At 34.7% G+C, this 72,089-nt stretch overlaps 2 protein-coding genes across 2 annotated transcripts; both read left to right on the top strand.

The window, feature by feature from the left end:
* Positions 1–24,323: 24,323 nt before the first annotated feature.
* Positions 24,324–25,259, top strand: LOC103261864 (olfactory receptor 12-like). Its single transcript, XM_008059456.1, has one exon. The coding sequence runs from the start codon at positions 24,324–24,326 to the stop codon at positions 25,257–25,259; it is 936 nt and encodes a 311-aa protein (XP_008057647.1).
* Positions 25,260–40,702: 15,443 nt separating this feature from the next.
* LOC103261869 (olfactory receptor 12-like) lies at positions 40,703–41,650 on the top strand. Its single transcript, XM_008059464.1, has one exon. The coding sequence runs from the start codon at positions 40,703–40,705 to the stop codon at positions 41,648–41,650; it is 948 nt and encodes a 315-aa protein (XP_008057655.1).
* The last annotated feature ends 30,439 nt before the right edge of the window (positions 41,651–72,089 follow it).

Raw genomic sequence — 72,089 nt, 5'->3', positions numbered from 1 at the left:
ACACCATCTGTAGTATTTTTTATGATATCCCCAGCAAATTCATACAAAAGATGCATGGGAAAGAAGAAATAAAATTGGTTTTAGTTGCAGATAACATGATTGTCTATGCAGAAAATCTAAAAGAATCAACAAAAAACCCTACTGAAACTAGGATTTATAGCAAGTCTCCTAATAAAAGGTTAATATACAACAGCCAAGTTCTTTTCTACATACCAGAAGTGAACGTTTGGATTTTAAAATTAAAAATACAGGGTACCTGCATAATCAATGTTTGTATACCTAACACTGAATTGTACCCCACTACTTTATAATTAAAAATAAATACAATTTTGGAGGTGACAAAAGCAAGATGGTAGTATAGAATGTTCTAGCCCTGGTTATCTCACAGAAACATCAATTTAACAATGCTACACTTACCAAAATACCTTTATGAGAATTCCAGAATCCACTTAAGAAGCTGTACCCTCAGGAAACAACAAAGCCAAGAACAGTTTCCATAAAATGGGTAAGAAAAGCAATTTCACTTTACCCATATCAGCTACTTCTCCAAATTGGCACAGCTCAGTACTAAAACAGCACTCTGGCTCTGACTTTTCCCTTGCAAAGAAAGATAACAGTGGAGTGTGAATTCAGCAGTATGACTTTTCAGAGGGCTACCTGAAAGGCTTTCTTTTTTATTTAAATTTTTTATTTTAAATATGTGGGGTACAATTCAGAGTTAGGTATACTTTCTTTCTCAGTCCACTTAGAGTGCTAATGAAACCAGCATAGTTTGGATGCCTGGGGGCTTCTGAAAACAAAGAAGAGAAAGAGTGTGTATTTGGGTGTGTGGCATGGTTTGCTGTGGTTAGCATGGTTAGGCAGCACCAGGAAGAGAATACAGCTTGAGCCTTCCACCTCTGGAGGGAGGAAGAGAAGTAGAATGTGCATCTGGTCATAGATTTTTTTTTGGAATGCTGCCTTAGGGATTGGTATCAGTTTTTCTTGATTTAGGATGTTGATGAAGAATAGCATAATTTGGATACCTGGTGATTACTGAGGCAAAGGCAGAACATTAATCCTTGTTTTTGTAGAGCTAGAGAACTAGCAGTACTGTAGAATGACACTAGAAGGAGCAAGAGATTATAAACTTCTGAGAAAGAAACTGGCAAGTATCTCTGAAATTGCATGGAGGCTTGAAGACATTATCTCCACCCCCAAAATGCTTCATATGCCCCAGAATCTTTAGAAGGGCTGATTTTAGAGGGTTTTTCTCTGTATAAAGCTATCTGTAAAGACTGGTGGAGATAACTATTTATTCAAATCTGTGGGTTCTAACATAAAATTAAAAGACACACAAAAAAGGTAAACAAAGAAGCAAGACCCCAAAAAGGAAAAAAAAAAAACCCCCAAAACACTTCAGTAACCAATTTTAAAAAAGAAGATATATACATTACCTGAAAAGTAATCCAAAATAACTATCATAAAGATGTTCTGTGCATGAACTATACATTAACCATACATAGTTGTGCATTTAACTATGCATATGCATGAACACAATGAGAATATCAGCAAAGAGATAGAAAATTTAAAAAAGAACCAAACAAGCATTTTAGAACTGAAGAATACAACAAGTGAACTAAAAATTTGTTAGAGGAAATTCACCAATAGACTTCATCAAGCAGAAGAAAATAAAAAGACAGATCATTTGAAATTATTCAGTCAAATGAACAGAAAATGAAAAAAAGAGTGAAAAATACCTAAAAGGCACCATAGGGTAAAACAATATACAAATTATTGAGTCACTAGAAAAAAAAGAGAAAGAAACATGAAGCTTATTTAAAGAAAGAATTGCTGAAAGCCTCCCAATTCTTGGGAGGAAAAAAAATCTAGATGTGAGAACCCCAATAGACTCTAAATAGAGTGAACCCAAAGAAATCCACACTGAGAAACTTTATACAAATTTCAAAAGTCAAAGACAAAAAGAATCTTCAAAACAGCAAAAGAAAAGCAACTTATCACATACTAGGAAACTTGCATAAAACTATCAGCAGATTTCTTAGCAGAAATCTTGCAAGCTAGAAGAGAGTGAGATAATATATTTAAAGTGCTGGAAGAAGAAAAATGCCAATCAAGAACAGTTTATCTGGCAAAACTCTCCTTCAAAAATAAAGAAGAAATTAAAAAATTTTTAGACTAGCAAGCTGAAATTGCTCATCACCACTAGATCTTCCTCATACAAATTGTTAAAGAAAATTATTAAGTTGAAATAAAAGGACACTAGACTGTGCACAGTGACTCATGCTTGTTATCCCAGAACTTTGAGAGACTAAGGTGGGATGTTCCCTTGAGGCCAGGAGTTCAAAATCAGCTTGAGCAACATAGCAAGATTCCATCTCTACAAAAATTTAACAAATTAGCTGGGCATGTTGTTTCTCTCAGAAAGCTGAGGTGGGAGAATTACATAAGCCTAAGAGTTTGAAGTTGAAGTGAACTATAATCACTTTCCAGCCCAAGTGATAAAGTGAGACCTTATCTCTTAAAAAAAAAAGAAGATGAAGAAAGGACACCAAAGAGCAATATGAAAGTATAAAGTTTGCTGGTAAAGGTAAGTATATAGAAAATATATAATACTGTAATACTGCAATGGTGATGCACCATAACTTTTATTACAGTATAGAAGTTAAAAGACAAAAGTATAAAAAAATTTGTTAATGGATACACAATACAAAACAATGTAAGTTGCGACATCAGTAACATAAAGTGTTTGTTAGAGAAAAGACTAAAAGTTTAGAGTATTTATAGACAACTTATGCTATTATATAAAAAGAGATTATTATAATTGTATTATATTTTATGTAAACTCATTGCCAACCACAAAGAAAGTAGCCAAAATACAAAAAATTAAAACAAAAAAGAAAATAGAAAAGGAACTCAAGCATGTCAATACAAAATATCAGCAAAACAAAAAGGAAGACAGCAAAGGAGGAAAAGAGGGACAGAGTAACAATACAGGAAGAAAATAATAACATGGCAATGGTTAACTCTTTCCCTATCTATAATTACTTTAAATTTAAATGAATTAAACACCCAGTAAAAAAATATAGAGTGACTGAAGGGATTAAAACAAAGAAAAACATTAGCAAAATAAATTCCTAACAATATTAAACTTTATGATGTCTACAAGAGACACATTTAAGAATACATGCAGGTTGAAAGGGAAAGAATGAAAAAAGGTAATCCATTGCTAATGGTAACCAAAAGAGAATAGGAGTGGCTATACTTATATCAGACAAAATAGACTTTAACTCAAAAACTGTCAGAGGAAAAAAAGAAGGGCATTATATAATAATAAAGAGGTCAACTCAAAAACAATTATAAATATATAAGCACCCACTCTCAAAGCACCTAAATAAATAAAGCAAATATTGACTAAACTAGTTCAAGAAATAGAAATACAATAATAGTAGGAGATTTCAATGTTATACTTTTAATAGTGGATAGAATGTCCAGAAACAAGATTAATAATAGAGCAGTGTACTTGACCAACATAACAGATCAGGTGAAACTAACAGACATTTAGAGAACATTCTATTGAATAGTAGTATAATATACATTCTTCTCAAGTACACAAAAAATATTCTCTAGGGTAGATTAAATGTTAGATCACAAACCAGTCTTCATAAATTTAAGAAGATTAAAATCATACCAAGCATATCTTCTTATCACAGTGGACTAAAACTAGAAACTAAGGGCAAAATAAAAGCTGGAAAATACACAAAAACATGAAAACTAAACAACATACACATGAACAACCAATGGATCAAGTAGAAATGAAAAGAAAAATTAAAAAATATCTTGAGACAAACAAAAATGAGAAATGCAAACTCAACATACCAAAACTTAGGGGATGTAGAAAAAGAAGTACTAAAAAAGAAGTTTACAGTTAAAACTTATATAAAAATTTGTAAGTAAAAGCCTATATTATAAAAAGAAAATTATCAAATAGATAACTTGAAGTAATATAAAAAAAGAAAAATCTAAGCCCCAATTTAGCAGAAAGAATAATATAATAAGATTAGAGCAGAAATAAACAAAATAGAGAACAGAGAAACAATATCAAAAAACTATAGCTGGTTTTTAAAAAAGATCAGTCAAAAGAGAGAAGACTCAAATTAATAAAAATCAGAACTGAAAGAGGAAATAGTACTATTGATGTCACAGAAACATAAAGGTTTATGAGACTACAATAAATAATTGTATGCTAACAAATTGGATAATCTAAAAGAAATGGATAAATTCCTAGACATTTACAACCTATTATGACTGAATCATTTAAAAAAAGAAAATCTTAAAAGATCTGTAAGGAGATTGAATGAATAGGAAAAGACCTTTCAACAGGGAAAATCTTGAGACCAGATGGCATCATTGGTGAAGTCTACCAAACATTTAAAGAAGAATGAACAACAGTTCTTATCAAGATCTTCCAAAAAAATAATGGGGATATAACACTTCCAAACTTATATGATGCCAGCATTATCATGATACAAATGCTAGAAAAATACAGGAAAAAAATGCATCACAGTATCTCTGATGAATATAGATGCAAAAAAATCCCCCAAAATACTAACAAGCTGAATTCAACAGTACATTAAAAGGATTATACACCATGACCAAGTGGGATTTATGATCAGGTTGCAAGGATATAAAATTCATTCCATGAGATATACTACATTAAACTAAATTAAGTATACAAATCACATAATTATGTCTCTTGACAAAATTCATTAGCCTTTCATTATAAAAACACTCAACACACTAGAAATAGAAGAAAATTACTTCATGTAATAAAGGTCATATATAAAAATCACACAGCTAACACTATACTCAATGGTTAAAAAAATTGAAAATTTTTAATCTTAGATATGAAATAAGAAAAGGATGCCCATTCATACAATTTCTATTTAGCATTGCACTAGAAGTACTAGCATGAACAACTAAGCAAGAAAAAGAAATAAAAAGCATCAAATTTGGGAGGGAAGTAAAATAATCTCTGTTCACAGATGATAGAATTTATATGTAGAAAACTCTAAAGATTCCACAAAAAATACTAAAACTTTTAGAACCGATACACAAATTCAACACAGATGCAGGATAAAAAGGAACACAAAACAACTTGGGTTTTTACACATTAACCAATGGACAATACAAAAAAGGAAATTAAATAGATGATATCATTTATGGTAGCATCAAAAAGAATAAAATACTTAGAAAAAACTGAACTAAAGAAGAAAACTATTTGTACAGTGAAACTGCAAAAACAATTCTGAAGGAAACTATAGAATGCAGAAAAATGAAGACATCTATATTCATAAAATGGGAGGTTTGATATTGTTAAATGTCCATACTACGCAAGATAATCTACATATTTAAAGCAATTTCTAGAATTTTATAGAACTGGTTGGAATGTGTGAGACTCTGTATAAGTGAGTGTGTGTAAGGACAAATTTGCTTGCTTGTGTGTGTGCAAGTGTGTGAGTGTTTGACTGAGTGGAGATGCAGGGACAAGCAGCTCGGGCTCTCCTGCTAAAGTGGCTACTGCCCACTGCTGCTCTGAATCCAGTGCTTTCCATGGTGCAGGAGTAAGTGCCATTTTTGGGGGTCTTCTTGGGAGGAAGCCACAAGGATCATCCTGCTGTGGCATCTGGCATCTGGCCTACCACCACCACCTTTGGCACCAGGTTGGACACTGACAGAGGGGACAGTAGACAAAGTGCTATGAGGGAATCAGTGGTTGAGTTCTATCAGAAGAGAAAACACAGCTCAGGGGCACAGGACTGGCATAGAGTTCCAGTCACTCCATCTCCCACTCTGGACCATTGTGGGACAACAGATGCAATCAGAGGAGGAGGATCTAGCCACAGATGAGTAGAGGTGAGAGTGTGACTGATCCAATCCCCAACCCCTGGAAATCTGTGAGGCATCTCACCCATGCAAAAAGTGGTCTTGTTGGTGTGCACCCAGAGACAGTTGAATACAGATGAAGCTGGTAGGGGTGGTGGAGCAACCAGAGTAAGCCCTCCTCACCACATGGAGAGCAAGGGAGTGGGTCTAGAGTCCAGAGGCCCCTCCCTTCCTCCATGAGCCCAGAGTGGTGGTGACTGAGACACACCTCCAAAAAAGGAACCTGAAGTTTCAGTAACTGCTGCAAGAAGGAGCTGAAGGTTCACAAAGGATTTTTTTGGCTTGCTTTCTCTATATATTTGTGTGTGTGTTGTGTTTCTTTTCCTTTGTTTTTCACATGTAGATATATATGAGGGTGTGTCTTCTTTTTTCTTCTACTTAGTAGTTGCTTTAATTTGCTTGTTTGCTTTTCCTTTTCTTCTTCTTTCTCTTCCTCTTCTTTATTCTTCCTTCTATCTTTCTCTGTTCTTTTCCTTTCCCTTATGCAATTTCAGACTCGGGGTTATACATATGTTCCCATTTTGTGGCCATATCATGAGGTAGTGGGTCCCAGGGAGTCCACATCCCAGTTAGTGAACATTTTGACCTTCAGGTAGCTTCTGAATCTTAGCTACTCCATTGCACCTTATTAAAATCTTAAAACTACAAAAAGATTGCACAGCCTCCCCACTCCTAGCCCTGTTTCAAAATAGAACAAATTCACAGGCCTTGTTCAGAGAAAGATAGGTGGCTGAGCCAACAACAGAGGTGAAATCTTCTTCCTCTATCACTGAATAATGAAATTAAAGAAAAAAGAAAGGTGATCTGTCACAAATGAGGAAAAAAAATCAATGGAAGATTACAAGTAATCCCCAGAGTCTCAAAGAAACAGTGCCTGAAAAGCAGACCTCTGGGCTCAAACAATGGAGACCACCTACAATTGGCACAAGAAAACAAGAGAGATCAGGGAATGAATGGAAAGAGTGAACAAGACACAAGAAAAATAAACAACATTGAAGGAACTTGTAACAGAGATTTTGGCCATAAATAACTCTGTCCGAGAAATAAACAAGTTGACAAGCATGGAAAGCAGAATAAATTAAGCAGAGGATAGAATCTCAGAACTTGAAGACCAAAATATGGTATTAACTCAATTGTTAAAAACATAGAAAAAGAATTCAAAAGAAAGAAACAAATCTTCCAAGAGATATGTGATTACATCAATAGGCAAAACTTATGCCTGATAGATATCCCTGAAGCAAAAAGGGAAATGGAGAATGCCTTGGAATAAGCATTTCATGAAGTTATCCAAGAAAACTTCGCTCATATCACTAGAGATATGAACATCCAAATGCAAGAGATTTAGAAAACCCCTACAAGGCATCAAATGAGAAGAACAACCCCTAGAAACATAGTAATTAGCTTACTCAAAGCAGGTATAAAAGAAAAAATCCTAAAGGCAGCAAGAGACAAAGGTCAGACTACCTACTTGTGAAGACCAATCAGAATAGTACCAGACTTGCCTGCAGAGACACTACAACTAGAAGAACCTGGAGTCCAATTTTCAAAATTCTCAAAGATAAACAATTTCAACCAAGAATTCCCTACCCAGCTAAACTAAGCTTCATCAGTGATGGAGAATTAAAATTCTTCTTAGACATCTAATCCCTAAGAGTTTATGCTGCTTCCAGACTTGCTTTACTGGAAATGCTTAAGAAGTTATTAAGTGCAAAAGAAACAAAAGAGGGAGGTCGGGAAGATGGTGGGTTGAGCCAGTCGGACAATGTAAGTTCCTGTGTGAGTGAGTGTATGGAAAATTTTGTGTATGTACTGGTGAGTGAGTGGGCATGTGAGTGGCTGACTGACTGAGGGCTAGGGAGCTAGTGGCCATGGCTCTCCTGGTGCAGCAGGTGATACCACAGCTGCTGGACTTGGACCCTAGTGACTCCTGGGATGCAGAAGTCAAGCACCATTTTCTTTTTCTTTTTCTTTTTAATCAACAAATCCTCCCTGGGAAGAAAATGCCAGGAGAGGCTGTCTAAGTGGAGCTCGTGAGCAAGTGACTGGGCCCCTAGTGCAACAGCTGGGGCTGCAGCTTCTCTGGTTCATCCCTGCCTCTTCCCAGGTCACAGAAGCTGAGCACCATTATTTAAAAAATAAAAACAGACAAAAGCAGCAGGGAGAAAATATCTCCCCAGGCTCTCCCTCACCAGTGCATCAGGAGAGAGACTGTTGGCTCCTGGCTTTGCCTCACCACTTCAGTGCCTGGCAGGGCACTGGCAGCAGGGGCTGCAGAGGCAAAGTCCCATGGAAGAGGACAAGAGAGGCACCCTGCCACCATCAGTGGGGCAGGAATGTGCTCCGACTTGTTCACCATGGAGCAAAGTCCTGAACTTTGTGACTGGCAGATCAACTACTCAGGGATTGATCATGACCCAGAGGGAATATCCTGAAAGCACAACCTTTGGAGGGACCTGATGAGTGTTGAGTTCCAGGCGCCCCACCCCCTACACTGATCCAGCTGTGGGGCAAAGGGTATGACCAGTAAAGGACGGGGAAGAATTCCGAAGAGATCAGTGGTGAGTCTGGGGCTGACCCAAACCCCCTCCTCCTCAGCAATCCTCTGAACTTCAGACCCACACAACTGGGCCACGATTGAGAGGGACAAGCCCAGCTGGAGCCTGGATGTCAGTCACAATAGGAGAACTCCATTCCAGGATAGGCCTGGCTGGGGCACCCCCCTCGTGAGTATATACCTAGGGAAAAGACAATCCTGTACATCCCCACTAGAAGAGAGCTCCCAACCATACAAGAGTGGAAGGGGAGAACTGCTGCCCCACCCACCTGCACTGCCCCTCCTCCTTACCTGCTTTGGACACTGAGGAGAGAGTGAAAGAGGTGGCCCTGCAGCAGAGACCTGATTAGAGGAACAATTACAGAGCCTGTCACAAGAGGTCAGGTTTTTTTTTTTTAATTTTCAATTAAAAAAAACTTTTTTGACTGTTTGTTTGCTAGTTCATCTATTTTTAAAAATATTTTTCCTTTATGCAAGAATGTGTATGTGAGGGGTTGATCTGTTCCCTATTTTTTCTCTTCTTTTTATGTTTCTTTCTTCTTTTATTTGCTATTTTCTATTTACGTGTGTATGTGAATGACTGAGTTTTCATCTTTCAATTTTGTTGTTGTTGGTTTGTTTTTGCTCTTTTGTTCTTCTGGGTTTTTCAATTTTCATTTTTTATAGTTTAAGATGTGTGTCAATATATATGTGAGTGTTCAACCTGAATTCCATTTCTTTCTTTTTTCCCCCCTCTGGTCTTTCTATTTTTCTTCTCAATTCACTTTATGCTAGGCATGTATGTGTGTGTGTTCAGTTTTCTCATTTTGTTGTTGTTGTTGTTTGTGTTGTTTCACTTTGTTGTCATTCCAGTTTGTTTTGGGGTGTGTGTGTATGTCTGTATGTGTGTGTTCAATTGTTTACTGCATTGGTTTCTGCTTGTATCAACATATAGAGTGGTGGTGGGGAGTGGGTCTCAGGGAACATACACCACAATAAATGAACATTGTAATTTGCAAGTAGTTTCTGAATCCTAGTATCCCATCCCCTCCTTTATTCAAATTTCAAAAACTGCAAAGTACAGCAAAGCTTCTCATCCACAGTCTTATTTAGAAATAGAAAAAATCCAGAGCCTGGATCAAGGAAGAATAGAGGACTAAACAAACATTAGAAGGGAAAGACTCTCCCACTGACACTGAATGACAGAACTAAAGAGAAAAATAAGAGATCTGTCACAAGTGAGGAAAAACCAAAGGAAGGCCTCAGGCAATTCCAAGTGTACCAAAGACAAAACTCCTGAAACATCAGACCTAGGTGCCCAAACAATGGAATTCACCAATGACTGGCCCCAGAATATGACAGGGATAAGGGAACAAATGGAAAGAGTGAATAAGACTCAAGAAAGACAAGATGCAACACTGAAAGAACTTGTAACAGAGATTTTGGCAACAAAAAATTTCATCCAGGAAATAAACAACAAGATGACAAGCATGGAAAGCAGAATTAATTGAGCTGTAGAAAGAATATTAGAACTTGAAGACCAGAACATGGAATTAACCCAATCTGTAAAAACATATAAAAGACTCAGAAAGAAAAAACAAAGCCTATAAGAGATGTGTGATTATATCAAGAGGCCGAACCTAAGCCTGATTGGTATCACAGAAGAAGAAAGGGAAATGGAGAACAACTTGGAGCAAGTATTCCAGGAGGGAATCCAAGAACACTTTCCTCATCTCACAAGAGATGTGACCAGCCAAGCACAAGAGATACAGAGAACCCTCACAAGACATCAAATTAGAAGGCCAATCCCTAAAAACATAGTAATCCACCTACACAAATTAGGCACAAAAGAAAAACTCCTGAAGGCAGCAAGAAAGAAGGGTCAGACTGTCTACCAGGGAAAACGAATCAGAATAGCAGCAGACCTATCTGCAGAAACACTACAAGCAAGAAGGGAGTGGAGCCCTATGTTCAAAGTCCTCAAAGATAAACAATTTCAACCAAGAATTTCCTATCCAGCCAAGCTCAGCTTCATCAGTGATGGAGAATTAAAATCCTTTCCAGACATTCAACCTTTAAGAGATTATGCAGTTTCCAGACCAGTTCTATAGGAGACACTTTAAAAGTTATTAAGCACAGAATAATAAAAAAAAAAGATGACCACACACTTCCCAAAAGAACAGAATCAACAGAGAATACTGCACAAAAAGAACTTGAACACACACACAAATATTAACCACAGAGTCAAAAGAAAACAAGCAAACAAAGAAAAACTTTATAAAGACCTCATGACAGCAATAAACAATCACATTTCAATAATCAGCCTGAATGTGAATGGACCAAATGCACCACTGAGAGGATAAAGAATGGAAAACTGGATAAGAAACTATGACCCAATTATTTGCTGCATCCAGGAGACTCATCTCATGAAAAGAGATGCACAGAGACTCAAAGTTAAAGGATAGAAAACAAATTCTAGGCAAATGTATTACAAAAGAAGGCAAGAGTTGCTATCTTAATATCAGACAAAACAACCTGTAAGCTATCCAAAAATTTAAAAGATACAAAAGGACACTACATAATGATAAAAGGTTCACTTCATCAGCAAGAAATATCCATCCTAAACATATATGCACCCAACACAGGAGCACCAACATTTATAAAGCAACTACTCAGTAAACTAAAAAAGACATTGACTCTAACACTATTATAGCAGGGACTTGAATACCCCACTAACAGCCCTAGATAGATCGTTGAGGCAAAAAATCAAAAAGAGATCCAGAACCTAAACTTGACACTCGACCACACAGACTTAATAGATACCTACAGATTATTCAACAAAACAACCACAGAATATGCATGCTACTCATCACCACATAGAATGTACTTCAAGATCTATCACATCCTTGGCCAAAAATCAAGCATAAACAAACTCCAAAAGGTTGAAATCTTGCTATGCACACTCTTAGACCACAGTGGAATAAACATAAATATCAACATGAACAATATTTCCCCAAAGCCCACAAAGACATGGACACTAAACAGCATGATGCCGAACAACTCCTGGGTGAACACTGAAATCAAAGCAAAAATTAAAAGATTCTTGGAAACAAGTGAAAATGAAAAAACATCTTACCAAAGCCTCTTGGATGACCTGAAAGCAGTTCTCAGAAGGGAATTTATATTTCTATGAGCACACATCAAGAAAATGGAAAGATCACAATTGGAGAGCCTAACATATCACCTAAGGAAGCTGGAAAGAGAAGACTACCAAAATCCCAACTTTAACTGAAGAATCTAAATCACCAAAATAATAGCCCAAATACAGGACATAGAAGACAAAAATATCATAGAAAACATCAGCAAAATAAAAAAACTGGCTCTTTGAAAGAATTAACAAGATTGATGAACCTCTGGCCAGAAGGACCAGGAAAAAAAGAGAAAAAGTCCCAAAAAAAAAAAAAAAAACCACAATCAGAAATACAAAAAATCCAATTACAAATGACCTTGAAGAAATACAAAAGATTATCAGAGATTACTATGTACACCTATATGGAAACAAACTTGAGAACCTAAATGAAATGGAGGTTCACACAACCTCTCCAGGTTGAAACAAGAAGACATTGAGACACTAAATAGACAAAAAACAACCCAGGAAATTGACTTTGTCATACAAAAACTACCTACAAAAAAAAAAACAAAAAACCCTGGACCAGATGACTTTCCAGCAGAATTCAACAAACCATACAAGGAGGAACTGGTACCAATCCTTTTGAAAGTATTCCAAGCAATTGATAAAGATGGAATTCTCCCCAAATCATTTTATGAAACTAATATCACACTGATACCCAAACCAGGTAAAGATCCAACAAAAAAAGAGAACTACAGGCCAGTATCCCTAATAGACATAAAATTCCTCACAAGATTCTAGCAAATTGGATCCAAAAACACATCTCAAAAATCATCCACCATGACCAAGTAGACTTCATCCCCAGGATGCAAGGCTGGTTCAACATTTGAAAGACCATAAATGTAATTAAATACATCAACAGATGTAAAAACAAGAACCACATGATTATATCATTAGATGTAAAAAAAGCTTTTGATAAAATCCAGCATCTGTTCTTGATAAAAACCCTTAAACACCTAGGTATAGATTAAGAATACCTCAAAATAGTAAATGCCATCTATGATAAACTCACCACTAACATATTGATAAATGGACAGAAACTGGAACAAGACAAAGCTGCCCACTCTCACCCCTCTTGTTCAACATTGTGTTGGAAGTCCTAGGTAGGGCAATTATACAAGAGAAGGAAATCAAGGGTATCCAAATAGGAAAAGAGGAAGTTAAGTTATCCCTCTTTGCTGATGATATGATCTTATACCTTGAAAATACAAAAGAATCTGTCAAAAACCTGCTTGCACTGATAAAGGACTTTGGCAAAGTCTCAGGGTACAAAATAAATGTACAAAAGACAGTTGCATTCTTATACACCAACAACAAGCAGGCAGAGACCCAAATAAAAATCAAATCCCATTCACAATAGCCACACAAAAAAAGAAATACCTCGGCATCTTCCTAACCAGAGACGTGAAAGAGCTTTACAATGAGAACTATAAAATGCTGCTCAAAGAAATCCAAGAAGACACAAGCAAATGGAAGAATATTCCATGCTTATGGGTAGGAAGAATTAACATTGTTAAGATCTCCATCCTACCAAAGGCCAGCTACAGATTCAATGCAATACCCATTAAGTACCTACATCAGTCTTCTCAGACCTGGAGATGACAATACAGAAATTCATATGGAAACATGAAAAACCACAAATAGCCAAAATAATCCTTAGTAAAAGAAACAAAGCAGGAGGTATCACACCTCCAGACTTCAAACTTTACTACAAGTCTACAGTAATCAAAACAGCCTGGTATTGGTACAAGAACAGGCACATAGACCAATGGAACAGGATAGTGATTCCAGAAGCAAAGCCTTAATTTCTCAACCAACTCATCTTTGACAAAGCCTCCAACAATAACCACTGGGGAGAGGAGAACCTATTCTGTAAATGGTGCTGGGAAAACTGACTGATCACATGAAGAAGATTGAAACAGGACCCCTACCTATCACCACACACAAAAATTAACTCTAAATGGATCAAAGACCTGAATGTGAAACCTCAAACTATAAGAATCTTAGAAAACCCAGGAGAAAATTGGAACTGGGAACCAATTTCTATTCAGAACCCTAAAGGCCAATACCTTAAGAAATAAAATAGACAAGTGGGACCTCATCAAATTAATGAGCTTCTGTAAAGCAAAAGAAACCATCAAAAGAGCAGGGAGACAGCCCACAGAATGGGAAAATGTATTTGCCAACTGTTTATCTGACAAAAGCCTAACATCTAGGATCTACAAGGAACTCAAACATGCCAAAAGGAAAAAAACAAACAGCCCCTTTAAAAAGTGGGCAAAAGACGTGAATAGACACTTCTCAAAAGAAGATATATGGGCAGCCAACAGACACATGAAAAAGTGCTCAGCCTCACTCATCATCAGATAAATGCAAAACAAAACCACATTGAGATACCACCTAATCCCAGTAAGAATGGACATCATTAATAAAACAAACAACAACAGATGCTGGTGAGGATGTGGAGAAAAAGGAATGCTTCTGCACTGCTGGTGGAAATGCAAACTAGTGTAACCTCTTTGGAAGACAGTGTAGTGTTTTCTGAAAGAAGTAGAAATTGGCCTTCCATATGACCAGAAGAATTCAATTTTTTCTACAAAAAACATACCTACACACGTACATTTATTGCAGCTCTATTCACAATAGCAAAAACATGGAACCAACCTTGTTGCCCATCAAAGCTGGACTGGATTAATATACATCATGGAATATTATGCAGCCATAAAGAAGAACAAACATATGGACTTTGGAGCAACTTGGATAGATTTAGAGTCGATCATACTCAGTGATCTATCACAGAGGCAAAGAACAGATTACTATATGCTGTCACTCAAAAGCAGACCTTGAACAATTATAATACTATTAGAAAGTGATTGGAAGTAGTGGGAAACTGTCAGGGGAGGGGGCTGGGATTGGCAGTTGAGGGAAAGTGATAGGGGAGGGAATGACATACCTCATCAACAAGGTACCTGCATAATCAATGTTTGTATATCTAACCCTGAATTGTTCTCCACATCTTTATAATAAATAAATAAAAGAAAAAAAGAACCGTGAACTTCCCAAGAGTATAGGCAAACATAGAGCCAGAAGAGTGTGCAACATACCCACAATGTTGAAAATACACACACATATTAACACAAAAGATAAAGTAAATAAAATGGCAACATATGAGCTTTATGACAGGGATAGATATTCACATTTCAATAACAAACCTGAGTGTGAATGGACTGAATGCACCACTGAAAAGATAAAGAATGGCAAACTTGATAACAATCTTGACTTAACAATATGCTGACTCCAGAAAACACATCACACTACAAAGAACACCCACAGACTCAATGTTAGAGGAGGGAAAATGAAACTTTAGGTAAACAGAAAACAAAAAAAGGTAGGAATCACAATTTTGATATCAGACAAAACAACCTTCAAGACATCAGAAATTAATAAAGACAGGATAATACATAGTGATAATATCACCAAGAACTATCCATCCTAAACATACATGTACCAAACATAGAAGCACCAGGATTTTTAAAGCAACTATTAAGTAAACTAAAAAAGGATGTTGACTGTAACACTATCATAACCGGGGAGTTGAATATCCTACTAACAACCCTAGATAGATAATAGAGTCAAAAAAATCAAATAGATCTGGAACTTCAACTTGACGCTTTACCAAATGAACTTAATAGATACCTACAGAACACTCCACCCAACAATCACAAAATATATATTCTACTCATCACCACATGGAATATACTCTAAGATTGTCCATATCATCTGCCATAAATCAAGCATAAACAAATTCCATAAGAATGAAATATTACCACGCATCTTCTCAGACCACAATGCAGTAAAAATAAATATCACCAATACAAGACACTCCCCCAATAGCACACAGAGACATAGACACTAAACACACTACTGAAGGACTCCTGGGTCAACATGGAAATTGATAGAGAAATTAAAAGATTCCTGGAAACAAATGGAAACTCAGATCAATCTTACCAAAATCTATGAGATGCCATGAAAGCAGTAATAAGAGAGAAATGTATACCTCTACACACACATTTTAAAAAAGACCCAGGTGGCCTAGCTTTGTGGCTCATCCTGTAATCCCTTTGGGAGGCCGAGGCAAGTGGATTGCCTGAGCTTGTGGGTTTGAGACCACTCCAGGCAACTTGGTGAGACCTTGTCTTTACAATAAATAAAAAAAATTAGCCAGGCATGGTAGTGCAAACTGTAGTTCTGGCTACTTGGAAGGCGGAAGTGAAAGGATCACTGGATCCCAGCAGGTACACGCTGGGCTGGCTGTAAGTGTGCCACTGCACTCCAGCCTGGATGATGGTATGAGAGTCCAACTCAAAAAAAACAAAAACAAAAACAAAAAACCTAGAAAGATCACAAATAAACCTTAGTGTCACACCTAAAAGAACTAGAAAGGCAAGACCACCAAAACCCTAACTTCAGCAGAAGAATCTAGATCACCAAAATAAAATCTCAACTACAAGACATAGAAGACAAAAGTATAGAAAAAAATCAGCAAAACACAAAGCTGGTTCTTTGAGAGGTTAAAAAAGATAGATGGATCCATTGCTAGACTGACAAAGAGAAAGAGAGAAAAAACCAAAATAAATACACTTAGAAATACAAAAGATGAAGTTACAACTGACCCTGGAGAAATTAAAAGAATATCAGAGATTACTATGCACACCTGTGTGGAAATAAACTTGGAAACATGAATGAAATGGAAGACTTTCTAACATCAGATATTCTCCCAAGGTTGAAATGAGAAGAAATTGAAATCTTAAATAGATCAGTAACAACCCAGGAAATCAAGTCTGTTACAAGAAAACTATCCACAAAAAACAAAAGCCCTGGACCAGATGGCTTCCCAGTGAAATTGTACAAAACATAAAAGGAGGAGCTGATACTGATTCTGTTGAAAGTATTTCGGGTAATTGCAAAAGATGAAATCCTCCCCAAATCATTTCATGAAACTAACATCACACTGATGCCCAAACCTGGCAAACAGCAAATAATGAAAGAGAACTACAGGCCAATCTCCTTGATGACCACAGATGCAAAAATTCTCAACAAGATTCTAGTAAATTGGATCCAACAACACATCTCAAGAATCATCCATCATGACCAAGCAGGCTTCATTCTGAGATGCAAGCTAGTTCAACATCTGCAAGATTATAAATGTAATTCAACACATCAACAGATGTAAAACTGAGAGCCTCATGATCCTACCTCTTTTTTTTTTGACTTGGAGTCTCACCCTGTCACCCAGACTGGAGTGCAGTGGCCGCTCCCGTCTGTGTGGGCTTTAGCCTGCGGGGCTTTAGCCATCTGCGGGGCTTTAGCGACCTGCGGGGCTTAGCGATCCTTCCGCCTCAGTCTTTTGAGTAGCCGGAATTACAGGCGCACGCTACCACGCCCAGCTGATTTTTGATTTATTGTAGAGATGAGGTCTCGCCAAGTTACCCAGGCAGGTCTTGAACCTGCGGGCTCAGGCAATCCACTCACCTCAGCCTCCCAAGGCATGGGATTACAGGCTGAGCCACCGAGCCTGGTGATCCTATCTTTAGATGCAAAAAAGCCTTTGACAAAAGTCCAACATCCCTTTTCAATGAAAACCCTTGAGCACCTAGGCGCAGGAGGAACATTCCTCAAAATAATAAGAGCCATCTATGATAAACCCATAGCCAACATATTGCTAAATAGACAGAAGTTGGAAATATTTCCCCTGAAAATGGGAACAAGACAAGGATGCCCAATCTCACCCCTTCTGTTCAACATAGTATTGAAAGTCCGAGCTAAGGTAATCAGAAAAAAGAAGGGAATCAGGGCTATCCAAATAGGAAAAGAGGAAGAGAAGCTATCCCTCTTTGTAGACAATAGATCTTACACCTTAAAAACTCAAGGAAGTCTGTCAAAAACTTTCTTGTACTGATAAAAGACTTTGGCAAAGTCTCAGGGTACAAGATCAATGTGCAAAAGAAAGTTGCATCTTTAAACATCAACAACAAACAGGCAGATAATTGAATACAAAGCACAATCTCAATCACCATAGCCACAAAAATGAAGTACCTTGGCATCTTCCTAACCAGAGAAGTGAAAGATCTTTACAATGAAAACCACAAAACACTGCTCAAAAAAATCAAAGACACAAACAGATGGAAAAATATTTCATGCTCATGGTTTAGATGAATCAATATTGTTAAGATGTCCATCCTACCCAAGGCAATCTGTGGATTTAATGCAATACCCATTAAATTACCATAAGCATTCTTCTCAGACCTGGAAATGAAATACAGAAATTCATACAGAAACATGAATGACCACGAATAGCCAAAACAATCCTTAGCAAAAGAAAAAAATGGGAGGCATCACACTTTCAGACTTTAAACTTTATTATAAGGCTACAATAATCGAAACAGTCTGGTATTGGTACAAGAACAGATATATAGACCAATGAAAGAGAATAGAGGTTCCTGAAGCAAAGCCTCAATTTCTCAACCAACTCATCTTTTGCAAAGACTTCACTGACAATCACTGGGGACAGGAGAACTTATTCAGTAAATGGTGCTGGGAAAACTGACTGACCACATGCAGAAGATTAAAACAAGACCCCTACCTATTACCATATACAAAAATCAACTCTAAATGGATCAAATACCTAAACGTAAAACCTCAATGTATCCAAATCTTAGAAATGCAGGAGATACCCTTATGCACATTGGAATAGGCAAGAAATTCTTGACTATAATCCCCAAAGAGTATGCTATAAGAGGTAAGATAGACAAGTGGGACCTCATCAAACTGAAACGCTTCTGCCGAGCAAAAGAAACCATCAAGAAAGCAGGAAGACATCCCACAGAATGAGAAAAAATATTTGCTAACTATATATCGGACAAAAACCTAACCTACAGGATCTACAAGAAACTTAAATGAGTGGAAAGAAAACAAAAACAAACTGTTCTATTGAAAAGTAGGCAAAAGACATGTATACATACTTCTTAAAAGAAGACATATGAACAGCCAACAGATACATGAAAAGATTCTCAGCCTCACTAATCATCACAGAAATGCAAATCAAAACCATATTGAGATACCACCTAACTCCAGTAAGAATGATCATCTTTAATAAAAAAAAAAAAAAAAAAAAGCAACAGATGCTGGGAAGGATGCTGAGAAAAGGGAATACTCCTACACTGTTGGTGGGAGTGTAAACTAGTACAACCTCTATGAAAAACAGTGTGGCAATTTTTAAAAGATCTAGATTGACCTTCCATATGACCCAACAATTCCCCTTCTGGGAATATACTGGAGGTACTCAAATCAGTCTACAAAAAAGATACCTGCACACACATACTTATTAAAGCACTATTCACAATAGCAAAAACATGGAACCAACCATGCAGCCCATCAAAAGTGGCCTGGATAAAAAAAAAAAACACAACAAAAACGTGGTACATATGCATGATGGAATATTATGCAGTTATAAAGAAGGACAAAATTATGGACTTTGCAGCAAATTGAATGGATTCAGAATTTATCATACTCAGTGATCTATCACAGAAACAAAGAACTGAATATCACAAGTTCTCACTCATAATTGGGTCCTCACAATACTACAAGAGAGGAATTGGCATAGCAGGACACTGCCAGGGGAGATTGGAGGGGTGTCAAACAACATCAGTAAGGGCACCTGATCCTAAACCAGGGGAAGTGAGGACCAGTGGGAGGCCCAAACTTTAACTTTGCATAGACCACTTAGGTACCTAATTCTGACTTGTATCTCACATCTTTAAAATACAATAAAGAGAAAAATAAAATAAAAAAGCAATTCCTACCAAAATGCCAGTGATATTTTTTATAGCTATAGAAAAAAATACTCAAGTTCATCAACAACCACATAGGACCCAGCTTTCCCAAAGCAATCTTGCAGAAGAAACAAAGCTGGAGTTCTCATACTTCCTTATTTGAAAACATATTAGAAAGCTATAGTAGTCAAAGTACTGGCATAAGACATATGGGTCAATGAAACAGAATAAATCTATCTGTATAATTACACTTTCATATGTCAAATATTCTTTTTAGTCTTTTTGTGTATGTGTGCTTGTCTTCCTTTTCTTTTTCAAGATTTTTTTCACTATTTTATTTTATTTTATTTTTTTTGAGTTGGAGTCTCACTCTGTCGCCCAGACTGGAGTGCAGTGGCGGCTCCCAGCCACCGCAGCCTGGACCTGCTGGGCTCCGGCGATCCTTCCGTCTCAGCCTTCCAGGTAGCTGGAACTACAGGCGCGCACTATCATGCCCAGCTAATTTTTTTATTTATTGTAGAGATGAGGTCTCGCCAAGTTGCCCGGGCGGGTCTTGAACCCGCGGGCTCAGACAATCCACTCACCTCAGCCTCCCAAAGCATGGGATTACAGGCTGAGCCACTGAGTTCGTCTTTTTTCACTATTTTAAATTGCCAGCATTAATTTTTGCAATTTGCTATGGCTAGGGTTAAGGTTGGAGTCTGGACTGTAAATCTACATTCTTCCTGTTGAGAGTCAGTAGTGCTTTACCTCTTTCTAAAATAGAGTTTTCTTTGACTACAATGTCTTGAGAATCCAAAAGAGGAGCGTGTAGATGAATCTAAATTGATATAGGCAAATTTTTTAACAATAAAAATGAGGACTATTATCTAGTTATTATTTTTAAGTATGAGAAAAATCTAAAAATGTCAACATATATGCAGTCATTTTGAATTTTAAGGTAAGTATAACTTATTAGAAGGAACTTAGTACATAAACAATAGTCTAGCCCATTCAGTATTTTCTTCTTCTTTTTTTTTTTTTTTAAATTCCTTTGACTTAAAAAATAATTGAATTTGTTATCCTGAGTTGTGGATTCATCTCATGTCCCATGATGTTAACTTAGTCTCTATTTCATAAAAACTGGAAACTTGACCTGAATATTTGATTAAACTTTTTAAGAAACGAGAAAAGTTTATAAGTATACTGCTTAGTTTGCACTGAATGACAAGGAAGGCATATAACTATTCTTGTTTTTCTGAAGTTTTGATGCTAAATTTCTGACTTGCAAATTTACATGGGGCAACCACATGTTTCACCATAAAATTTTTCCTTAACTTTTATCCTAAATCTTTATTTATTTATTTTTAACTGAAAAATATAATTGTGTATATTTATAGGATACGATGCGATGTCTTGATCTATGTATACATGATAGAAAGATTTAATCAAGCTAATTAGCTTATCCTTCACCTCACCAACTTAATCTTCTTGTTTTTTCTGTGGTGAAAAAATTTACTGCTTTCATGAACTGTGGTCTTTCCAGTAAAATTCAATATCTGTTTGTAATTAAAATATTTGGTGCCAGGGTCGGTGGCTCAGCCTGAAATCCCACGCTTTGGGAGGCCGAGGTGAGTGGATTGCCTTAGCCCGCAGGTTCAAGGTCCACCTGGGCAACTTGGCAAGACCTCATCTCTACAATAAATAAAAAAAAAATTAGCTGGGCGTGGTAGCGCACGCCTGTAGTTCCAGCTACTTGGAAGGCTGAGGCAGAAGGATCACCAGAGCCCAGCAGGTCAAGGCTGCGGTGGCCGGGAGCGGCCACTGCACTCCAGTCTGGGCGACAGAGTGAGACTCCAACTCAAAAAAAAAAAAAAAAAATTTGGTAACCTGTTATTTTCTTAGTGAATATCACTATAGAACAATGTCTTGTATAGAACTTATAGAACTAAGGTACCTTGTAGAACTAAAATAATTTTCAGAGTTTTAACATGTTGTGTAGCTACATAGGACACACTAAACTTATTCTGTTATTAATAAGGAACCCAGTGCAGCAAAAAATCCAAATTTCCACATACTTGTGGTAAAGTTTTGCAGTTTTTTATGTAAGATTATTTCTTTCCTAAAATGTTATTTGCAGAAACTTTATATGTTGTAGAGTAGAGGTCAGCAAACTATAGACTATGACCCAAATTTAGTTGCACCCATTCATTTCCCTATTTGTCTATAGTTACTTTTACACTACAATGGCAGAATTGAGTGGTATGAAGAGGAAGTATTTCTTTCTCCCTTTCAAAAAAAAAAAAAAATCAAGTACCTATCCAATTATGTTTTTGTTTTGTTATTTTGTTCTATTAGTAGAAGGTTATTTCTCATGGCCTCTAGAGAGTACTTTTTAACTTTCCAAAGGTCTAATAAGTTTACTAATTAATACTTTTTTCACTGTTTTCTTTTTGCATTGTGATACAAAATATGTTACTGTTAAGAGATACCTTTAGTCCCTGGATAGTGTGTTGCAAAGGGATTGCCCACAACTCTGGTTGTCCTACTCATGAAAGCATTTCTTTCAGGATCCCATCTCAGGTTTATTTGTCGTTTAACCAATAAAAAGCAGAATAAACTAAAAAAAAAAAAAAAAAGTAATAAGAGACAAGCTTCAATTTTTGCTAGTACTTATTCACCTTAGCAAATTTGAGTTGTGCTCTGAACACAGTGAAGAAACGCAATCTGTGTTGCAGAAAATTTCCTGTTAAGCAAAGGTTTGCTTCTTTCTTTTTACATTTTTTGTTTCTTCCTGAATGTACTTGATTTCACATATAGTGTTTACCAAGATATGAAGCAGTACTCATTCTTTTTTTTTTTTTGAGTTGGAGTTTCACTCTGTCACCCAGGCTGGAGTGCAGTGGCATGATCATGGCCACTGTAGCCTCAACCTGTTGGGTTCAGGTGATCCTTCCTTCTCAGCCTTCCAAGTAGCTGGAACTACAGGCACATGACACCATACCTGGCTAATTTTTTTGATTTATTGTAGAGATGAAGCCTCACCAAGTTGCCCAGGCTAGTCTCGAACACCTGGGCCCAGGCAATCTTCTCACCTTGGCCTCCAAATGTGCCAGGATTATAGGTGTGAGCCACCACGCTCAGCCAGTAACTATTCTTGAGAATAACTCATAGTTAATTTGTTTATCCTCCACACTCCATTTTTTTTTTTTTACATAACTTTAGTTATATTTCTTTCTCTTTTTTGGGGGGCAATATATCATTGAAATCAGAAACTTCCTTATATATAATATGAAGTACAGAAAATATGCAAATTTGTAGTTAATAGACCTTGCCAGAGGTTATTTTGACCATTCCTTTGCCTTCTAAAACCAATCAGTCAAAATTTCTGGCTTACTTTTTTTTCAGGAAAGTAGAATATTGTACATAAACTAAGTTCATTTTAATATACTTCCATAAGTGTAATCTGCACTTAAAGAATGTCAAGATTAGTGAAGTCACATAAATTACAATAATAAAATTAGAGACATCATGTAAGTATAAGCTGTAATTTTATAATTTTCATTATTAATTATAAGTACAAAATTTATATAGAAATGTATGCACATAATTTAAGATTGATATAGTTATACAATTACAAAAGACATTTCCGTAGTGTGTAAATTGTTGAATTCATTGTCAATTTTCTTTTTCATTTTATGATAGATTATTAAATAGTAAACAAGTGTGCTGCTCAATCTCATGGCTCTAAATAAGCCTTTTAAATTTAGTTTTTATTCTTTCTTAGTTTCTGCATTTTTAAAATTAGAACAAAAACTTATTCCTTTCATTATGTCTCTACTGAATTTTATTTCAGAACATTTTCTAGTTATAATAACATAACTTAAACACATATATTGCAATTGTGTTTAAATACATGATTCTTTTGGGTTTTTTTTCATTTGTAGTGATCTTTAAATTGTCTTGTGTGCCCTCTGCCCTCCATTTACACAGATCTTTGCATTTGTAATTAGGTTTATTTTTAAAAAGAAAGAAATGTCTCTTCCCAGAACCTTAGCATTCTCCACTTGTGTTTCCAAGTTCAAAATCCAAAGGGAACAAAAAAGCAAAAGAAACAAGGAAAAAAGATTGGACAGAAGGTAGGATGGAAGAGAAACAAGTTAGATTTCTTTGTGGTTGGAAATACATGCAAAAAATACTGTTATTTTCAGCAGATGAACTATATCACTAATAGGGCAAAAGTAATGAAAGAAATAATAATATGAGGTTAATATGCAAAAGGATAAAGCTTTTGTCAAGATCAGACTTCCTTGTAATATAAAAAAGATAAATACAATGTTATATATTATTTTGTAACAAAGAAACTAAATAACCACTAAAAAAATTAAGTGCAACTATTAGTTGAACTTAATTTTCATTCCAAATAAAAATCCAAAGCAGATTATGATGTCTGTGAAAAAAAACTTTACTAAGAAAGGCAACTCTCAGTGGTAGTAAATTGATAATTAAATCAAGAAAAAACAAACAAAAAACCCCCTCTTGTTTCCAGACATTTTTCCATAATTTCCATGTCCCCAAAGCACACTTTGAGGGAAAATCTGCATATTTGCAAATAAGTATATTTGAAAAGGCTTACCAATCAGATTGAGCTCTTTACTAGGAAAATTTTTAAAGACTAGTAATTCATTACTTATGTTCATTGGTGTTTTATAAAATATTGGGAACATTATGATTAAATCGTTTTTTTCTTCCATGTGGGTTCACCAGTTATTTTTCTAAAACAAGCATTCTGACCACTCATTTCTTTCATTTTCACCATCCTTCTAGTTCCACCTAGATCTCAGCTATGAAGAGTGAGATGAATAGAAATTACTCAGAGATGACTGAGTTTGTTCTCTTGGGATTCAGCAACTCCCCAGAGCTGCAGATCCTCTTATTCTTAGTGTTACTGATGATATACATGGTCACTCTGGTGGGAAATGTCAGCATGGACATTGTCATTAAGGTGGATTCCAGACTTCACACACCTATGTATTTCTTCCTAAGAAATTTATCCTATTTAGATCTCTGCTATTCCACCGTCATTGCTCCCAAAACTTTAGCCAACCTCCTGACTGATGAAAAGAAAATTTCACACTATGGCTGTGCAGCCCAATTTTTCTTCTTTGCCCTGTTTGTCACAGCTGAATGCTTTCTTCTGGCTGTCATGGCATTTGATCGCTTCTCGGCCATTTGCTTCCCTCTCCTTTACCCTGCACACATGTCCCAGAAAGTCTGTGTTCAGTTGGTAACTGGATCCTATACCTGTGGATGCATCAACTCCATGGTACAAACGGGTTTCACCTTTAGTTTGCGTTTCTGTGGAGAAAACAGACTGGACCACTTCTTCTGTGATGTCTCAGCCCTGATCAAGATCTCTTGTGTTGACACTTTTGTGAATGAAACTGTACTGTTTGTTCTCTCTGCTCTCGTCATCATCACCACCACAACTGTCATTCTAGTTTCCTATGCTTATATTCTCTCTACTGTCCTGAAGATCCCCTCCACCCATGGCAGGAGTAAGACCTTCTCCACCTGTGGCTCCCATATAGCGGTGGTGAGTTTATTTTACGGAACAGTGTTCTTCATGTATGCCCAACCTGGGGCTATCTCCTCACCAGAGAAAAATAAGATTGTAGCTGTGTTCTACACACTCCTAATACCAATGCTAAACCCTCTAATATATAGTCTGAGAAACAGAGATGTGAAAGATGCTGTGAAAATAATATTATGTAGGAAATGATTCACTCAGTGAGATTTATAAAGCCATAACCTAGTGGACAAAGTGTGTTTTCTAAGCATTCTATTTATCCTTATTCTTGTAAAAGTATCATATCAAAGATATTTATATAATTGCATACAGCAATTATCCTCTTTCTAAGTTTTACAAAATATTATTTCTAATAATTTAGGTACACACAATTTAATTTGCTTTGAATACTATGTGAAAGCACATATGTTCTCAATTTGTGATATTTCAATTTGTAATACTATTTTCATTTTCATTTTACTTTAGGAAGTAAATATTAGGAGTTGTTACTATATGGTTATTAAAATAATCTCATACCTGTGTATATTATTCCTTATCTTTTTTCTTTTTTTAAAGGTAAATCCACTGCTTGGTGGTTAAACAAAGGGGCAAGGGTTACATAGGATACCAGGTATACATTCTGGGAAGTATTTTCTTGGAGTTACCATGCTTATAAAAAGAGGACTCTAAATATATAATTTAAGAAGCAATTCTATTAATTTATTTATTTTTAGAGACAGTCTCACTTGCCATCCAAGATCATAACTCACAGTAGCCTTGAAATCTGGCCTCAAGCAATCCTTCTGCTTTAGCCTTTCAGGTAACGGGGATTACAAGCATGCTTAAGAAGCAGTTCTTCACATAAAAGTTGTGGCAATAACATTCTACTAAATTTTATTTTCCTATTCTTCTCTTAATGTAGTTTTATGTCATATAAAAATAAAAGCTGACACAAAACTTTCAAATTTTCCAAACTGGTGTAGCTCCATCATTTTTCTTATTCAAATACATGCCAATGCATATTCCAAAGCTAGTGGAATATTCTGAAAATATAATTGAACAGCCTAAAATCAACCAGTACTGACAAGAGGTGTGTAGACATGGGATCAGTTCTGGAAAATACTAAATTAGATTTTTCTCCTATTATTATTTCTGTAAACATTATCCTGTGTTTCTGTTTTCTTTAAACATTTTAATTGAATTTTTGATATTTAGCAGTATAACATTTGGATATGACTTTATTCTTTGATCTTTTAAAGTTTATTGCCTATATTTATCATTCAAAATCAGATAAATATTTTTAAAAAGTTGATGTCTATGTGTCATGGTTCATTTTTAACAAAGTTAATATTTCATATCATTATATTAACAGTTAATATAAAAGTTTCCTTCTATAGCTTGTGAATTGAGATCAAACTTAAGCTTTTCTATTAATTAGCCAATTTTACTAACATCTTTAGAAAATATATAGACAAGAAATAAAAGTTTTTACCTTTTGCTTTTTCTTTTTATTTCTTTAAAGATATAGAAACACTCAGAATCTAGGAAGTTAACTGAACTAAAAGTTTTAAAAATGTATTCATACTTATACATGTTAAGTCAGGCCAGAAAGTTAGTTCTTTCATTCTCTTCCTCAAAAGATGGGTTTTATTCAACCTTATCCCATTATGCCAGTTTTTAAAAAACAATTGGTATTAATAATTTAATTTAGGCAAAAGGAGACGTCCTAGACTCTCAAGCCTTCCCTAAATGCTCTCTTTAGTTTAATTTGACACTTAATTCCAGCTAATTAGTACACAACAAATACACAACATTTTATCAATTAAAAAACATTGAGATGATATTGTTAATTCCTGAGGGAAATTTTGAAGATGAAAAAAAGAACTAAGCCGGGCTCGGTGGCTCAGCCTGTAATCCCGCGCCTTTGGGAGGCTGAGGTGAGTGGATTGCCTGAGCCCCGGGGTTCGAGACCTGCCTAGGCAGCGAGACCTTATCTCTACAATAAATAAAAAAATCAGCCTGGCGGTAGCGCATGCCTGTAATTCTGGCGGAAGGATCACCGGAGCCCAGCAAGTCAAGGCTGCGGTGGCCAGAAGCGGCCACTGCACTCCAGTCTGGGCGACAGAGTGAGACTCCAACTCAAAAAAAAAAAAAAAAAAGAACGAATTAAATGAATCAACTATACAGAACATTTCAAAATTTTTCTATTTGTAAATAAAATTGTGTTTGTCAAACAAATAAGTTAATAATACTTTGTTTCAATTTTTATTCCTTAGTCAAATCAGTTTCTCAGATAAATTCATGATAGGACAGGCAGACAAGCTAAAGCAGGGAAAGAAATTACCGGTTTTCCTAACAAATATTAATTAATAGGGCTTAAATTACATCAAAATTCCTAATAAATAATAATAATGATTTTGGATTATGAAGTTTATTGTTGTAAACTTATTGTACATTTTTATGCATAATAGGTTTTATTTCAAATTATTTGTATTTGTCTATCAATTTGCTTGTCTACATTTATGCTGACATCACATGCTTGTTGCATTATAAAATTTAGTATAATAAGCTAAATCTGTTTCAAAAAATTTGTAGCTAATATTACTCAATATTTTAGTGAACTTCAGAATTATTTAGCATTTAAAAAATTCCTAGCTGTATTTTAGTAGAACTGCACTTGATATGTAATTGATTAACTTACAAAACACAGTTGTGAAAACAAGGTCGAGTATTGCCTCTGCTATCAGACAGCCTAGGATTTTGGGAAGTCCTTGAATTGTTTTAAGGTTAAACAGGGACTATCAGTTTACTTAGCTTCATTCAATAGTTGTGAGGATTACACAAAATGCTATAAATCAAGCTTTCAGCACAAGAAAGTATTCAATTAATGGTAGCTTCTATTATTATTCTTTCCATTTTCATCATCATCTTTTTACATGTTTTACTGATATCATGGAATTTCTATATTTGAGAGCCACACTTTTTTTTAAAAGTAAACTTATTTCTTTTCATTCCATATATTGTTGCAACTGTGGCAAAAATCTTTATTAGCTGATCTATCTAATGAATAATTTTAGGACATAAAGAACTTTTAAAAATTACGATCTTTATGTTATATATGTTCAACTTACTAAACTTTCATTCCATTTATATTTTTATTTGTTTATTTATTTTTTATGGAGATAGGGTCTCATTCTGTCTCCCAGACTGGAATGCAGTGGTGCCACCACAGCTCACTGAAGTTTCAAACTCCTGGCCTTGAGAAATCCTCCTATCTCAACCTCCCCAGTAGCTGGGACTATAGGCTGGCTAATTTGTCATTTTTTTGCATTTTTTTTAGAGATAGGATCTCACTATGTTGCCCAGACTGATCTCAAACCCCTGTACTCAAGTGATTCTCCTGCCTCAGCCACCCAAAATGTTGGGATTAAAGGCATGAGCCACCAGTCTCAGCCTCATTTTTTTTTAGAGTTTTTCAATTAACTTCAGATTTAAGCCTGCTCAGTACAGAGCCAGTTTTTGAAGTTTTCATCAGTACTTTCTTAAAGAGTTGATATAAATTAAAAATACTTTCCATATGTGTCAGGTAGTGTGTAAAGTATACATGCATTTCTCTAATCCTCAGATCATAATTATGGTGAAGGCCACATTATATATATTAAACATGTAATTTAAATTAATATATTTTACAAGTTTAGTAATTGTGTCTTAGAAAATAAGCAATGTGCTTAATTTCACATTGTCAGTAACAATCATGTCTAGGGCTGAAATATAGAACTTTCTTACTCTAGCTTGGGTGTAGTAGCTCATGCCTGCAATCTTAGCATTTTGGGAAGCCGAGGTGGAATGATTGTTTGAGACTAGGAATTTGAGACTAGCCTGAGCAATATGGTAAGACCCTGACTCTACAAACAAAACAAAACAATCTGGGCTTGGTGGTGCACACCTGTAGTCCCACCTATTCAGGAGGCTGAGGTGAATGGATCGCCTGAGTTCAGGAGTTCAAAGCTGCATCGAGCTGTGATGGTGCCACTGCCATCCAGCCTGGGCATCAGAGTACAACTCTGACTCAAAACAAAAACAGAATACAGAATTTTATTATTCCAAAGACCGTAGAAGTAAAAATCATGTTGCAGTGGCTCATGAAAGTTTTATCTTTGTAAAGGTCTTTGTTACCTCAAATGTAATAATGCTTTTTATTAAAATCTTTATTTTTTTCATTAATTTTTTACTTTTTTGGTATATCACAAGCTGAATGTGCAAAAGTATTGTTTGTGGTTTTTTGACAATTTCTCTGTGATAATTTTTGCATTATATATACTATGCCATTTAGTTGTATATTTTATCAATATATGTCTATTTCCTTGTTATATTTATAAGTGTTTTATCCTGAATACTGTTTTATTTAATATCAATAAGGTATGGCCTATTTATAAAATTTCATATGGTATATCTCATTGAAACTTTGAGTTTAACGTTTTGGATAACATTTTATATCTGTTTTATCAAGACTCCCCCTCCAGCCCCTTACCCCACACACATCAGAGACACTTTATTCTTAAATAAGAGGTATGTATCTCATTTACACTAAGTGTAATTATCTATTACTTTTCTTCACTTTTGCCACTGTTAATATCTTTGTTCTTTCTGTGTTTCTTTTCTTTTCTTTCTTTTTTTGGTATCTTACTATTCAGAAAATAGTTTATTTGCTGCTTCTATTTTGGAGAGGGATAGATAAACCTACATTGCACAATATCACTTTTGTTTAAGTAAAGAGATTTGTTCTCCTTTTCTGTCTCTTTAATTGTCCCCATTTTAATGTAATTTTTGAAATGCTATTAAAAAGATAGAAAACTCTCACAGTGGGAGGGGACCCAAGGGGGTTGCCCACCTATGTGTATTTAGAACCATAGAAGACAGTATTATAATTTTTACTTCATCCATCAAACATAATTTAGAAAACTCAAGAGGAAAAAAGAACGTTTAAGTGTTTATTATGTTTACCTAGAATGTGGTATATCATTGATCATGTGTCTTATTATGCTTTGATTTTCAATTTTTTAATGTAACATTTTATAGCTGTGACTTTTTATAAACCAAGCTTCCCCTGCCTCGACATAAATGTAATTCTCTTAAAATGAGGGTAGCATATCTCATTTATATGCATTGTCATAATCTATTATTTTCTGTCTTTTGTCCTTTCTAATGTTTTCTTGTTCTTTTTGTATTCCTTTTTAATGTTGTACTGCTTGCTTTTTGTATGTTGTTATTGAAAAAAAATTTTTTAAAAAGGAAAAAAAATTATCCTGATGTTTTCATCGTTGAGAAGTATAAACCTATCTTACATTTGTGTCTATATTTAGCAAATAGATGTCACATTTTAATCTTTCAACCTTAAAGACTCAACAGATAATTATAATTTGTCTTTTATAAATAGTAGGTTTTGAACCCTGCAAAATTATTCAGGCTCTTCAGTTGTTCACAATATCACATTTTTTTGGAAAATATTATTGTATTATTTAACAGATAAGAAATATGAAATCAGTTTCATAGATACTTAAAAATATATACGCCATGTTCCTGTATATAGAAAATCCTTGAAAGTCAAATCACACTTTTTTCTTTTTTAAATTTAATTATTATTTTTATTTTAAAGATGTGGTGTACAATTCAGGGTTAGGTACATGAGTGGTGATTGTGCAGGTAAAGTTTTGGAACCCTTAAGGATGTTATGTGCCCTCCCCCCGTAGTGTCTTCCTACTGCCAATCCCTTTCTTATAGTATTGTTAAACGTTCAGTGAATACATGTAGTAATCAGACTCTGTTTCTGTGATTGATGACTGACTCTTACAGATGCCACATCTAGATCACATATTCCTCTATTAACTCACAACCTTTTTATTGTACTTTAAAATGTATCATATTTATTTATTTTTATTTCCTGCAATCGCACGTGAAAACCCCCTTAATGAAAACTGTTATTTTTCACTGCATGTTTTCACTCATAAGCGGGCCCTAAACATTGGGCATGCAAGCACAAAGGTGGGAACAACTGATGCAGGGCACTACTAGCAGTCGGAGGGAGGAGGGGTGATAAGGGGCATACAACCACCTATTGGGCACCATGTCCATTACCAGGGGAAAGAGGACTCACTAGAAGCTTAAACCTCACCTGCAGGCAATTTACTTATGTAGCAAATCCTCACATGTACCCCACAACTCTAAAATTAACATTAGAAGTAAAAAAAAGAAAGAAAACCTGTTATTTTTCACTCAGTTTTTCCAAGGGCTTATAGTCTTTTTCTGACTCATTTAAGAAATATTCTTCCCTTTAAACACATTAACATTAGCAAAAAAACCCAAAAAACAAACAAACAAAAAAAACTGTAAAATGTGACCAGATAAAAAATAAATGGAACTTTTAGAAATTAAGAAGCATAAAATTAAAAATATTAAAACTTAAAACTTAGCATTGAAAACTAGAATATGGATGAAGCATAACTAAATAAAGAATGACAATATTTACAAAAGCCAATCAAAAAGAGGAAAAAAGATAGATGACATTGGTGCTAATTTGAGAGTCTGCAATATATTCCAAGGAAGTGACAGAATTAAAGAGAGTATGGGTTGGTGAAGTGATCCCAAACAGAATATGCAATAAGAAAAGTGTACCCAAATTGCTGTGAAGTCCATAAGTTTGTCCAATTTAGAGTCTATAATGCTCAGTGGTCTATCACAGAAACAAAGAACTGAGTATCACATGTTTCTCACTCGTAAGTGGACCCTGAACATTTTTCATATTACTATAAGAAAGGGATTGGCAGTAGCCAGGAACTTCCAGGGAAGGCGTACAACATCAATAAGAGTACCTGATCTCAAACCAGGAGAAGTGAGGATCAAAGGGAGGCCCAAACTTTACCTGTACGATGGCCACTTGTATACCTAATCCTGAATTGTATCCCACATCTTTAAAATAAAATAAAGCAACTCCATATTGGAAAGGAAGAAGTAAAACAATATCTATTTATAAAAACAAACAAAAAAATGCATAATACCAAAGACAAAGAAAAGCAGCTAGAAGAAAGACAAAGATAAACATAAAAAAAGCAAAATTTACATTGATTGTTGAATTCCCAAGGACAACATGTGAGTCGGAAAACAGTGGTAGGATAACGTCAATATCCTGAGATAAATAACTGTGCTCCTAATTTTTATAATTGGTGGGGTGGGTAAGCTTTCAATGTTAGAAAAAAAAGATGATTTCAAATAAGTAAATAAATGCTGGGAAACTTTATGAGCAAGCATCATTTATCAATGGAGCTTCAAACATACGCATATCAAGAGGAAATGATTACCCTGAGAAGAAAATGTGAATGTAAGTGTACATATTCTGTTAAAAATTGTAATCATTTGTAATCATTACACAAATACGATGAATCAGAGTATTTCTCAATTTTAGAAGATAACAAACCATTTTTAATGAGGAAATTCAAAATTACGTTCCCGCCATCAGCATAAGACATGCCACATTGATTTACATCACTCTTTTAAAAAATTTTTCACCATCATGGTCATGTTGCTGGGTTATCTTGTTTTGGACTCATTTTGCATTTCCCTGATATTATCAAGCGCCTTTTCTGCATCTGCTGAGATGGTACGATAAGTTTTCTCTCTTTTCCTACCAATGTGGTGAATTTTATTAATTGATTTTCTAATGTTAAACCGTTGCATTTCTGAGATTATAATCAATTTTTTCATAATGCACTATGCTTTTTATATACTGATGTATACAATTTTCTAATGCTTTAAAATCTTGCTTTGACATAAAAAAGATTCAGAGTATGTATGTGTGTATGTGTTTTCTACAAGTAAAGTCTTGGATTGACTGGTGTGATCTGGGATGTGCTGAACTGCCTAGGATTTCTGGGGGATTGTGTCCTCAGAAGCAAACCTGGGACTGAATCCCAGTTTGCTGCCATCTGGTGGCTGTCATTCATTGTGATGATCTCTAGGATGAAGATTCTGAGTGTTGTGACAGAATGGAACTTCCAGGACAATGATAAGAATTCGAACTATTTCCTGATGACTTGGTTTCCATCCCGGGACATCATAGTGTCCTGGTTGGAAAAACTGGAATTGTGCGAACCTCTCTCTCCCTCCTTATTCCCAAGATAAAGTTGTCTGTGACTGACCCCTGACGAAATGATTTCTGTTAAGGAGACAAAGAATTACAGTTCCCGGTCTATAAATGATGGTCTCTCAAATCATATACTATATGGAATCAAAGAGATACTTGAAAATGAAATATAGAAAATGCTGAGAAGTAGATGAAGTGATCCTAAGAATCAAAGTACCATCCTGACAGAACTTGACTTTCAGCGAGTGAGACTAGTCTTCAAAAAAAGCAACAGAAATATACAACTCTATCCTTAATCATCTTCCAGTTGTTGCGGACAATCTTGTCAATGGTAGATAAGTTTTATTAGTAGAAAACTAAGGTTTAATTTCTACCAGTAACTCTTTCATATTCAATGAGAAACAATGGGTTTATGATATTAATATCTGTGAAAGTTCCTCATTATATTAATAATTTTAAAAGGCAATAGAAGGTCATAAAGGAAAATATCTGCTTTCCTGTTACTCAGGCAGACTAAAAAATAAAGCTGACTTGGAAAATAAAAGACATATGACTAGACTTCTGATTCTAGCCAAGATGAATAGAAATTATTATATCACATACATAATAATGAATATTATTATACCACACATACAATAAGATAATACTATCACACACACATAATAATATATATTATGGTTGGCGCTGGGGTGGCAGTAAGCCTGTGTGTACTCCAGCCTGGGCGAAGGAGTGAAACTCCAACTCAAAAAAAAAAAAAAAAGTAAAAGTATGATAAGAAAAGAGAATATTACATGGTTTTAAAATAACTTCCAACTGGGCTCAATGGCTCAGCCTGTAATCCCTCGCTTTGGGAGGCTGAGGTGAGTGAATTGCCTGAGCCCTTGGGTTCAGGACCCGCCTGGGCAACTTGAGAGATCTTATCTCTACAATAAATTAAAAAATTATCGGGTGTGGTAGTGCGCGCCTGTAGTTTCAGCTACTTGGAAGGCTGAGGTGGAAAGATCGCAGGAGCCCAGCAGGTCAAGGCTGCACTCTAGTCTGGGCCATGGAGTGAGACTCCAACTCAAAAAAAAATAAAAAACAAATAAATAAATAAATAAAACAAAATATCTTCCAACAAAATACTTATTGATTACTCTTAGTTAACCACTAAATAACATACTTCTAATTAAATATACAGAGGAGAAACCTAGCAGACCTCATCTGAACAAAATGATCAAAATTATCATTGCCAGTAAGAGGATAAATCACCATGGAATGTGGAATGCTTGCTGATATTATGCACTAATGAAAAAGAAGCATCACTTCTTTGGTATTCCTGCTCCAAAAGCAGAACCTGAATCTTGTTCAACAGAAACTATTAGGTAAATTCAAATGAATGGACCTTTCAAAATGTGAAAGATGTGAAAGAAAAGGAAAGACTGAGAAAGAGTTTTGTATTGAAGGGGATAAAGAACTATGACAATTTTAAATGTAATATGTGATACTGGATCAGATGCTGAACCAGAAAGAAAAGGGTATTTCTATTAAGAAAATTGTCAGGTCAATAGGTTAAATTTCATTTGGGAGGTCTATGAATTAGGTAGCAGCAATATGTCAATATCAGTTTCATTATTTTAAGGGTGCACTGTAGTTATGTAGGAGAGTGTCTTTATTATTAGGAAAAGCATCATGAAGTGTCATATCTAATGGTATTTATATGTATAAATTGTGTGTACATATTATATAGTTATAGGTATACATGTAAATATAGATACAGTACACATACTATGCTTGAGGTAGAGTAATTCTATCTTTATCAAGGGGGACAACAGAAAAATAAATCTCACAAATTAGTTTTACATAAAACAATGGTTCCAATTTTTAGTTTAAAAAATTCAAAATACTTTATCAGAATGCATTGAGATAACACACAAAAATGTAAACAGATCTGTCATATTAATTATACATATTTGAACATGAAATGATAAAATAGAAATTCATGTGATAAAAACAACGGCTTTGAGAAATATTTTTGTAATCCAGTTATGTTCCAAAATGATTAAAATGTATATCTACTAAAGAAAGAAACTATTTTAGAAAAATATATAAATCATAACAATTATTATTAAGGAAACTTCATCCATTTTACTCCCCCCAAAGATAAATAATTTGCCAGAAATGTGAAATTTGGGATTTAGGAGATAGTTTACTAATTTTTTTGGATTTCACTAATTTGGAAATATTAAAATATCATACCAAAATGTATAGTTGATGCTAAAAAGCTGGTTTTCATGACAAATATTTTCAAGACAACCTCACTAATTTGAGTAAGCCAATTTTTCATAATTTACTTCTTCACATATTTGTATCCTGTTGATTTTGTTTCTCTGGAGAACTCTAATATATTTTCGTTGCAAAAGAAAAAATATTTTATTATTTTTACAGGCAATAAATAGCAATGACCAACTTAAACTAAATACAGATAATGATCAATTATTTGATAATATAAATAAAAATTAAATAAAATTGTAAGAAAAACAAAAAATAGATTTAGGCAAAAGTAAAAAAATAGTGAAATTTAAGTACTTTCAATTGATTGCATTCAGAAAATCTCAACTATTGTGTACTTTTTTGAATTGAAGATAAACAAAAACTAATAAATTAAAAATATCTAATTAAATGTTATTGCAAAAATGATTTTGTGTCTTCTTGAATAACAAAATTGTTGAATGTATAAAAATATCAGAGTATTAGAGGAGTTAGAAAAATGTAAATGCTGATATTGGTTTAGCAGAAGCCTGGAGAGGATTCAGCTCAATAAAAAATTTTGTTGAAAAAAAAGTTTTTCAAACACCATGTCATGTAATGGTTTTTAATTTAATGGGACAACTTTTATAATGGTTTGCTTTAGTCTGGTCCTTTCACATACAACTGTGACTCAGAGAGCATTTAGTCATAGCATATCAATCTAAAGACTTCCCCAACAATTTATAAAAGTTAGTAGATTAGAAATCTATAGAATGATTATCAAAATGATTTGTGCTAAAAATATTATCACTCATTAAGCAATTTATGAGAACATAAAAGGGACTATTTTGCATTATTGATTGGTATATGTGTTTATATATTTCAATTACTGAACAAGTTAAGTATTTTGATTATTACTGAACAAGTTGTTAAGTATTTTGATTATTAACCACTAAAGCAATCAAACCATTAGTCAAAACTCTTTTTCTAATAAAAAATTGTCCAGATAGCATCTCCAGTCAGTTCTTGCAAACCTTTAATGAGTAGATAATTTCCATGTTATACAATCTCCTCTTCAGAATAAAAAAAGAGGAGAAAACTCTTCATCTTTTAATGATATAATACAAACTTGAGTGCCATGGTTAGTATGAGGAAAACAAACGTGTCTTGATGATGAACATATACACAATTCCAAATAAAGTTTAGAAAAACTTTGTGAAAATGTGTCTCAGGACAAGACAAATTCAACTACAATGTAATTGGTAAATATTTTCCATCTTCTGAATATCCCATTTCTGGAACAGGACGTGAGATCTTACGTGATTTATTTTCATTGAGGGAAAAAGAAAAAAGGAGGGGTGAGAAAACAAGTTACACATCTTTCCTTAATTTTTAATAGGTAAAGTCTGATTATATTTGAGTTCAGAGCTCTCAGATTCTTTTTCTGAATAGGTGTTGTCAATTATCTTTTCTGGACATTAAAGTTACACTGACAATGCTCAGGAGACTTCATTCTGTCAATCAAACTTTTGGGAAGAGCGATGCTTCCATGCCTCAAATAACAATTTACTGTCTTCAACCAATTAAAACAACTTTTGAATACCTTTGTTACTTACAGGAAAGAAATAAAACTTAAAACTTACATCTTTAGTAGGATATTGTGCTACAGGACTCTATAGATAATGGGACTTTTAAGTTCTAGACCTTTTAAAATTGTGTTGCTCCAAGGGATGACAACTTTCCTCTTTCATGTGCAGTTTCTTATCTTTGAGATAAGGTTCTTATCTTATCTCTCCACGTTATTCTGAGTATTCCTAATGTTGATATCATTGCGATGGCTGCAGTTTGAATTGCAGCTGATTTTTTTCATAGCTATGTAAGATATGATAATAACGTTAGTTGGCATATCTAGTGCTGTGTTTTACATTCACTATTTAAACTACACAACAACTATATGAGATAGGTACTATTGTTATCTATAGTTTACAGATGAGGTACATATGTGATTAGAAAGTGGAAAAAACAATGTAGATTGTAAAAAGTGTATGTGAAAATAAGAAATTTAAATATATTTGATACCTGGTGTTGGGGAGAGATTATAAGTGCTGGTAGAGTTGATTATATAAACATTCAATGACTAATAGATGTACATAAAAAGTCAAAATGAAAACAATTTGAGAAAATGGAGCAATTGTGAAAAATGGAGTCACTGTAAATCAGTATAGTAAGAAAGTTATAGAATTTTAAATTAGTTGGTACCTACTGCATTTCATAAAATACGTTTTTACAGTGTGCATGAAAAGTTTTAATTTAAATAATAATCTAATTATAATACCAATTATATATTAAGTATTATATTAGTTCACTTAATGATGTATATTAAAAGATGCTTTTCCAATTTGAATGGGAAAAATCACATATGCTCTTTGTTTTCCTTGTTCCATTATTTTTGACTTAGTAGGTGTATCAGTTGTCATTTTTTTATTCATAAGTATTTTAGGTCTGAAAGTGTTTTTAGAATTTATTGTAAATCATGAAATTTATTTATCATATAAATGCACAAAATGTTATTTGCAATTGTAGAGGTTTCATAAAATCTTAGAAGCTTCATCATATATTCCAGACCAAGACTCCATATTCTCTATAAAATATACCCTCTGTTTTTAATGTTATTTACTAATAGTTCTTGTAGAAACCAAAATAAAACTAGATGTATAAAGTGGAAATGTAAAAATACTAAAGGGATGTCTGGGAAGCAGTGCGTAGTGGAGGTTGCCTGGTTTATATAGGCAGCATTTAGTAGTCACCGTTAACTAGGTGTAAACAACTTGTCTTATTATCTGTTGGCATCAGAGAAACAAAAAATGGGTTAGGTTTATTACATATTTTTGTTGAATAAAGACAGAAATTCCTAAAAGTCATATTTGTAAATGCAATGAAACACGAGGAATACCCTTTCATAAGAATCTTTATAATTTGAGTTAACTTTGAGTGAGAAAATTGCTATTCTACCTGCAAGCAATAAAAAGACCCAATTCACCCATCCTCAAAGTTTTACAAACTTCTACAGGGACTGACTTTATTAGAGTCCATTGAGAATCTTAAAAAAATAAATGAACACATCTCCACATTCATCTCACTAATAGATATTTTTTCAGTATTTAGATTAATTAAAAATAAAGTGTGACTCAAGAATCCATATTTTAAAAAAGCAAAACAAACCTCCCAAGTGATTGTGAGGTATGGGAAAGTTTGTCAAATACTGACCTAATTGACCTCCAGGGTCATTGTTATTTTTGGAAAAGACCATGTCTTTATATATATATATATATTTTTTTTTTTTTCTAATTTTCTTTCTTGGTTTTAAGAATTATTATATGGCTAGGTCAAAGGACTCAGAACTTATGGAAGACAACATGTAGGAGAATTCTCAGTTCTGACTTTGTATAATATTGAGAGTAAGATTTTCTTGAAGTTCAAACTGAAGGACCAGTTTGACTCTCTTTTGATTCTAGTAAAGAAGAGGTATAAGAGTCAAATAAATAGGTCTTCTTGTTGAGTATACTCAGATACTTGAATAAATCTATATATGCTGTGGAGCATTTTAAAACTTAATTATACTTCCCTCAAAACTTCCTTTAAAAGAACAATACATTTTTAAAATCCTTCAGTGAGACTTGTTTTTTGGAATAGGCTGGATCTCAACAAAGGTACCTGGTTTTTCAAAATTGTAATTTTATCTGGAGACAGTTTTTTAAATTTAGCAAAATGTCTCTTACTTTCTGCTAATTTTCTCATATATGAATTATTTATTGAGCCCTTTCTATTTTTCAGTAGCTACATATTCATTTTATGTGTATATATTAATTTAATTCTTACAACAGCAGTCCTATTGAGCAGATGTCTAACCATATTTTGCTGATGAGCAGAGGCTTATGGAATTTAAACAATTTACTTAAGATTACTCAGCCAGTAAGTGACACAGCATGGATTAAAAGCCAATTTATGTGAACTAAAATACCATGCTTTTAACAAATAAAACATTTTGACTTCATAAAAATATCATAACAGAAGATAAATCAGTTTCACTTCTTCTGACTATATTGTACTTTTAATTTTATGAAAATGTCCAAGTAAAAATATGTACCACCAAATACGATATTAAGTTTTTTATGAAGGGAAGAAACTGTTTTTTGTTAGATCAGAAATTAAATATAGTATTATAACTTAAAATTTCCTTTTCCCACTTGAATTCAACCTTTCCAATATGTGGAAAATTGCTAACGTTTTATCTGTGTGCCTCTTTAGTGTTTGATATTAAGCATTAGTTATAAAAAAGCAGAACCTATTCAATACAGAATTTATCTTCTATTTATACATTAATGCCTTGTGTTTTATTAACAATCTATACAGGGAAAAACACTTCTTGTTGGGAAAGGTAATCTTATACTTCAATCACAATGCTTCTATATACTCAAAATAGTTCATATGTCTAAGGCAGTAAAAAGAAAAGGCATGCTGGAGTTTGGATGCCAAGAAGAGAAGCTATTAGCATTAGAGATTAGTAGTAAATAATTCAGAAGAGAGAGGCTTAACAGTGTGCGGTGAACGTAGGGGATAAGGGCTTCGTTTATCACTTTGGTGACTTTCTTCAAGACTGGTGCTTCATTCTACCTCATTAAACTGGAACTCATGGTTCCTCATTTTCTTTATATAGCAGAATGTTTCAAGAGAACCAAACTAACTGCATCTTGTGATGGGGGAAGGAATTGATCTATGTTTTCACCCACCTTTCCATTACCAAAGCACAAAGAAATCTATATGTTTGCTTGTTTATTTATTTATTTGACTAACATTTACTTTTTAAAGATATTGTTAGTACCTCCCATTTGGCAGAGGAGAGTTTTTGAGGCATTAAACGTGTAGGTAGTTATCTTAAATTCTTTTAGGCTGAAAGTGGTGAAATTTGAACTCAGCCAATTTGACTTCAAAACTCTTAACAAATGGCATAAAATGACTGGTAGCAGCATCACTGCCCGAAATATCCTTTGCCCATCCAATTTCTCACATCATACTGAAACTAAAATTACTAGAAAGCAATCTTATTTTGGTTGTATTTTGGATGCTTCCAAATGTAAAGCGATTCTTTCAGATGTAATGCCAAGAAAACCCCGATTTCTAGTAGCATTTTTTTTTTCTTTAAATTGGAAACTCCGGGCACCAAAAACTGACCAGACCTTTCCACAGGTTTCACGGTAATTGACTTTTTTTTCTCAGATAGGTCTTGGCTATGAAGATTGATCTGAGTAAGAATTACTCAGAGCTGACAGAGTTTATTCTGCTGGGATTCAGAACATCTCCTGAAGTACAGATCCTCTTATTCTTACTGTTCTTGTTTATCTACATGGTCATCGTGTTGGGAAATATCAGCATGCTAATTGTCATTAAAATAGACTCTAGGCTTCACACACCTATGTATTTCTTTCTCCAAAATTTGTCCTATTTGGATCTCTGCTACTCCACAGTCATTGCTCCCCAAACTCTGGCGATGTTCCTGTCCAAGGAAAAGAAAATGTCTTATCGTGGCTGTGCAACACAGTTCTTTTTCTTTGCTCTCTTTGTGGGAACTGAAGGTTTTCTTCTGGCCGTGATGGCCTATGATCGCTTCTCAGCCATTTGCTCGCCTCTCCTCTATCCTGTCCGTATGTCTCAGCAGGCTTGTCTTCGTTTGGTGATTGGCTCCTATAGCTGTGGATGCATCAACTCCATGGTACAAACGGGTTTCACCTTCAGTTTGCGTTTCTGTGGAGAGAACAGACTGGACCACTTCTTCTGTGATGTCCCAGCCCTGATCAAGATCTCGTGTGTCGACACCTTTGTGAATGAGATTGTACTCTTTGTTCTCTCGGCTCTCATCATCATCACCACCACAACTGTCATTCTGGTTTCCTATGCTCATATCCTCTTCACCGTCCTGAAGATCCCCTCGACCCATGGCAGGGGTAAGACTTTCTCCACTTGCAGCTCTCACATCACCGTGGTGAGTCTTTTCTATGGAACAGTGTTCTTCATGTATGCCCAACCCGGAGCCGTCTCCTCACCGGAGAAAAGCAAGGTCATAGCCGTATTCTATACTCTTATCATCCCTATGCTAAATCCTCTGATTTATAGTTTAAGAAATAGAGAGGTGAAAAATGCTTTGGAAAGGATATTGATGAGGCAAAGATCTTTTCATTGACCTCCAGCCATCTATAAAATCAAAGAATCAACTAAAACCAATGCTAATAGCTTGTTACAGAATAGTTAAATAGTCTCAAAAAGGTATCTAATGGTTTCCAGGTTAAAAATTATTTTCATTTTTTTAAATCATCAATAGATCCCCCTCAGTCCCTAATTATGCCTTGCAGAATAAGTGAATGGGAACTTTCAAAACCTGACTAATGTGTTATCATATAGTTCTTCTTAATAAAATTTTCAACAGAATATATAAATAAATAAAACTATTGAATAAAAATGAATTTACATATCAATACTGATTTTTCATACTTCTACATAATTATAGGTGATATCTAGGTATTATATAGGTTTGTTACTATTGTTTCACTTGGCTTACTTGTATTCAAAATTGCAACTAAAATACAAGACTACAAAATTAATGCCTAATGCATTCAACTTATTAATAAAATATCTATATCTATGTATGAATATCTATCTATGTATGTTTATCTATTCAGGAGGGAAACAGAGACAAAGACACTACTGAATATTCTGTGTTTTTCTTTTATCTAAGTCATAATCAACTTGGCCATTGTCCAATCTTTGCAAATGAGAACTAGAAGTGATATGGTAATGTAAATTATTGGCTTTGCCAAATAATTATACAAAGAAATATGGTCAAGCATTATACTGATAATATTGCTAAAGCATTCAAATAGTAATGTTTTCATGAAGAGTCAAGCAAATAAATAAATGGATGTAATAGAGTTGCTGTAAAATCATCTTGTCATGAGGGTCTTAATAATAAATATTTGATAAATAATCAGTATTATTTATGGTTATTGGTCTAATTAGTTTCTTTTTATGTTCTTGTATCATTTTCATCATTTATATATTTATTTAACATTTTCCATTTTCTTTTAGATTTGAATAATTATTGCCATGTGTGAAATATTTCTTAAATATTAAAATAAAATGTATTAATATAACAAAATAAAGAGAAAATCTAATTAACATCAAGTAATAAAATGTTGATATTCCAAATATTATTTTCTAATAATTCTTTCTATGTCATTACATATACTTTTCATTTTTAATTCTGAGATTTTTGTCTTATTTTTGCCCTTTATTAAACTTGCCATGGGTTTCACTTTATACCATTAGAATTTTGAGTTCCTTATTATTATTTTCAAAGTATTTTATGGTGTGATGTCTAATTGTTACATAGGTTGGTGTTTTTGTTTTGCTTAAGTGTACTCAAAATTGCAATACAAAAAAAGTACCACTAAATTACTACACACATTACATTTATTAATATCTGCATATGCACTTGCACATTTGTGTAGTTATTTTAATTTATTTTTTTATGATCTTGCTTTATTAACTTTCTTTTTCTGAGTGCAAACATTAACTGCTTTGTTATTTTATTTTCATTTCTATTTTAATGAATTATGTTTAAAACTTTTGGATAGTTTTTTATGTAATTAATTTTAATTTTTATTATTTCATAAATAATTTTTCTGTTAATTTTCTGTTCTCTTTTTATTTATTTATTTTTGAGTTGGAGTCTCACTGTCACCCAGACTGGAGTGCAGTGGCCGCTCCCAGCCACCGCAGCCTCGAACTGCTGGGCTCCGGCGATCCTTCCGCCTCAGCCTTCCAGGTAGCTGGAACTATAGGCGCGCGCTACCATGTCTGTTCTCTTTCACCCATGGATTATTTAGGTGAGGCTTCTTATTTCAGTATGATTGATTTATTTCAGCAATATCTTTTTATTGTTTCTTTCTACATTTATTTTAATTTTAGAGAATTTAAACGGAAAAAAGCCTTTTTAGTGGAATTCATAGTTATATTGCTTGCTTGACAAGATATTACATTTTGTAAATATTCCATGACTTTATGAAAAAAATGCCTACTTTCTCATATATTGCCAAATTGAATCTTACATATTAATTGTCAATCTAATTTTATCCATTTTATTTTATTTTTTACATTTATTTATTTATTTGTAATCTTTATTCTAAAGATAAGTACAATTCAGGATTAGGTATAGAAATGGCCATTGTACAGGTGAAGTTTGGGCCTTACTTTGGTCCTCACTGCACCTGGTTTGAGATCAGGTACCTTACTGATGAAGTGTACCCCTCCCCTCCCTCTCCTGGTAGTTTCCCACTACTGCCAATCTCTCATAGTATTATGATAACTGTTCAGAGTCTGCTCATGAGTGAGAAATTTGATAGTCAGTTCATTGTTTCTGTGATACATCACCGAGTATTACAGACTCTAAATCCATCCAAGTAGCTGCAAAGTTCATAATTTTGTTCTTCTTTATGATTGTGTAGTATTCCAGCATGTATATGTACTACATTTTAAAAACCCATTCCACTTTTGATGGGCAGCACAGTTGGTTGCATGTTTTTGCTACTGTGAATAATGCTACAATAAACATGCCTGTGCATGTTTTTCATAGAGTGATTTGAGTTTCTTTGGGTATATTCCCAGTAGGGGTGGATTTCAGGGTCATATGGAAGGTCAGTGTTTAGGTCTTTTAGGAATCGCAACTCTGTTTTTCCACAGAGATCATACTTGTTTATACTTCCACCAACAGTGTAGAAGTGTTTCCTTTTCTCCACATCCTCTCCAGCATTTGTTGTTTTTTGAGTTATTGATGAAGACCACCCTAACTGGAGTTAGGTGGTGTCTTAGTGTGGTTTTAATTTGCATTTCTTTGATGATTAGTGAGACTGAGTGTTTTTTCATGTATCTGTTGGCTGCACATGTCTTCTTTTGAGAAGTGTCTCTCCGTATCTTTGGCTCACTTTTTAATAGGGCTGTTTTATTTTTTTCTTTTGGACACGTTTGAGTTCCTTGTAGATCCTAGATGTTAGGCCTTTGTCAGATATACAGTTGGCAAATATTTTTTGCAGTCTGTGGGCTGTCTTCCTGCTCTCTTGATGGTTTATTTGGCTTTGCAGAAGCTTGTCAGTTTGATGAGGTCCCTTTTGTTTATCTTAGCTCTATGGCATGGACTCTTGGGGTTTTGAACAGGAATTGGTTGCCAGTTCCAATTTCCATAAGGGTGTGTCCTGCATTTTCTAATACTCATAGTTTGAAGTTTTACATTTATGTCTTTGATCCATTTGAAATTGATTTTTGTGTCTGATGATAGACAGGGGTCTTGTTTTAATCTTCTGCTTGTGGTCAGGAAGTTTCCCCAGCACCATTTACTGAATAAATTCTCCTTTCCCTGGTGGTTGTTAGTGGGGACTTTGTTGAAGATGAGTTGGTTCAGAAATTGAGGTTTTGGTTCTGGAATCTCTATCCTGTTCCATTGGTCTGTATGTCTGTTCTTGTACCAATACCAGGATGTTTTGATTATTGTAGCTTTATAATACAGTTTAAAGTCTGGGAGCATGATACCTCCGCTTTTTTTTTTTTTTAGCTATTCGTAGTCATTTATGTTTCCATATGAATTCCAATGTCACCATTCCCAGGTCTGAGAAGAATGCTGCTGGTAATTTAATGGGTATTGCATTAAATCTTTAGATTGTGCTGGGTAGGATGGACAACCTAACAATGCTGATTTTTCGGTCCATAAGCTTGGAATATTTTTCCATGAGTTTATGTCATCTTTGATTTCTTTGAGCAGTGTTTTGTAGTTTTCGTTGTAGGGATCTTTCACTTCCTCTGGTTAGGAAGATGCCAAAGTATTTCTTTTTCCTTTTTTTTTGTGGCTATTGTGAATGAGACTGTGCTTTTAAATTTAATTTAATTTTTATTTTATTTTAAGGCTGTAGGGTACAATTCAGGGTCATCATGCATGTACCCTTGTTGATAAGGTGTGCCTCCCCTCCCCCAGCAGATTCCCACTACTGCCAATCCTGCCCCTGCCCTCCCCTGGCAGTTTCCTATTTTTATTTGGATTTCTGTTTGCTCATTGTTGGTGTATAGAAATGTGACTGTCTTTTGCACATTTATTTTATACCCCGAGACTTTGCCAAAGTTCTTTATCAGTGCAAGGAGGTTTTTGACAGATTCTCTTGGGTTTTCAAGGTATAGATAGAATCTTGTCATCTGCAAAGAGGGATAACTTGACTTTTTCTTTTCCTGTCTGCATTCCTTGTCTGATTGTTCTAGCTAGGACTTCCAAAATTATGCTGAACAAGGAGGATGAGAGTGGGTGTCCTTGTCTTGCTCCAGTTTTCAGGGGGAAATGGTTCCACTTTCTGTCTGTTTAGCAGTATGTTGGCTGTGGGTTTCTCATAGACAGCTCTTACCATTTTGTGGTTTGTACCATCTATGTCTAGATATTCAAGGGTTTTTCTCAAGAAGGGGTGCTGGATTTTATCAAATTATTTTACTGTGTCTAATGATATAATCATGTGGTTTTTATCTTTACATTTGTTAATGTATTTAATACAGTTATGGTCTTTTAGATGTTGAACCAGCCCTGCATCTGGGGGATGAAGTCTACTTGGTCATGGTGGATGATTTTTGAGATATGTTGTTGGGTCCAGTTTGCCTTAATCTTGCTGATAATTTTACATCTATGTTCATCAAGAATATTAGCCTATAGTTCTCTTTCTTTTTGGATCTTTAACTGGTTTGGGTATCAATGTGATTTTAGCTTCAGAAATGATTTGGGGAGAGTTCCATCTTCTCAATTGCCTGTAATACTTTCAATAAAATTGGTATCAGTTTCTCCTTGTATGTTTTGTAGAATTCTGCTGGAAAGCCATCTGGTCCAGGGCTTTTTTTTTTGTAGGTAGTTTTCTTATTACACAGTCGATTTCCTGTGTTGTTATTGCTCTATTTAGGGTCTTGATTTCTTCTTGTTTCAACTTGGGGAGGTTGTGTGATGTTGGAAAGTCCTCCATTTTCTATATGTTTTCAAGTTTGTTTATATATAAGTGTACATAGTAATCTCTGATAATCTTTTGTATTTCTGATTGTGGGGTCAGTTGTTACTTGATCTTTTGCAATTCGGATTGTGTTCATTTGAGCTTTTTCTCTCTTTTTCTTGGTCAGTCTATCAAGGGGTTCATCAATCTTGTTTATCCTTTCAAAGAACCAAGTTTTTATTTCATTAATATTTTGTATTATATTTTTGTCTTCTATGTCCTGAATTTGGGCTTTTATTTTGGTATCTGGATTCTTCTGCTGAAGTCAGGGTTTTGGTGGCCTTGCTTTTTCAGCTTCCATAGGTGATTAGTTAGGCTGTTAACTTGTGATCTTTCCATTTTCTTCATGTGTGTTTATAGAGATTTGAATTACCCTCTTAGTAGTTTTCATGGCACCCCAGATATTTTGGTAAGATGTTTCTTCATTTTCATTTGTTTCCAGGAATCTTTTAATTTCTGTTTTGGTTTCTGTGTTGAACCTAGAGTTGTTTAGCATCATGCTATTTAGTTTCCATGTCTCTGTGGGTTTTGGGGGAATTTTGTTGGTGTTGATATTTATTTTTATTCTACTGTTGTCTGAGAAGGTCCATGGCAGTATTTAAATCTTATGGAATTTATTTATGCTTGATTAGTGGCCAAGGATGTAGTCGATCTTATAGTACATTTCGTGTTGTGGTGAGTAGAATGTATATTCCATGGTTGTTGGGTGGATTGTTCTGTAGGTATCAATTAAGTTCATTTGGTTGAGCGTCACATTGAGGTTCTGGATCTCCTTCTTGATTTTTTGTCTTGATAATATGTCTAGGATTGTTAGCGGGGTATTTAAGTCCCCAGTTATGATAGTTTTAGAGTCAATACCTTTTTTTTAGTTTGCCTAGAAGCTGCTTTACGAAAGTTGGTGTTCTTATGTTAGATGCATATATGTTTAGTATAGATATTTCTTGTTGATGTATTGAATCTTTTATCATTATGTAGTGACCTCACATATCTTTTTAAATTTTTGATAGCTTAAAGGGCATTATGTCTGATATTAAGATCACGACACCTGCTTTTGTGTTCTGTTTGTCTGAAAATTTGTTTTCCATCCTCTTACTTTGAGTCTCTGAGTGTCCTTCCTGGTGAGATGAGTCTCTTGGAGGGTAACATATTGTTGCATCATAATAGTTTATCCAATTTGCCATGGTATGTCTTTTCAGTGGTGCATTTAGTCCATTCATATTCAGACTAATTATTGAGATGTGAGAGTTTAATCCCTGTCCTGAGGTTCTTATAGAGCTTTTTGCTGTTGCTGCTGCTTGTTTATTTGTTTGTTGTCTTTCTTTTGATTTTTGGGTTGATTAATGTGTATTTTCCCTATTTTTTCTGCATTTTTGGGAAGGGCATTATCATTCTTTTTTTTTTTTTCTTTCTTTCTTCTGTGCTTAATGTTTTCCTAAGTGTTTCTTGTAAAGCTGATCTGGAGGCAGCAAAAACTCTTAGGGATTGACTGTCTGGAAAGGACAGTCTTCATCACTGATGAGACTTAATTCTTCATCACTGATGAGACTTAGCTAGGTAGGTAATTCTTGATTGAAGGTGTTTATTTTGAGAACTTTTTAGATTGAACTCCAATCTCTCATAGCCTGATTTATTTCTGTATATAAGTGTGCTGCTATTCTAGTTGATTTTCTCTGGTAGATAGTCTGAACTTTCTCTTTTGCTGCCTTTAGGATCTTTTTCTTTTATACCTACTTTGTGTAGGTGAATTACTATGGTCTTCTCATTTGCTTGCAGGGGTTCTCTGAATCTCTTGTGGTTGAATGGTCATGTCAGTAATGAGATGAGGGAAATTTTCTTGGATAATTTCATGGAATGTTTGTTCCAGGGTGGTCTCTGTCTATCTGCTTCAAGGATTCCAATCAATATTAGGTTTGGCCTCTTGAAATAATCACTCATCTCTTGGAGGTTTTGTTCTGTCTTTTAAAGCTTCATTTCTATGTTTTTAACAGTTTTGGTTAGTTCCATATTTTGGTCTTCAATCTCTGAGATTCTTCTGCTTGGTTAATTCTGCTTTCCATGCTTATCAGTTTATTATGTATTAACCGTATTTTTTATTGCTGTTATCTTAGTTATCAACTCCTTCATTCTTTCCTCTTGTCTCTCCTCATTTCTCTTTATTCTCTCCATTAATATCTTGATATCTGGGTTTGTGTTTTAAGACCTGGTATTCTGGGGGCTCTTCATTGAGTTCTGAAATCTGTATTCTCAGTGGCTGACCTTCTAGGGTTCTGTGTGAGACCTGCTTTTTTTCTTTGCTTTTTGTCATTTGTGTAGGTTTTCCTCCTCTTTTTTTTAACCTCATCTTTAATTCTGTTGTTCGGTGATGGGGGGATAGATTTTACTATTGTTTGCTCAATCTTCCTTATATAGATCTTCTGTTTTTGTTCAATTCTGAAGCAGATCATGGTGGGGAGGAGGACTGCTTTTTGTAGTTTTGAGATTTAATTGAGTGGGGAGCTATGATTTTGATCTGTCTGTAGATCCTAGTATCTGATGACAGGTGTGTGGGCCCTCTGGAATCCACTTCCCACCTTCTTACAATCTGTCCTTGCAGTGAGGGTGTATGTTTGCCCCTGAAAGCAAATGAGGTAAGAAAAAGGAAAAGAATGAAAAAAGGAAGGAGGAAGCTGAAGGGAAGGTGGAGAGAGAGAAGAAGAGGGAAAACAGACAAGCATACCAACTAATAAATAAACAGAGAAACAAAGACAGAAAAAACCAAAAAAACCAAAGACATAGAGACAGTCATACAAACAAACAGACAACCCCCCCCGTTGATGTACTCTCCCTCTAAAATACCCATACACAAACAGAAAATCTAAAAAAAAAAAACCCATTAAAATAACGGAAACAAAGCAGGTACGAAAAATGTAAACAAAGCAAAAAGAAAGAGAGAAGAGGAAAAAACTAAAACAAGAAACAAAAACAAGCAAACAAAAAATTAAAAAAACCTTTCTCTGTGACTGTTTCTGGTAAGTTGTTTTTTGTTACCACTGGAGTGTTAAGGAGCATCTCCAGTCTCCAGCCCCTCCCCTCTGCTCTCAGTGCAGGCTGATAGGGTTGCTCTGAGTGTGGGTCAGATGCCTCATGAACTATTATGGGAGGAGGATGGATCAGACCCGGACTCACCCAACTTGCTGTTGCCGCTCAGATCCCACTCAGATTTGATGAGTGTGTGCCTGTTCCAGCATGGGGGAGGGGCATCTGTCTCTCTGAGTCTGATGATAAGATAGCCTCTGGGTCCCCAGGTTGGAGCCTGAACAGAGCTGGGCAGGGCAATGCAGTTCTCTGTCTGTCCCAGGACAGAGAAAATGGTACTGGTCAGTGATTCCTCTCTGGTGGCAGGGCTTCATTTCAGATCTCCATATTCTGCCTTCTCCATGGTTCCTGGGTCTCATTCCCAGTGTGCTGCTGAAGGTGATGGCATGGGCTGGGTGCCAGGTGGTGAGAAACAGCTGTTCTCTGCTGCCTCCACTCAAGAGAACCCCGAGAATGGCAGATGATCCTGCACACCAGGGGCTCCAATCTCAGGATGGTGGTGGGTTGCAGTCACCTCCAGAGGAGAGCCCTGGATGCATGAACCCAAGTCTGCCCTCAGATGGACTCACTCACCGGCTAGCACACGCCACTCACACAGAGTCTTTATGGACACTCGCTTTTGCAGAAAGTCTCACAGTCTGACCTGTTCTGTTGGTATCTTGCCACCTGCCCTTAATACTTTCTTAAGCATTTCTTGTAGACCTCATCTGGGAGTGGTGTAAACTCTTAGAGATGGAATGTCTGGGAAGGAGTTGAATTCTCCATTGCTAATGAAGCTTAGCTTAATAAGGTAGGAAATTCTTGGCTGGAATTGTTTATCTTTGAGAACTTTGAAGATTGGACTCCAACCTCTCCTAGCCTAATGGGTTTCTGTAGATAAGACTGCTGCTATTCTAACTGGTGTTCCCTGGTATGTAGCCTGGCCTTTCTCTCTTGCTGCCCTTAGGATTTTTTCTTTTTACTTTCTTTGTGTAGGTGAATTATTATGTGTTTAGGAGTAGGTCTTTTCATTTGCTATCTTGCAGGAGTTCCCTGAATCTCTTGTGTTTAAATGGTCACATCTCTGATGAGATGAGGGAAATTTTCTTGATAATTTCATGGAATGTTTGTTTCAGGGTGGTCTCTATTTCTTTTTCTGCCTCAGGAATGTCAACTAACCATAGATTAGGACTCCTGATATAATTGCACGTCTCTTGGAGGTTGTTCTCTGTCTTTTTAAGCCCCTTTTCTATGTTTTTAACAGTTTAAACTAGTTTCACATTTTGGTCCTCAAGCTCTGAGATTCTTTTTCTGCTTGGTTAATTCTGCTTTCCATGCTTGCCAGTTTACTGTTTATTTTGTCTACTTTATTCTTTATTGCCATCATCTCAGTTATCAACTCCTTCATTTTTTCCATGTCCCCTCATTTCTCTTCATTCTCTCTATTAATATCTTATTAATAGAGATGTCTGGGTTTGTGATTTGAGACCAGTTGTTCTGGTGCTCTTCTTGTTTGAGTCCCAAAGTCTGTATTCTCAGGTGCTGTTTTCTCAGGAGACTGTATGGGACCTATGTTCTTCCTTTGATTCTTCCTCATTTTTGATGGGTTTCTTCTCCCTTTTACCTCCTTTCTTTAATTCTGTTTCTCAGTGATGGGGGAATAGATTTCACTTCTGTTTGCTCAATCCCCTATTTTTCCTCATGTAGATCCTCTGTATTTGTTCAATTTTGAAGTTGGACTGGGGTTGGGGGGGGCTGTGTTTTCTGTAGTTTTGAGGTTTGATTAAGGTGTGATGGGGTAAGCTGTGGTTCAGAAACAATCTGCAGATCACAGTATCCACTTACAGGTGTGTGATCCTCCTGGAACCCACTTCCTACCACCTTACAGTCTGTCCATGTGGTGGGGGCATATGTATGCCCCCTGAAAACAAAATAAGGTAAGAAAAAGGAAAAGAACAGAAAAAGAAAGAAGGGAGATGAAAGGAAGATGAAGAGAGAGGAGAAGGAGAAGGAAAACAGACAGGCACAACAACTAATAAATAAACAAAGAAGCAAACAAAAAACTCCCCCAAACCCCTCAAAACATACAAACAAACATGCAAAATTCCCTGATGATGCACTCACCCTCAGAAATATCCAGATGCAAACAGAGAGACTAAAAAACACCTATATATATTAAAAAAAATACTGAAACATAAACAAAAACAGAGAGAATAAAAAGAGCTCCCTCTGTAAACCTTTCTGGAGCTTCAGTTTCCTTTCCTAAGCACTGCTGCCACTTCTGACCACAGCTATGGTAGGGAGCTGGCTCTGGTCTCCAGTCCCTCCCCTCTGCTCTTGGCATGGGTCAATGGAGTTGCTCTTAGTGTGGCTCAGACACCCCATGAACAGCTGTGAGAGGAGGGTGAATCAGATCCAGATTCACCCAATTCATCTGCTGCTGTTGATGCCACCAAGTCCCCACTCAGATCAGATGTGTCTTCCTCCCTGGTACAACATGGGGGTAGGGCATCCATTTATGTTTGTCCTGAAGTTTCCTTTCCTGGTCAGTGATGGTTGATGCAAGAGGAGTGTGGAGATCAACTCTGGGTCCCAGGCTGGAGGCTGAACAGAGCCCATTGGGCCACCTTGGGTCTCTGCCAGGTCCTGGCTCAGAGCTTAACTCCAGATTTCCTTGCTGCACCCTCTCCAGGGTTCCCTCTGCCAGCGTCCGGTCTGCTGCCACAGGTGGTGGCATGGGCCAGGTGCCAGGTGCTGAGGAATAGCTGACCTCTGCTGCCACCTCCTGAGAGACCCCCAAGAATGGTCAACTTAATTTTAAATATAATGAATGTCGATCATATGAATAAGTTGTTGCTATGCCAGGTACACGTTGATGGTTTAATATCAGAAAATGCAGAGTCACATTCACCATATTAACTGATTAAAAGATTTAAAAACATTATCTGTAGAAGAACATAAAGAAGCTGTGGCAAGAGCATATGATAAATTTTAACTCTATCAAGAAGCATGGTAAACTTTGAAAATAACTAAACTTCATCAGCCTAATAAGGTATATGTATACAAATGGAAGGAAAACACATTCTAAATGGGAAAACATTTGAGGAATTTTTTTAAAAATAGGAAATTTCAAAATGTTCATTTTCATTTTATTTTTTATATACATATTTTTTATTTTATTTTAAAATTGTGTGGATACAGTTCAGGGTTAGGTATACAACTATTCATTGTGCAGGTACCCTTGTTGATGAGGTGTGCCCCCCTCAGGCAGATCTCAACTACTGTCAATCCCACCTCCCTATCCCCCACCCCTTACCCTCCACAGTTTCCCGCGACTGTCAATCCTTTTGTTATAGTATTACGGTAGTTGTTCAAGCTGCAATCCCCCTACTGGAAATATACCCGGAAGAACTCAGATCAGTCTATAAAAAAGATACCTACACACATATATTTATTGCAGCATTGTTCACAATAGCAAAAACATGGAACCAACCATGCTGCCCATCAAAAGAGGACTAGATTAAAAAAATGTGGTACATATACACAATGGAATATTACGCAGTCATAAAGAAGAACAAAATCATGAACTTCGCAGCAACCTGGGTGGAACTAGAGTTTATAATGCTGAGTGATCTTTCATAGAAATGTTCATTTTCTTGATGCAGTTCAGCCTTCTGTCAGAAGTCTAGACTGTGCAACGTGATAATAAAATAAAAAATAAAAGCTTAGGGGATGAAATGTAAACTTAAATAGTCATTACTTAACAGTCAAATTATTTTTTTAAGAAGAGTTTATGAAGATGTCTGGGTTAATATATAAAAATCAATTGCATGTCTACATTATAGCAATGAACAAGTACAATATATAATTTTTTTTTTTTTTTTTGAGTTGGAGTCTCACTCTGTCGCCCAGACTGGAGTGCAGTGGCCACTCCCGGCCACCGCAGCCTCGACCTGCTGGGCTCCGGCGATCCTTCCGCCTCAGCCTTCCCAGTAGCCGGAATTACAGGCGCGCGCTACCACGCTCGGCTGATTTTTTTTTTTTTTTTTTTTTTATTGTAGAGATGAGGTCTCGCCTGCCCAGGCGGGTCTCGAACCCGCGGGCTCAGGCAATCCACTCATCTCAGCCTCCCAAAGGCGCGGGATTACAGGCTGAGCCACCGAGCCCGGCTCACGATATATAATTTAAAGGATTATATCATTTACATGTGTATCAGAAATTATTAACAGTTTAGAATTAATTTAGCAAAAGATGCTTAAGATCTCTGTGTGGAAAATTATAATATTCTTTAGATCATGCAATACAAAATATTGCTTAAAAATAACAAAGAACATTTTTATCTATGTAAGAAAAATAAATGTATATGTAAATATAGTAGAATTAAGATTGCTTTTGCCCACAGAAAGATGCTTTATAGAAAGTAAAAGTACAAAATACAAGCCAAAAGAACCTAGTCATAGCCCAGACAACCAACAAGATTGTATGCTAAATGCCTACAGATCTATAATAATGGCACAACCAACCCACATGGAATGGACAAAATTGCTTATCACATTTCACAGAAGAGCAAGCAATCATATTGATTGGGAATGTTTCTTATACACGAAATGTAAATCAAGATTACCATAAAATTCAATTTTGTATCCATTCACTTGGAAAGAAATGAAAAAGCCTGACCAAAGCTGGAGAGTACGTCTACAGCACACATTCTCAACAGAGGCAATATAGCTTTCCAGGGGAATTATTGCTGCTTGTATGAGGTAGAAAACTCTTATTTTCTTTATTTCTTTTTATTACTCAGGTATTATATCTTCTTTATACATAAAACTAAAATTTCTGTTTTTAATATACATACAATGTACAATTATTCCACATGTTTTTGCATTAAAATTATATGGTAAAGACTAGAGAAAATGCACAAAAAAGGCTCTTGGGGCTGGTAATGAAAAAATAAGATTGAATCTACAAGGGATTTACAGATTCTATTTTACATTACATTTGTAAATAAATAAAAACATATTGAGAACAAGTTTGTCATTATCTGCTATAGTGGAACACTTATGTATCTTATTAACCAGCAATTCTTCCTCTGAGTAGATTCCAAGAGAAGATCTTGTACATGTACTAGTGGATATATGTATAAAAATGTCCATATAAACATAGTTAACAAAATAAAAAATTCAGAAATAAATCAAATACTTATCAGTAGGATTGTCAATTGATTAAAAAATGTTTTATATTACATGCTTGGGACATCTGAAACACATAAATTAAGATACACTCTAAGCAACTGAATCTAAGCAATGATATTTTAAGGGGAAAATAAGTTTCAAAAGATCACATACAGAATACTTTTTTATTTAACTATAGTCCATACTTTATTTGAATTTCATTTTTTCCCCCTTAATGTTCTTTTTCTGTCCCAGGAACTCTTCTAAGATATCACATTGCATTTTATTATCATATATATTAGCTTTTACTGGCCTGGGATGATTTCTCAGACCTCAACAGTTTTAAGGAGTAGAGGACAGGTATTGCAGAATACCCCTCTCTTGGAATTTGTGTTCTTTTTCTTAAGGTTAGATTGTGATTATGCATTTTTGTAAGGAAGACCACAGATGCGAAATGTCATTCTCATCACATCATATCAAGGATGCACACTATCAATATAGCTTATTCTCAATTATTGTACCCTTGATTACTCGGCTGATATAGTGTTCCATCAGGTTTCTTTTCTTTAGAGTTACTATCCTCCCCCCTTCTCTATACTGTACTCTTTGAAGCAAGTCACGAAGAATATCTCACATGCAGGGGATGCCGAATTAAGCTCCGCCTTTTGAAGAAGATGTACATAAATACATTACGTGGAATTCTTTATGTGGTACCTTCAAGGTAAGCATAGCTAAAATAAAAATAACTAGGAATGTATATGTATGCATTCAGATGATGTTAAATCCTAGCAACTGAATGTTTAATACGAGAATCAGAATGTTATCTTGGGACGAGAGGACACAGGTGTATTGGAATGAGCAAGAACAGGGTTAGATATTAGTTATAATTAAAGTTCATATGTAGTCCAAAGACGATATTGTAGCACGAAACAAAAATTATTATTATTTCTTCCTGTACATTTGAAATTTAAATGCATTAAAACTATTATGTGGTATCATTCTGTGTGGGCTCAATGATTTGTACTCAGAATCCCACCTCACATATTATTAGTATTATAATTGCTTCTGTTTTTTTTTTGTTTGAATTTAGTTTGCTCTTTAATCTTTATCACTATCTGTATTGTCAATGCTTGTTCAGCTCTTTGATTATTTTTTCTCACTTGACTTATTTTTGATATTTGCTTTTTGATGTAGTTTAGATGTTTATCCCTACCAAATGTTATGTTGAAATAGGTTCCAAGAGCATTTTCTAACCTAACATCCCAAATTATTGTGGTCAATATGTTGAAAATATGACATTGCATTTTTACTCAAAAGTTTAACCTTTGTACTTACAAATAAATTATTTAAAAGCAAGTGTTTGTCAGAAACGTTTGTTAACTTAGAAAGGGTTTTAATTCTTATATTAAATGTGAGTAGCGCTCCCTGGTGGAAATGTGTCAAAATAAAAGCCTTAATAGTTAAAAACGAAACAAAACAAAATGTGTTCCACAATATCAGAGGTGGAGCTTCGTGGGAGGTAATCGGGGCATGAAAGTAAAGTGGATCTTTCATGAATGACACGAGGCCTTTCTCACAGTAATGAGTGAATTCTTGGTCTATTAGTTCCAAAAGAGCTGGTCATTTGAAAGAGCCTGGCACCTTGCTTCTCTCTCACTATGTGACACACCTGCTACTTCTTTGCTTTTTGTCACGATTATAAGCTGCTTGAGGTTCTCACCAGAAGCAGATGCCATAACTATGCTTCTTGTACAGTCTGTCGAACAGTAAGCTCAAAATAAACCTCTCTTCTTTATAAATAACCCAGTCCCAGGTATTCCTTCATAGCAACACAAAACAGACTAATACATTTAGTCTCCTGCCAGAGAGATTTTTTTCCTTCAGGTTTTAGGGTTTTTTTGGGGGGAGGGGTGAGGAGTAGATATTTCTGCTGTCAACATTTTATTAATATTTGGAATGAAGTAACACAATTCTGATTTAATTTGCATTTTCTTTATTTTTACTTTAAAGATGTGGGATACAATTCAGGATTAGGCATACAAATTGTCATTGTACAGGTAAAGCTTGGGCCTCATGTCACCTGGTTTGAGATCAGGTAACCTTATTGATGGAGTGTGCCACCCTGCCCCCTGCAGTCTCCCACTACTGCCAAATTTGCATTTTCTTAATAACTATTGATGTTGAACATATGTGTTTACAGGAAATTTATAAATTTACTTTGATGACATATATGTTCAAATTGGGTTTTTTTGGCCTCATTTTATTGTATTGTTTATTTCAGTATGTTCAGATTTTAAAGCAGTTAATATTTTCTTAATAAGATGTGTGATTTGCAAATATTTTGCCTATATGTTGTCTTCTGATTATCTTAGCAGTGTCTTTAAAAGATAGGATGTCCTTAATTTTAAGTCCAATTTATTATTTTTGAAATTTAATGATTGTTTTATAGTGTTTTATCTAAGAAATCTTTGCTAACTCAACCACAAACATATTCTTACTTTCCTGAAAAAATTATAACTTTAGGTTTTGCATTTGTTTCTTTGATTAACTTTGAGTGATTTTTTTATATGCCATAAAACTTATGAATAAACTACCATTTTTGCAAAAGGATATTCAGTTGTTCCAGCACTATTTGTTAAAAAGGTCATCTTTTTTCCTACTGAATTGTCTTTGTGACCTTGCAGAAAATCGCTTGATCATATAGGTGTGCATCTATTTCTGGACACACTGTTCCAGGGATGCCCAGCTCCAAGCGGTGGACTGGTATTGGTCTGTAGCCTGTTAGGAACTGGGCTGAGTAGCAAGAGGTGAGCGCTTGGGAGTGGAGCAAAGTTTTTTGTGAGATCAGAGGTGGCATTCGGTTCTCATAGGAGTGTAAACCCTATTATGAACTGTACATGTGAGTTTTTGCTCTCCTTATGAGAATCTAATGCTTGATGATCCCTTACCCCCTCATTGGGTGGAAAAATTATTTTCCATGAAACCAGTCCCTGATGCCAACAAGGTTGGGCACAACTACCCAATAGTTGCTCTATTCCTTTGGTCTATCTGGGTAGCTTGATGTCAATTGAAATTTATTGATTGGTTTATATTGTTTTATCTAAGAAATCCTTGTCTAACTCAAATCTCAAACATCGTCTCAAGTTCCCAAAACTATTACCTTCCACAATATCTTGATTACTGTAGCTTTATAAATTGTTTTTGAATCAAAAGTTATGAGGACTTTCACTTTGTTCTTTTTGAAGTTGTTTTGGCTATTTTAGGTCATTTGCATTTTTAGAATATATTCTTCAATTTCTACCAAAAACCGTGGAATTTTGTTTCGAAGTGAGTTGAATCTATACATCATTTTGAGTATAACTGATCTCTTACCAATACTGAGTCTTCCCATGAATGAGTATAGCACTCGTCACTTATTTAGGTCTTTAGTTTTTTCAGCAATGATTTCTAGGTTTTTCTTGCTGTTGCTCTTTATATTTTAAGAGCACATTTAGGTTCACAGTAAACTTGAGAGTGAAATAGAGGTAATCCACATATCCCCTGCACCCCACATGCATAGTTTCCTCATCATCAACATTCTCCTTACCCCCAGAGTGGTGCATTTGTTACAGTTGATGAACCCACATTGGCACTTCGTTATTACCCAATGTCCATAGTTTACATTACAGTTCACTCATGGTGTTGTACATTCTATGGGTTTGAACCAATATAATGACATGTGTTCATAGTATAGAGAGTATTTTCATAACCTGAAAATTCCCCTGTGCTCTGCCTATGCATTCCCCCCTTCCCCCAACCCCTGGCAACCACCGATCTTTTTGCCATCTTCTCCATAGTTTACCTTTTCAAGAATTTAATATAGTTGGAGTCATCCAGTATATAGACTTGTCAGATTGGATTTATCACTTAGTAATATAAATTTAAGTTTTCTCCATATCTTTTCATGGCTTGATGGCTCATTTCTTTTTGGTGCTGAATAATATACTACTGTCTAGAAGTATCACAGTTTCTTTATAAATTTACCTGCTAAAGGGCATCTTGGTTGCTTCCAAGTTTTGGCAATTATAAATTCAACTGCTATAAATGTTTGTGTGTAGTTCTGCATGGACCTAGGCTTTCAACTCTTTTGGGTAAATACCAAGGAATGTGACTGCCAGATCAGATGATAAAGAGTACATTGAATTTTGTAAGTCACCACCAAACTTTCTTCCAAAGTGACTATACCATTTTTTATTTCTACCAAAAATGAATGAGCATTCCTGTTGCTCCACATCTCTAACAGAATTTGATGGTATTAGTGCTTTGGATTTTGGTTATTTAATGGATATGTAGTAGTAGCTAATTGCTATTTTAATTTATATTTTCCCTATGCCATATAATGTGGAACATTTTTTTTTATATGTCTGCTTGTCATCTGATATCTTCTTTGGTAAGGTGTCTGTTAAGATTGGCCCATTTTTAAGTTGTGTTGTTTGCTTTCTTATTGTTGAGTTTTAAGAGTTCTTTGTATATTTTGACAACAATCATTTATCAGACAACTTTTTCAAATATTTCCTTCCAGTTTTCTTTTTTTATTCTCCTGACTGTTTTTAGTGTACAGGGCTTACACATTTGTCAGAGTTATTACTATCTAATATTTTGGTGCTATCCAATGGTATATTTTTAGGAGAACCCAATCAGAAAACTGAAGCATAAGTAGCTTATACCAAGAAAGACTCAAAGATGAAAAATAAAGACTCAAAAAAAGGCAGCAAACAAAAATATATGAAGGGAACAAACAATATTGCAGGATTTCTTTTGCAACTGCTGAACTCTGCCAATGCAGCAGGAAAACAGTTACAGACAGATATAAATAAATGAACATAACAAGGTTTATTATAGTTTGTATAACTGTCCTTTCCAAATCTCATATTGAAATTTGACTCACAGTATTGGAGGTGGAACCTGGTAGGAGGTGTTTGGATCATGGGAGCAGATCCCTCACGAATAGTTTGATGCTGTTCTCACAGTAAAGACTGAGTTCTTGCTCTATTAGTTCATGTGAAAGCTGGCTAGATAAAAGAGCATGGCATTTCTACCCTTTCTTTTTCTTCCCTCTCTTACCTTGTGACACACCTGTTCTACTTTGTCTTCCACCATGCTTGGAAGCTTCTTGTAGTCCTTACCAGAAGCAGATGCTGCCACCATCCTTCTTGGACAGTCTGCAGAACCATAAACCAAATAAATCTCTTTTCTTTAAAAATTACTCAGTCTCAAGTATTCTTCTATGGCAATATAAAATGAACTAAGTCAGAGTTCACACAAAACTTTATTTAGGGACTCTAAAATTTGAAATACATATGATTTTCATATGTCATAGAAATATGTTTCTTTTGATATTTTTCCTAGCCATTTAAAATTCTATGCTTAAAAAATGTAAGAAAAAAAAGCAAAAAAAAAAAAAAAGCTCTTACCTCAGAGGCTATGTAAAAGCCTGTGACTACCCAGATTTGGTTCATAGGTTGTAGTATGCTGACTACTGATTTAAAGTCATTTATCTTTTAGATAAATTTAAAATGGTAAAAATAAAATTTTCTTTGTCTTCATTCATTCCATTTCTGAAACTTTTGTTTTTTTCTGTAGATTCAAGGTTCTTACCTATACAATATTCCTTCTGTCTGAAATATTTTCTTAAACATTTCTTGTAGCATGCAATGAATTCCTTAGTTTATGTTTTCGAAGATCTTTCTCTTTTATGTTAAAATTTAGCAGTTTTTTCTTTCAGCATTTTAAAAATGTTGCTTCATTGTTGTCTTGTTTGCACAGTTTCTGATGAGAAGTCTTCTGCAATTCCTATTATTTCTATTCTTATTTTTGTAGGTAATGCCCTTCTCTACTTCCTGGTTGCCTTCATAATTTTCTTTTTGTCTTTGGTTTTAAGTAGTTTGAATATAATATGCCAGGATATGGTATATTTTAGTATTCATCCTGGTAGCTGTTCTTTGAACTTCATGAACCTGTGATCTGGCATCTGTCACTTATTTTCAAAAATTTCTAGCCACTAAATACCAATCATTTTTGCTTGCCATTCTCTTTCCTCTCCTTTTGCAGTTTCAATTACAAATATGTTGCACCATTTGATATTGTCTCACCATTATTTCAAATTTTATATTTAATTTTTGGTTGTTTTATCTTTTTGCATTTCAGTTCGAATACTTTCTATGAACTTCATGTCAACTAATTCTTCTGTGTAAAGTACACTGTTGAATCTATCAAAGGCATTTTTAAAACTCTAGAATAAAGATATTTAATGTCATGCATTAATTAATATTTACTTATTATTTATTCCTTTTAAACTTTATTTTTTATGAAGATGTGTGGTGGATGAAGTTGGAGACAATCATACTTAGTGATCTATTGCAGAAACAAAGAACTGATACCACATGTTCTTACTCATAAGTGGGACCTGAACATTAATCACAATAGATCAAGGGAGGATTTGACAGTAGCAGGACACTGCCAGAGTGGACTGCATGTAACAACACAAAGAGTACCTAGTCCTAAGCCAGGGACGTGAGAATCAGTTTGAAGATCCAAACTTTACCTGCACATAGAGTACATATATACCTAATCCTGACTTATCAAGGTCCTTCTTCATCTATGTTATTGTGTTGTTGATTTCTAGTACTTTCAATTTTTTAAATTGTTTTTATTTTTTCACTAAAATTAAATTTCTGATCTTCTGTGTTGTCTATTTGTTTCCATTACAGAAATGGATATATAAAGCATAGCTATTCTAAATTATCTGTTAGAAAGCTCCAACACCTGTGTTATATCTGTCTAATTTTGAAGAAAGATTTGTCTAATCTGACTGTATATTCTCTTGAGATGAGTATGCCTCATAATGTTTTTGGAAGCCTACCATGTTGTGTAGGAAAGTAAATACTGATAAATATATATTTCAGAGATGAACTCACCTCTGGGTCTTCCTTTTGTGCACTCCTAGAGAGAGTCTGTCTTTTGCAGTGCTCTCAATTCTATTCCATTGTTAATTTTTCATGATTCTTGTTAGTGTGATTGTGGAATTTGAAGGAGGTGGAGTGTTCCCTAAATATATAGTGAGCTCTTGATGAGTCAGGAGCCTTCCTAGCACAACAAGACAAGGGCCTTCCCAGAAGAGAGAAAGGGCCCTCCTAGTACAAAGAGAGAAAGGTCTTCCCAGAACAAAAAGAAATTACATTAAAAAGAAAGGAATGTGGCCCCAGTTGTAGTGTGCATGTGTAACCTGACTGCAACCTTGAGCTGAAAATACCTAATCATAATGTTACCAATATGTAAGCCTAATAGGGGAGACAAACTAAAAATGTATAAAAGGCAACGCCCCTCTTCACTTGGGGCTCGGCCTTTGGATATGAATCCGCTGAGCCAGTGCCAGCACGAATAAATGCTGCTTCCTGGCAAAGAAGCCTCGGTGTCTGTCTCTCTCTGCAAAATCTGCCACATTGGAAGTGTGACCAGCACAAGAATTCCTGTACTTCTGTAGATGCAATATTGGACTGATAAAGTATTATTTTATTCTTCTTACCTAATATTAAATTTAGTTTGTTTTGTTTCTCTCTGCTCTCCTTCACCAGCTGCAATGACTTTTCGCCAGTCTTTTGAGGCTTCTGATTTGTTGAAAGTCCCCATGTGGCTTAATTATTGTATTTAATCTTTTAAAATTTTACTTAATATTTGTCATACTAATTGGTTAGTTTTGCTAAAATATATTTTTCTAATTTAAAAAAGAATGCGGCTAACGTTTTCTCATTTATAACCTGTGTTATAAGATTTTTTAAAAACACTTGCTCAAATTATACATTTTTTCATTGCCATTCTGCAAAGTTCTAAAATGAAGGGCTATATAATTTTATGATTGTGTTTTCTGCATCTATTGAGATGGTCTTCAAATATGTAATTGTTTGTCTTGCAACCTGTTAATGTGACAGTATGTTTAGATTCATAATGCTACGCACTAATGCATTCTTTGAATTCAGATGTTCCTTAATGGATTCGGCTGTTGATATTATGTTTGAGAAAACTGTATTCATTCTAATGAATAAGATTAGTCCTTGCAATTTTTAAAATGATCCTCACCTACTTTTATGGTTTCTAATCATTGTTAGATAAAATTATTAGAGTGAGTGGAAGATAATCCCTTCTTTTAGTCACCAAAAGATTTGTTTACAAATGAAATGAGCTGTTCCTTAAACTTTAGTCAAATTGACATAAAATTGCCTTAGTCAGGTGTTATCATTACAAAAAAAATTCAAACTACTTTTTGCATTAATAGATGTATAATTATTTAGATTTTTTTGTTTCTTTTTGAGACAATTTTAGTTTTAAATTACTGAGCATTTGATTATTTAATCTAATTAAAGAATTATTAATTGATAACCTTTTATAGTATAACATTCTCTTTAAAGCTAAGCTTTATCCTCAGTTGAACTCCTTCACAATCAAATCCTTTCCCAAATGTTCCCTCTACCTCTTTTCCTAAATCAATCTTACTGGGTGATTATATTTTTCAAGAATCAACTTTTTGCTTCGTTGAATCAATCACATATTATTGTTTGTATCAGTTTTCTAATTTATGAATTAATTTATTCTAATTTAACTGAATTTATTATTTTCTATTTAAAAAATTTATTCAGTTAGGCAACATTTTCAGTAATTTTGACCTAATTTATCTTTTAGTGTATGCCTTTAAGGCTATATATTTCTGTTTCATTACAACTTTTTAGAAAAAATTGTTATTTTGAGCTTATTTTTAAATTACAGATAAGTAGGCTGCTGACTTGAGATCTTTTTTATTTTTTAATGTAAGCATTTATAGCTATAAATTTTCCCTTATCACTGATTTTGATGTGTCTAATAAGTTTTAATATGTTGTATTTTAATTTACACTCAACTGCAAGTATTTTTGTTTTTTCTTGTGATTTCTTTTTGATCTGCGAGTTTCAAAAAATGTATTGCTTATTTTATGCAAAATTGGGAATTTTCCAGCTTTTATTCTGTCATTGATTTCTAACATCATACTGTGTGATTGGAGAAGATACTTTCTATGATATCTATCTTTGAAATCTATTAAGACTTCAATCTGTGGTCTAGCATATCAGACATCCTAGAAAATGTACTATGTGCTCTTGAGAGGAATATGTTCTATTATTTTTGCATAGAGGGTCCTGTTAGATCTAGTGGGTTTATTTTTTTGCTCAAGTCCTCTATTTTCTTACTCTTATTGTGTTTTTTCTGTTTATGATTGACAGTGTGTTATTGAAACTTCCAGCTATTATTGTAGAACCGGCTACTTCTCTCTTAAATTGCATCAATTTTTGCTTTATATATTTTGATGATCTGTTATTAGGTGTGTGACTATTTATAATTATTATATCTTCTTCTTGTATTGGAATATTTATTAATATGTTATGTTCCTTTTTGCTTATATCCTTTTTGGACTTAAGGTTTATTTTTCTGATAATTGTGGAGTCACCTTTAACTTCTTTTTGATGATTTCTCTATCCATTCACTTTCAATTTATTTCTTTCTTCGAATCTAAAGTGAACCCTTTGTAGACAGGATACAGGTGGCTCGTGTTTTTTATTTTTCCTGTCCTTCTGCCAATCTCTATTTTTTGACTGGAGGGTTTGATCCATTTACGTTTAAAGTGACCACTATTAAGAAGACAATTACTTCTGTTATTATGTAATTTATTTATTTTCTATATGCCTTATGCCTTCTTAATTCTCTCATTTCCTGCCATACTGTTCTTTTGTATTCAGTTTTTTTTGGTATTGAAACATTTATATTTCTTTCTCATTTCTTGTAGTGTATTTCTTTAGTTATACATTTTGTGATGACCACGGGGATTACAATTTTAGAATTCCATTCTAAAATTATGAAATTCTAATTTACATTTATATCAGCAATTAGACACAAATTTAATAACATACACAAACTCAGCTTCTTTGGCAGATCCATATCCCAATTTTTCATTTGTTGGCATTACAAAACTACATTGTGTGTCTAAAAATTAAATTAATGCATGAAACCTGTAAACTACGTAAAGGACAAAATTTGAAGTTACAAACCAAAATTAAAATAATACTCTTTTTTAGACTGATAGTTTTCTAATGCATTATTCTTTTAAATCATGTATAAGACAAAAATGTTCAGTTACACACCACTGTTATAATAATAGGAGCTTTTAATAATTTCCCATTTATCTTTACTGAGATATTTACTTTTTCTTTTTTTTCATAATCAATATTTTTTATTATGGTTTTGTGGGGTACAGTTAAGGGTTAGGTATACAATTATGTTTCATTCAGGCACCCTGTTGATAAGAGGTGTTCCCCATCCCCAGACAGATATTTGCTACTGTTAATCCCATCTCCCTCCCCGCCCCCATAGTTTTCCAGTACCGTCAGTCATTTTCTTATAGTATTACATTGGATGTTCAAGGTCCATTATATGAGTGAGAACATGTGATACTCGGATCTTTGTTTCTGTGAGAGGTCACTCAGTATTATAGACTCCAGCTCCATCCAGGTTGCTGCAAAATTCATGATATTGTTCTTTTTTATGGCTGCGTAGTATTCCATCATGTATATGTACCACATTTTAAAAATCCAGTCCTCTTTTGATGGGCAGCACGGTTGTTTCTACGTTCTTGCTATCGTGAACAACGTTGCGATAAACATACATGTGCAGGTATCTTTTTTATAGAGTGATTTGAGTTCTTCAGGGTATATTCCCAGTAGGGGGATTGCGGGGTTATATGGGAGGTTGATATTTAGAGCTTTTAGGAATCGCCACACTGCTTTCCACAGAGGTTGCACTAGTTTACACTCCCACCAATAGTATTGGAAGTCCTGGCTCGAGCAATCAGAGAAGAGGGGGCAATCAGGGGTATCCAAATAGGAAAAGAGGAAGTCAAGTTATCTCTTTGCAGATGATAGGATTGTGTACCTTGAAAACCCAAGAGAATCTGTCAAAAACCTCCTTACACTGATAAAGGCCTTTGGCAAAGTCTCAAGACAATCGCATTTCTCTACACCAATAATAAACAAACAGAAACCCAAATAAAAAACACTATTCCATTCACAATAGCCACACACAAAAAAATGAAATACCTTGACATCTTCCCAACCAGAGATGTGAAAGACCTTTACAATGTAAATTACAAAACACTGCTCAAAGAAATCAAAGATGACACAAACAAGTGGAAAAATATCCCATGCTCATGGATTGGAAGAATCCACATTGTAAAGATGTCCATCTTACCTAAGGCAATCTACAAATTCAATGCAATACCCATCAAATTACCAGCAACCTTCTTCTCAGACCTAGAAAAGACAACACAGGAATTCATATGGAAACACAAACGTCCAAGAATAGCCAGAACAATCCTCAGCAAAAAAAACAAAGCAGGTGGTATCACATTACCAGACTTCAAACTTTACTATAAAGCTATAATCATCAAAACAGCTTGGTATTGGTATAGGAACAGGCATATAGATCAATGGAATAGAATTGAGATTCCAGAAGCAAAACCTCAATTTCTCAACCAACTCATCTTCGACAAGGGCTCCACCACTTACCACTGGGGAGAGGAGAACCTATTCAGTAAATGGTGCTGGGAAAATTGGCTGACCACATGCAGAAGATTGAAACAGGACCCCTATCTATCCCCATGCACAAAGGTTAACTCCAATGGATCAGAGACCTAAATGTAAAACCTCAAACCATAAGAACCTTAGAAAATGAAGGAAATACCCTCATGGAAATAGGAACTGGCATCCAATTCCTGAACAAAACCCGAAACCCACAGGTCATAAGAGAGAAGATAGACAAATGGGACCTTATTAAACTGACAAGTTTCTGCAAGGCCAAAGAAACCATCAAGAGAGCAGGGATATTTACTTTTTCATATAGCTTCAAGTTACTATCAAGTGTCCTTTCATTTCAACCTACAGAATATGCTTTAGCATTTCTTACAGGGGCAGGTATAGTGGTTATGAACTTTCTCGACTTTTACTTTTCTGGGAATGTCTGTATTCCTCTCTCATTTGTGAAAGATAGCTTTTCCAGAGATATGTTTCTTGGTTGACAGTCTTTTTTTTTTCTTTTAGCACTTTGAATTTATTAGTTATTGTTTTCTGACTTCCAGTTTCTGATGAGAAGTAGCATAATCTTATTGAGGATCCCTTATAAGTGACTAATCCCTTCTTGTACTTTCAAAAATCATGCTTGCTTATAACAGTCCTTGGTTAAATCTCTTTGAGTTTATTCTACTTGGAGTTTTTTGAATGTATTGGATGTTTATATTCATGTCTTTTATAAAAGGTAAAAAGTTTTGAAGAATATCTTTTCCTCTTTCTGTTTACTCTATCTGGGATGCACATAATGAGTATGTTTGTCTCCTCACTAATTTCCCACAGATTCTTTAGGCTTTGTTCACTTTTTTCAATCTTTTTTATTTTTTCCCCTAGATTCTGTAATTTCTATGACACTACTTCAGATCATGGATTATTTCTTCAGCCTGCTCAAATATGCCTTTGAATTCCTGTAAGTGAATTTTTTAAAATTTTAATTATTTTACTGTTCATGTTCAGAATTTTTTTTTAAGTTTCCTCGTAACTGATGTTTTCATTTTGTTCATTCATTGTTTTCTCAATTTTCTCCATGTTTCCTTTAGTTCTTTGAATATCTTTAAGATAGTTGTTTTAAAGTCTTTGTTTAGTAGGTCTGCTATTATATTGTTTTCAAAAATGTTCCTGTTAATTTATTGTTTTGCCTTTTAATGGGCTATACTTTCCTGTTTTTTAATGCCTTGTGATTTTGTTGTTGCTGTTGAAAATAGAATGTTTGAATCTGAGAATGTGCTAACCCTGGAAAATTAAATTATCTTCTTTATCCAGGGTTCCCTGGTTTTAGTTTAGTTTTTTGTTTGTTTCTTTTTCTCTTTTGATTGTTTTAGACTGTCTCTGGGCAAGAATTAGCTTGAGGTGTAAACTTAAGGATTTTTCTCAGGTTTTTATTGAGGCTGCCTCTTCCCCCGAACATGTGTGATGTCTTTCTGATTTTTCTCATGCATGCAGTTGCTTTGAAATATCCTACTTTTCCAAAACTGGCTTTAAAAATGAAAAAAAGAAAAATTGACTGGGGGAAAGGAGGAAAAGTGTTCTGGCTCTTTAAATCTCTTAGAAGCCACTTCAGGCAGAGGACTAGTTTAACAACAGTTGGAGGAAGTGCAATAACAGTGGCCACATCTCTTTGTCTACACCTCTGTGGTTATAGACAACTTCTAGAAATTAGAGCACAGATCCTGGCTATTTAGTGGATAGAGTCCTTTTTAATTTACCCTGGCTCCTGCAAGCTGTGTGTAAGTTGCTTCAGGAACACGTGTAGCTGCCTGACATTGGGTTGAAGGGTGGGAGATAGGTAGCTGCTACTGAGCTAACAGTTTAAAATGACAAAAAATTACCATAACTTATCATCCAATCCTACCCTCTGGTAGTTGCAAGCCTTCAATATACTCTAAAGTTCCAAAATAATAAAACCAAATTCTGATAATGCAATTATTATCTAGGTGGGAAGACAGATTTTTGGTGCTTTCTAATCTACTATCTTCCCAGAATCTTAAATATATTTATTTTCCTTTTTGAGTAGACATGGAAGGAATTTGTCTTTTAAGGAATTATCTTATTTCATTATGTCACTGACATTTTTAGCACTAAGCTGTTTATAGTAGTCCCTAAAAACTTTGTAATATCTTTGGATGTGTAGTGATGCTATCTTATTCCTGATTTTGGTAAACTTGCAGTCTCTTTTCTTCATGTTCAGTTGGCTATAGTTTATCAATTTGTGTCAATATTTTCATATAACTTTTTGTATATAATAATTTTCATTTTTAAATTTTAGTGATTTCTGCTCTTATCTTTTTCCTGTTCTTTTAAAATTCCTCTACTTCTGCTTATTTTGCATTTTCTTTTCTCTTATATTTTACATTTCTTATTACAGAATAAATTAATTACAGAATTTAGAATTTTCTTTTTATCTTATTTATGCATTCATTGTGAGGCAGGTTATTTAGTGCAGGATAGATATCGATAGATAATTTTTTTTGTAGGCAGTTTTAAAATAAAATAGAGAAAGTTTCAGAAATATCTCTTATTGGTACACAGTCTTCACCTGACTAACCAGGAACACCAGAACTGACCACCCTGTGGGCTGGAATTGGGATCTACCAGAAGAACAAGTCACAAAAACAATAGGAAGTTACCCAAAATGCAGACAAAAAGTCCTAAGAAAAGTCCAAATCTAGTCAGGCAATAACTTTAATTATTTAGAAGGTCTTTGGAATCTTAGAAGATTGAGAGATGATAATCAAAACTTGTGACCAGATACCTGCAGCCCTTTGCTGTTAGCTTATGGCTTGCTTACTCATAGTTGTAAAAGTATACAAAGATTCTTGTCAAAGGCAAGTATGTGTCCTTTTTCTTAAGGTATCCATGCCCTTTGAGTATGTCTTTTTCTTTCTAATAAACTCTGTCTTAAACTATACTTGAGACTTGCTCTGAAATTCTTTTCTACGGCCAAATCAAAAGAACCCCCAGAGTGACACGCTGCATCCCACATGGAATTACTTATGACTGAGAAATTCTATTCCTAGGTATATACCTGCTATGATCTCATTGTTTATATCCTCCCAAAATTCATATGTTGAAATTCATTCCCCCAAGGTAGCAGTATTAGGAGGTAGGAATTTTGGAAGATGATTAGGTCATGAGGTCAGAGTGCTCTCAAATGGGATTAGTGCCCTTGTTAAAGAGCCTAAGCAAGTTTATTTGTCAATATCCCCTTATATTTAAAAAAATTAATACATATTTTATTATGCTGTTCATAATAATAAATTTTTATTACTATTTTCTTCCTATGTATTGAACCAAGAAACAGGATGAAAAAGAAGAGCATGGAAATTTTTGTAGACTCATTTAAGAATGATAACTTGTTTTGACAGTCAGGATTGTGAGGTTAGAGTGAGAAATTGAAAGGAATTGACAAATTCCTTGCTTGCTTTGCATTTTGTTTTGTTTTCTCTAAAATATGATAATTACTTGGTCATTTGAGTTGAATGTTGTCTAACCTGGGCATGGAATAGGAAATAGATAATTCATTAGTTAGGATTCTTTAATTTAGTATTCAAAAGATTTTATTACATACGGCTGGAATTCCTAAGAATTTTAAAATGAAAATGCAACAAAATGTAAAATGATTAGCCCAAGTCCATATTTCTTATTGGTATACAAATTTACCACTACAATCCAACTCTCCTTATTCCCAATTATATGCTTTTTTTTCTCCTCAACAATTTGCCCATATTTAGATTAGATAAGAGAAAAATGTTTCTTAATAACTAAATTTTCCCCCTCTAATCCTGAGAATTTGTGAAATTGATGAGAAATTTGGGAAGACAGTCTCATTTTTATTATAGGAAAGGAAAATCCTTCCAAGATGTCTTTCTTACTTAAATTATCTAGGGTGCCTTGTGGAGTTGATAGTCAACAGAAAATTACGTCTTTAGTGCAGTAAACCCTGGAGACCAATCAGAAACTTACATTGCACTTCTTTATTGTTGCCATTAACCATCTTTTGTCCTAGGAGAATATTTATACATATATTTTAAATTAAAGATGAAATCATTCTTAGCGTAGTGTGTTTGGAGCCAACTGTACTCTGATGGTTTCTACTCTGTGATTCCCATTGGACGCTTAAACTAATACTTCATTTTCACAGTTAAATGTGTCAGGCGGGGAACTAAGAGAGATTTGTGACTTTGAGAAGGTTAATGTGAAGATGGAACCCACTGGCCTCAAAATACAATAAGGGAACAGAGAAGCTAATTTATCAAACTTACAAATTGATCTGGTTTTACCATAATTAGCAATAGTTGCTTCAGTGCAATCAGATGATTCCCTCTGGTGGAATGAAACTTTTGTATCCTGTTGTGAATTACCTTAAATGAAGTCTGCATAAAATAACTCACGTTTTTAATCAGTCTCATTGGGCCCTATTAAAAAGTGAATTTAGTAAGGAACAAAATTAAAAATAACCTTAAGAACTCCCTTGGATAGGTGATTATAGTGCAACTCAAGCTTGAAATAGTTTTAAGTGATACATTAAGTGCTAAAAAGTATAGTGTCAGAAACTAGCATTTCCTTTATGTGTTCATACTTGTCACACACATGCATGCATACAACTTAAGAATCTCTTGAGTGTATGTCAACATTATTAGATTAATTCCCAAAGAGTCCACATGTTAAAAGTAACTTTAATGTATTAGAAAACACAATTTTCTTATTGCTTCCATGGAGAATTATATCTGTCCTTAACTACATCTCTGTCTACCCCCTCCTTTTTTTCTTCTAAATCTGTTTTAAAGAGTAATTTATAGCTTCTACTTTACCCCATTTAACATTCCTTAATTCCTGGAAGTTAGTGTAGAATTGATTTGCATTGATTATTCCTTTAGTGAAAATGCTGTTTTAAAATATTTATTAGGTTTGATAGACATAACCTAGAATAAATGGAAAAAAACTAAAACTATTTTTGTAAAACTTTTCCTTCTTTTTAGACAAATTTGAACTATAACTTTTTTTTGCTTCTAGTACAATTAAATGCAAAATGTAAATTACAATTTTCCCAATTCCTTGACAGCTTAAATATTTTGCTTTACAAAAAATCAGCTTGAATGACAAGTTATAATTTAAATACTTTTTCTTGGGATGATGCCAAAATTTTATTGGAGAATTTAAAGAAGGCATTTCCTTTATTTTGTCAGATAAACATGGTATAGTCTTTATTTCTCTCTTTTAATATACTCTTATTTGTATTTCTTTCAGCTTATATCTTTTGAATAGATACTATACATAGTTGCTGCCTCATGGCTATAGTTTGATTGATTAGATTCAATAGTTCTGCTTTGAATTATATTAAACACTACGTGATGTAATGCACTATTCTCAGATAACACTTTTAAATAGATCAGTCACACAAAAGGATGAATGAATGAATGAATGATCATTGGACTTGATATCAACTAAGTATTGAAATCACCTCACAAGCAGCCCATAATAACAATTGAGTTTAAACAAAGTTTGAGGAATGACTTTCAAAAAAATCTTCCCCCAATTCTTCTCAAAGACATCTAACCATACTCAGTCATCTTAATTTTTTTTTTCCTCTTATCATGCTAGGGATAACTCTGGGAAGATGATTATAGGAAGAAATTCCATAACTGTGATAAGTAAAA

This window comes from Carlito syrichta, unplaced genomic scaffold (assembly GCF_000164805.1).
Source record: "Carlito syrichta isolate Samal-C Ts95f unplaced genomic scaffold, Tarsius_syrichta-2.0.1 Scaffold304099, whole genome shotgun sequence".
Lineage (NCBI taxonomy): Eukaryota > Metazoa > Chordata > Mammalia > Primates > Tarsiidae > Carlito > Carlito syrichta.
This window is presented reverse-complemented; position numbering and strand designations above follow the sequence as displayed.

What these genes read in the sequence shown, in the direction of transcription:
- LOC103261864 (XM_008059456.1), top strand. Translation starts at nt 24,324, where the DNA reads ATGAAGAGTGAGATGAATAGAAATTACTCAGAGATGACTGAGTTTGTT.
- LOC103261869 (XM_008059464.1), top strand. Translation starts at nt 40,703, where the DNA reads ATGAAGATTGATCTGAGTAAGAATTACTCAGAGCTGACAGAGTTTATT.